The sequence below is a fragment of the Mobula birostris genome, chromosome 13 (genome assembly GCF_030028105.1).
Source record: "Mobula birostris isolate sMobBir1 chromosome 13, sMobBir1.hap1, whole genome shotgun sequence".
NCBI lineage: Eukaryota > Metazoa > Chordata > Chondrichthyes > Myliobatiformes > Myliobatidae > Mobula > Mobula birostris.
In genome coordinates, this window is record NC_092382.1 from 66,626,993 (window position 1) to 66,696,284 (window position 69,292).

At 46.4% G+C, this 69,292-nt stretch overlaps 1 protein-coding gene across 1 annotated transcript; it reads right to left on the reverse strand.

Moving 5' to 3' along the window:
* Nucleotides 1-7,630: 7,630 nt before the first annotated feature.
* LOC140207669 (uncharacterized) lies at nucleotides 7,631-49,193 on the reverse strand. Its single transcript, XM_072276230.1, has 3 exons — nucleotides 47,923-49,193; nucleotides 9,327-9,851; nucleotides 7,631-8,906 (listed from the first exon to the last, which is right to left on the reverse strand). The coding sequence occupies exons 1-3, from the start codon at nucleotides 49,191-49,193 to the stop codon at nucleotides 8,573-8,575; spliced, it is 2,130 nt and encodes a 709-aa protein (XP_072132331.1). The 3' UTR covers nucleotides 7,631-8,572.
* Between the last annotated feature and the right edge of the window lie 20,099 nt (nucleotides 49,194-69,292).

The window sequence follows — 69,292 nt, forward strand, 5'->3', positions numbered from 1 at the left end:
GGCTGAGGAGAGCCCGGAGACAAACACCCCGCTGCCCACTCCACCAACAACACGGCACAGCCGGACACATCTCACAACACCGGATCCGCTCCCGATGAAACCCGAATTTAATTTTGTTGTTCCAGATCGGACCCAACAAAAGGTGTTTTAAAATTGAAGCGCCCCCTCACGTGACGTCACACAACAGCCCCTCCCCCACGCGCCTGACGTCACCCATGGTCTCCCCGTATCTGCATCTGCTGTCACGAGCACGGTGCCTTACGTCACACACGCGCTGCTGTGCTCGAGCTTTTTCGGCTTAACGGCTGAAATCGAGCCCCGCCCCCTCCCCGAACAGTCAACAGAGGGATTGAATTGATTGCAAAGCTGCGCTATTCCCATTGGTGCGAAGCGATGTCAATCACTGGTTACACCCAATAGTGGAGGCGGACCAGCCGAGAGGGCGTTACCTCGTCTCTGCTGCAGAGCGAACTGCCCGTCAAAGCGGAACAAAATCCCAAAGTAAATGTCCGCTTTCTGATTTATTTCCATTTCCCTCCGAGGGAAGTTGGGGCGTTTGTGAAGCGTCTCCTGCGGCCGGAGTCTGATGTGTCGCTGAGAGGTAGGAGGAGACCGCTCGGCCCGTCGGTTTGATGCCGGTTCCCCGGGGAGGGAGAGGATGAAGACGGTGAGAGAGGGGGCGGACAGGATGTTTGTCCCGGTGGGGACAGGAGGGGCTCATCTGTGGAAATGTCTGAGCCCACGGTGGTGGCGATTCACCACATTGGAGGGCAAACACCGGCAGACTGTTGCCCTGCAAGCGAGGCCAGTGGTCCGGGAAAAGTGGGGATGGGAGAGGTGTTGGGGACCCGGGTCTTATTGAATGACAGGACGGTGTAGAGGGGCTGAGTGGCCTTATCCTGTTCCTGGTGTCTGTGTGTTCAAATACAAGGAATAACTAGACCCTTCCCGGGCCTGCAGGATGTCCCAGTCGGTGTTGCAGGGACCGGTGCTCGGAGCCCAGTTGTTCCCAAACTGTGTCAACAATTTGGCTGAGAGACCAAATCCAACATTTCCAAATCTGTTACTGACACAAAATGTATGTTCATAGGAACATAAAAATCTACAACACAATTCAGACCCTTTGGCCCACAAAGTTCTGCTGAACATGTCCTCACCTTCGAAATTACTAGGCTTACCTATAGCCCTTTGTTATTCTAAGCTCCATGTACCTATCTAAAAATCTCTTAAAAGACACTATCGTATCCACCTCCACCACCATTGCTGGCAGCCTATTCCACGTACTCACTACTCTCTGAGTAAAAAAATTACCCATGACATCTCCTCTGTACCTACTCCCCAGCACCTTAAACCTGTGTCCTCTTGTGGTAACCATTTCAGCCCTCGGAAAAGCCTCTGACAATCCACACGATCAATGCCTCTCATCATCTTGTACACCTCTATCAGGTCACCTCTCATCCTCCAGCTTGAACTCCATCTGTCACTTCACAGCCAAGTTTTGCATCCTATCAAAGTCCCGCTGTAACCTCTCCTCTGTCGCTCCAAGGAGAAAAGGCCGAGTTCACTCAACCTATTCTCATAGAGCATGCTCCCCAATCCAGGCAACATCCTTGTAAATCTCCTCTGCACCCTTTCTATAGTTACCACATCCTTCCTGTAGTGAGGCAACCAGAACTGAGCACAGTACTCCAAGTGGGGTCTGACCAGCGTCCTATATAGCTGCAACATTACCTCTCTGCTCCTAAACTCAATTCCATGATTGATAAAGGCCAATGCACCATATATCCTTTTGACTGGGTTTTACTAGGTTTCGGCAAACTAGCAACAGAGGAGCTGAAGGCAGTGTGGACAGGGCCAACGAACTTATCCTGTTCTTTAACAGATTTGACAATGTGGCCCCTGCCCATCCCCCACATGAGCCATCTGTTCTCGGTTCCCAACCAACACATATTCCACTCTCCCCTCCTACCCCTCCTCACAGTCCCCCACCCTGCTGTCATGACCATACCCCGCCCCCACAAAAAACCACCACAGTGGGCTTCACGACTGAACAGGTGAGAAGACAGCTGAAACGTCTCAACCCAAGCAAGGCTGCAGGACCGGATGGTGTCAGTACCAGGGTGCTCAAAGCCTGTGCCCATCAGCTATGTGGAGTACTTCGCCATGTATTCAGCCTGAGCCTGAGGCTCTGGAGGGTTCCTGTACTGTGGAAGATGTCCTGCCTCATCCCTGTGCCGAAGACGCCGCACCCCAGCGGCCTCAATGACTACAGACCGGTGGCATTGACCTCCCACATCATGAAGACCCTGGAGAGACTTGTTCTGGAGCTGCTCTGGCCTATGGTCAGGCCACACTTAAATCCCCTCCAGTTCGCCTACCAGCCCCGACTAGGAGTTGAGGATGCCATCGTCTACCTGCTGAACCGTGTCTACGCCCACCTGGACAAGCCAGCGAGCACTGTCAGGGTCATGTTTTTTTGACTTCTCCAGTGTGTTCAACACCATCCACCCTGCTCTGCTGCGGGAGAAGCTGACAGTGATGCAGGTGGATGCTTCCCTGGTATCATGGATTCTTGACTACCTAACTGGCAGACCACAGTACATGTGCTTGCAAAACTGTGTGTCCGACAGAGTGATCAGCAGCACTGGGGCTCCACAGGGGATTGTCTTGTCTCCCTTTCTCTTCACCATTTACACTTCAGACTTCAACTACTGCACAGAGTCTTGTCATCTTCAGAAGTTTTCGGATGACTCTGCCATAGTTGGATGCATCAGCAAGGGAGATGAGGCTGAGTACAGGGCTACAGTAGGAAACTTTGTCACATGGTGTGAGCAGAATTATCTGCAGCTTAATGTGAAAAAGACTAAGGAGCTGGTGGTAGACCTCAGGAGAGCTAAGGTACCGGTGACCCCTGTTTCCATCCAGGGGGTCAGTGTGGATATGGTGGAGGATTACAAATACCTGGGAATACAAATTGACAATAAACTGGACTGGTTAAAGAACACTGAGGCTGTCTACAAGAAGGGTCAGAGCCGTCTCTATTTCCTGAGGAGACTGAGGTCCTTTAACATCTGCCAGACGATGCTGAGGATGTTCTACGTATCAGTGGTGGCCAGTGCTATCATGTTTGCTGTTGTGTGCTGGGGCAGCAGGCTGAGGGTAGCAGACACCAACAGAATCAACAAACTCTTCCGTAAGGCCAGTGATATTGTGGGGATGGAACTGGACTCTCTCACGGTGGTGTCTGAAAAGAGAATGCTGTCTAAGTTGCATGCCATCTTAGTCAATGTTTCCCATCCTCTACATAATGTACTGGGTGGGCACAGGAGTACATTCAGCCAGAGACTCATTCCACCGAGATGCAGCACAGAGCGTCATAGGAAGTCATTCCTGCCTGTGGCCATCAAACTTTACAACTCCTCCCTTGGAGGGTCAGATTCCCTGAGCCAATAGGCTGGTCCTGGACTTATTTCATAATTTACCGGCATAAATTACATATTACTATTTAACTATTTATGGTTCTATTACTATTTATTATTATGGTGCAACTGTAACGATAACCAATTTCCCCCGGGATCAATAAAGTATGACTATGACTATTTTCCTTCTTAATTATTTTAGTTGGATTCTGTTGGTTTTTGAAAGCTGCCCAATGCTCTAACTTCCAGTAATTTTTGCTCTATGGCCTCTCTTTGGTTTTTATGTTGTCTTTGGTTTTTCTTATCAGCAATGGTTTTGTCACCTTACCTTTTAAAATATGACTTCCTCTTTCTGATGTACAAACCCCCTTTCCAGAAAAGTTGGGATATTTTCCAAAATGCAATAAAAACAAATATCTGTGATATGTTAATTCACGTGAACCTTTATTTAACTGACAAAAGTACAAAGAAAAGATTTTCAATAGTTTTACTGACCAACTTAATTGTATTTTGTAAACATACACAAATTTAGAATTTGATGGCTGCAACACACTCAACAAAAGTTGGGACAGAGGCATGTGTACCATTGTGTTACATCACTTTTCCTTTTAATAACACTTTTTAATTGTTTTGGAACTGAGGATAATAATTGTAGATTTGCAATTGGAAATTTTGTCCATTTTTGCTTGATATAAGACTTCAGCTGCTCAATAGTCCATGGTCTCCGTTGTCTGATTCTCCTCTTCATCATGTGCCATACATTTTCAATAGGAGATAGATCTGGACTGGCAGCAGGCCAGTCAAGCACACACACACTGTGTCTACAAAGCCATGCTGTTGTAGCCCGTGCAGAATGTGGTCTGGCATTGTCCTGCTGAAATAAGCATGGACGTCCCGGGAAGAGATGTCGCCTTGATGGCAACATATGTATCTCTAAAATCCTAATATACGCCTCAGAGTCAATGGTACCTTCACATACATGTAACTCACCCATGCCGTGGGCACTGATGCACCCCCATGCCATCACAGATGCTGGCTTTTGCACCTTTCGCTGATAACAATCTGGATGGTTGTTTTCATCTTTGGCATGGAGAACTTGACGCCCACTTTTTTCCGAAAACTAGCTGAAATGTGGACTCATCTGACCACAGCACACGGCTCCACAGTCTTTCGGTCCATCTGAGATGAGCTCAGGCCCAGAGCACTCATCGGCGTTTCTGCATAGAGTTGATGTATGGCTTCCTCCTTGCGTAATACAGTTTCAAGTTGCATTTCTGGATGCAGTGACGGACTGTGTTGAGTGACAATGGTTTTCCGAAGTACTCCCGAGCCCAGGTGGCTATAATTGGCACAGTAGCATGATGGTTTCTTAGGCAGTGCCTCCTGAGGGCTGGAAGATCACACGCATTCAACAGTGGTTTCCGACCTTGCCCTTTACGCACTGAGATGTCTCTGAATTCTCTGAATCTTTTCACAATATTATGTACTGTAGATGTTGAAAGACCTAAATTCTCTGCAATCTTGTGTTGAGAAATGTTCCTTTTGAACTGACTGACAATTCTCTCACAAATTTTGGCATAAGGGGGTGAGCCACGACCCATCCTTGCTTGCAAAGACTGAGCATTTGATGGACGCTACTTTTATACCCAGTCATGATACCTCACCTGCTACCAATTAGCCTGCTTAATGTGAAGTTTTCCAAACCAGTGTTACTTGAATATTCTGTGCACTTTTCAATCTTATTTTAACTCAGTCCCAACTTTTGTTGAGTGTGTTGCAGCCATCAAATTCTAAATTTGTGTATATTTACGAAATACAATTAAGTTGGTCAATAAAACTATTGAAAATCTTTTCCTTGTACTTTTGTCAGTTAAATAAAGGTTCACGCGAATTAACATATCACAGATTTTCGTTTTTTATTGCATTTTGGAAAATATCCCAACTTTTCTGGAAATGGGGTTTGTATATATCCTGTGCCTTCTGAATTGCTTCCAGAAATTCCAGCCATTGCTGCTCTGTTTTCATCCCTGCCCGTGTTCTAAATCAATTTTGACCAATTTTTCTCTCATGCATCTCTAATTCACTTTATTCCACATCTGACTTTAGCTTCTCCTTCTCGAAGGTCAGGGTGAATTTGATAATATTAAGATCACTTGCCCCTAAGGGTTCTTTTAACTTAAGTGACCGCATTAATTCCGCTTCATTACAACGCCCAATCCAGAATAGCTGATCCCCAAGTGGGCTCAACCACAAACTGCTCTAAAAAAGCATCTTGTAGGCATTCTAGGAATTCCTCCTCTTGAGACCAACACCATCCCAATTTTCCTAATCACCTGCATGACAATCCCCCATGATGATTGTAACATTGCCCTCTTGGCACGCATTTCCTATCTCCTATTGTAATTTGAGGCCCAAGTACTTACTACTGTTTGGAGGTCTCTATACATTTCGCATCAAGGATTTTTTTTTACATTTGCTGTTCCTTAATTCTACCCACAGATTCTACACCTTCCAACCCCATGCCACCTCTTTCTAATGATTTTATTTAATATTTTACCAACAGATCCACACAACCCCACTACTGGCTTGTTCTTACAAGAAATGTATCTGGGAAACAAGAGGACCTGCAGATACTAGAAATCCAGAGAACTGCACACAAAGTGCTGAAGGAGCTCAGCATGTCAGGCAGCATCTATGGATGGGAATCAACATTTCAGGCCAAGACCCTTCCTCGGGACTCTTGATACCCACATATCTGGAATATCAACAAGCAAAGAAAATAGAAAGTAGTGCGAAATAGGGAAAACCTTTGACAAAATTTAGTTCAAGGCTTAAAAAAACTTGCCAAACAGAGCTCAGTTGTTAACAAATACAACAAAGGCAATAAACACTTTCATCAACACCGACATTGACTTTTTTTTATATAAAAATACCTTGATCCCATTTCAATCCATTTCAAAGGTAAATAACTTTAGAAAAGACTATTTACACTCAAACCCATTTAGATTAACACTACCTTGGAAAGAACACACATGAAAAAAAAATCACACAACAGTCAGATAAAACTTGTAAGTATATATTTTCATCAAAAATGAACAGAATTCAGCACTCCAGGTGTGTCTATGCCATCGTGATAAGAAATACAGACCAGAAAACTTCAATGAGAGGACAACTCAAAGAAATGAATAATCACTATGGAAGAAAACATTAACCAGTGGAATGAGTATGACCCTCCATGGGAGACATCCCAACGATCTGAGCAGATGAGACGGTGACAAGGAAGCATCGAGCACCTGACTGAGAGTTGGATCCCTCTTCCCAGAAACAGAGGGGGTCCTTTCAGAAATACAGGACAAGGTGGTTAACAAAAGGGGAAAAAAAATCGAAAACACATGAAATACAAACAAACAAGGCAGCAAGTGCAGAAAATGCCAAGAGAAACCAGACACAATCCAACACATTCCAGGATCCTGCAGCAGTTTAATTCAATTTGATCACTTACAAAGGTACAATCAAGTGGTAAATATCATTCATCAAAATCTTGCTTTAAAATACAAACTCATGAATGCCCTCCATCACTTCATAAAGGCACCATAAATTCAAGCCTGGTCCAGTTTTAGAGTCAAAATCTTACAAATTATATGATAATCAACACATTATTTCAGACAGGACAATCCATAATAACCATTCAGATATAATATTACAGGATAAACAAGTGGGAACAACTCCCGCAATAGATAAAACCATTCCCAACACACACATGTTCCTCGACCACTGGAGCACCTCACCACAGGCATTGTTTGTGCCATCAGTCAGACAACCAAATTATTTTCTCTGTCAATCAGCTTCCAAATGTTGCTACTCTGACATTCGTTGCCACACCCCGCTGCTGATTCCCTTCTCCTCATCATACGTTCTTACCCTGACCATCGTCCAGAGCCTCAAACTCTGCCCTGTGCAGACCTGCCTCTGGTTTCTGACCCTGCTCTGTTGAACATCCAACTAATGGTTTCCTATTCTGATTTCAGTCTTTAGAGGACAGTGGTATTTTCTAACAACCCTTTAGAAGCACAGAAAATGACATGTAATGTGGAAATGAGCCCTGAATAAGGGGGTTAACTCCCAATGTCATTCTTCCTCAGCCCAGAGATTTCAGAGGCGAAGAACATCTCAGACAGAACTGCAGTCAGCTCGACTTGTTCAGTCTGCAGAAAATTCAAGGGAAACCTCTTCACCCACAGAGTGGTGACTGGAACCCATCCCACAGGGAGAGCGAGAGATGAACAACAGCAGAGGACTTAAAAGGACTGTCATGGAACAGAATCACTGGCAGGGTCCAGCCAGCCTGAGCTGACTCTCTACTGAACACTAGGTGAGTTATAAATTCACTAAGTCCCTGACACAGAGTTTAAAATAGAACTGATTTATTTGTCTCAGATGCAGTCCCATTAAAGGTGAATATGCAGCAGAAGAAACTCTTCCCATGCCCAGTGACCAGGGTGCAGAACTGGGTGTGGTGAGCAGCAGCAATAATTGCAGAGTTCAGCACCGACAGTCACTCTCGAAATTGCATTCAGCAATGGTGATGGACAAATATCCAGCATGCAGCTTATTGAAACTTTCTCCCCAGTGTGAACCCAGCAGTATGTCACAAGTGTAACACACTGTAAGGTTTCACTGCTAATGTAATGGCCTCGGTGCAGTGTTTCACTGCTGAGGTAATGGTTTCTCTGTAGCAGCAATGTTTAGGTTACGACTAGAGATAACAGGGTTTTGGAGTGCGGAGCTATCCAATGAGTGAAATGTTCTTTCTTGTGAGTCTGGAAGAGAGATTTTTGTGGTCTTTTGCCAGGGAGAGATGAAAAGATGCGAATGGAGAGAGTGGGCCCTTTTTGTTCTTCGCTAACCATATAGTCAAAGTAAGAATTATAAAGCTTAATTGTTTAATCACATATTGTGTACTGTTTGGTATTTCAGGGTACTGATGGTAACAGGGGACAGATCACGCAGCATCCTCCCAAATGAGATTTCTTAAGTTTGGCTCGGCTGGGGGGCTATCACCCCCTATATTAAGCTGCTAGCTGAAGCAAGAGTTACACAAGGTTAGATGACTGAGTGAATCCTTTCCCACATTCACAGCAGGGGAACGGCCTCTACCCAGTGTGAACTTGCTGGTGTCTCTGCAGTTGAGATGACCAAGTAAATCTCTTCCCACAGTCTGAGCAGGTGAACGGCCTCTCCCCAGTGTGAACTGACTGGTGTGCTTGTAGGTGGGATGACTGAGTGAATCCTTTCCCACACTCTGAGCAGGTGAATGGCTTCTCCCCAGTGTGAACTCGCTGATGTTCCTTCAGTTGAGATGATGAAGTGAATCCCTTCCCACATTCCATGCAGGTGAATGGCCGCTCCCCGGTGTGTACTCGCTGGTGTGCCATTAGGGTGGATGACTGAATGAATCCCTTCCCACAGTCTGAGCAGGTGAATGGCCTCTCCCCAGTCTGAACTCTCTGATGTGCCTTCAGTTTAGATGACCGAGTGAATCTCTTCCCACACACTGAGCAGGTGAATGGCCTCTCCCCTGTGTGAACTGACCGGTGTGCTTGTAGGTTGGATGACTGACTGAATCCTTTCCCACACTCTGAGCAGATGAACGGTCTCTCCCCAGTGTGAACTCGCTGATGTACCTTCAGTTGATATGATGAAGTGAATCCTTTCCCACAGTCCGAGCAGGTGAACAGCCGCTCCCCAGTGTGAACTCGCTGGTGAGATATTAGGGTGGATGACTGAGTGAATCCTTTCCCACAGTCTGAGCAAGTGAATGGCCTCTCTCCAGTGTGAACTCTCTGATGTGCCTTCAGTTGACATGACCGAGCAAATGCCTTCCCACAGACTGAGCAGGTGAATGGCCTCTCTCCAGTGTGAACTCTTTGATGTATCTTCAGTTGAGACGACCGAGTGAATCCCTTCCCACAGTCTGAGCAGGCGAACGGCCTTTGTCCACTGTGAACTGACTGGTGTATCTTCAGATTAGATGAGCAAGTGAATCCTATCCCACAGTCTGAGCAGGTGAATGGCCTCTCTCCAGTGTGAACTCTCTGATGTACCTTTAGTTTAGATAACCGAGTGAATCCTTTCCCACAGTCTGAACAGGTGAATGGTAACTCTCCGGTGTGAACTAACTGGTGTCTCAGTAGCTGAGATGACAAAGTGAATCCCTCCCCACAGTCTGAGCAGGTGAACGGCCTCTCCCCAGTGTGAACTCGTTGATGTACCTTCAGTTGGGATGAGCAAGTGAATCCCTTCCCACAGTCTGAGCAGGTGAATGGCCTCTCCCCAGTGTGAACTCGCTGATATACCTTCAGTTTAGATGAGCAAGTGAATCCTTTCCCACAGTCCGAGCAGGTGAACGGTCCCTCCCCGGTGTGAACTCGCCTGTGAGCCATTAGGTCAGATGACCGAGTGAATCGTTCCCCACAAATTCAGCAGATGACCAGCCTCTGCCCAGTGAGAACTGACAGGTGGGAAGACCGACTGAATCCCTTCTCACACACAGAAGAGGTGAATGGCCTTGCCCAGTGTGAACTTGCTGATGTACCTTCAGTTGAAATGACTGAGTGAATCCATTCCCACTGTCTGAGCAGATGAGTGGGAACTCACCCGTGTAAAATGACGAGCGTGCCAGTCGGTCAGATGAGCGAGTGAATCCCTCCCCACAGTCTGAGCAGGAAGGATGATCGAGTGAATCCCTTGCTCCACTTCTTAAACATCTGGACAGAGACAGCAAAACTGGCGTGTTGTGTTCAACGTTCCCGTAGACAAATTCCTTGTCAGTTTTAACCTGTAAATAGATTTACAAAATCCATCAATGGGTGTAGGACAACATTTCAGATGAGATCACTTCAGTTGTCAAGGTGTGATCTGGCATCACACTGTTACAGTGAAGTTCAACCCAAGTTGGAAGGAGAGATAATCTAACTGGGCACAGTGCTGGTACCTGGAATGATCATCAAGTTCTCTGATGCTCTTTCTGTCTCTCTATGAATGGGGAATTTCTGCCATCTCCAATCTGTGACCTGGCCCCACAGTTACTGAAACCCTCTCGCACAAATTCCGGCAGTGCATTCCACACTACCACCACTCTCTGTGTAAAACACCTACCCCTGACATCCCCTCGGTATCTATCTCCAAGCACCTTAAAACTATTGCCCCTCGTGTTAGCCATTTCAGCCCTGGGAATAAAACTCTGGCTATCCACATAAACAATGCCCCTCATCATCTTATACATCTGAATAAGGCTCTGAACATAAACAAGGAAATTATGCATTGCTTTGAGGATTTGTTAGAAGTATACACAATTATGAGGGTATAGATAGGGTAAATGCAAGCAGCCTTTTCCAGTGAGGTCGGTGGGATGACAACCAGAAGTTGTGGGGAAGTGGGGAAGGTGAAAATTTAACGGGAATATTTGGAAAAGCTCTTCGCTGAAATGGTCGTGAGTGTGTGGAATGAAATGCCAGCTCAAGTGGTGAATATGAGGTCAGCTTCACCATTTCAAAGAAGTTCAGATGGAGGTCTGGATGGTAGGGGTATGGGGGGCAATGGTCCCGGTGCAGGTAGCTGCATTAGACAACTTAAATGTTTTTTTGGCATTGACTAAATGAGCCAAATAGCCTGTTTCCAAACTGAACTTCTCCATGTTTCTGTGACAGAGAAGCTGGCCAAACTTGTTTGGAAGGGTAGAGGTAGGAGTGACAATGGAGCAGCAATGGCTGGAATTTCTGGGAGCAATTCGGGAGCTGAGTGATCGATACATCCAGAAGAAGCATTGGAAAGGCAGGAGGACACAACCGTGGCTGAAATGAGATGCCGAACCAACAGAAAAGCCAAAGGGATGGCAAAATATAGAGCAAAAACTATTGAGAAGCTTTTAGAAACCTACAGCAGATGACTAAAGAAAAGTCAGATGGGCTCAGGGCATGGAATTATGATATTGATTAATGAGTTTTGGTAGCACCCAACAGTCTGAGGCATTTCGAGGAACAAAATATCCCGGGCCTCAATATCTCTTGAAAACCAAAGTTCCCTGCACCAGTTACCTTTCAACTTTTATTTTGGCAGGCACATACAAACTAGACACCCTCAAACTTTCACTTCTGAAGGCCTCCCACTTACCAAGTACTCCTTTGCCAGAAAACAGCCTATCCCAAACCACACTTGTCAGATCCTTCCTGATACCATCAAGATTGACCTTTCTGCAATTTAGAACCTCAACCCATGGTCCAGACCTTTATTTTTTTATCTTTACTTTGAATTTCATGGCATTATGATCACTAACTTCTGTCACCAGCCCTGGATCATTTCCTAACAGCTCATTGCACACTTCTACATCAGGAATTCTACATACTGATTAAGGGCACATTTGACAAACTCTACCCCGTTTAGTCCTTTGACAGTATGGGAGTCCCAGTCAATATATGTAAAGTTAAAATCACTTACTGACTCAACCTTCGTTTCTTGGCATGGTCTGCGATCTCTTTACAAATTTGTTCCTCTAAATCCCTCAGACTGTTGCATGCAACCAAGTCCCAATAATGGCTACAATATCAGAATTCCCTGTCCTGTGCTCCTCTGGATTTCGTACAATGCTTCATGCATTGTGATATACACAGCTCTGCACATTCATTGCACCATGCTCGAACATTTGATTGCTCACTCTATGTGACGTCTGAACAACATCTGACTGGTGTCAAGAAAACAAACTCTCCCTGATTGTCACAAAAACAAAGGAGCTGATTGTGGACAGCAGGAGGAACGGAGACAGGCTAACCCCGATTGACATCAATGGATCTGGTGTTGAGAGGGTGAACAGCTTTAAATTCCTTGGCATAAACATCATCAAGGATCTCACATGGTCTGTGCATACTGGCTGTGTTGTGAAGAAAGCACAACAGCACCTCTTTCACCTCAGATGGATGAAGAAGTTTGTGGTGGAGCCCCAGATCCCAAGAACATTTTACAGGGACACAATTGAGAGCATCCTGACTGGCTGCATCACTGCCTGGTATGGGAACTGTACTTCCCTTATTCGCAGGAACCTGCAGAGAGTGGTGCGGACAGCCCAGCGCATCTGTAGATGTGAACATCCCAATATTCAGGACACTTACAGAGACAGGTGCGTAAAAAGGGCCCAAAGGATATTGGGGACCTGAATCACACAACCACAAACTGTTCCTGCTGCTAACATTCAGGAAAAGGTACCACAGCAAAAGGACCAACAGGCTCCAGAACATCATCTTCCACTAGGCCATCAGACTAATTAATTGATTTCTCTGTTATATTGACTGTCCTATGTACAAACTATTTATTATAAATTACACATTGCACATTGAGACAGAGACATAACATAAAGATTTCTACTCCTCATGTATATGAAGGATGTATGTAATAAAGTCAATTCAATTTAGTTCACCCTCTCCAATATCTGTTCTGTCATTCTGGCTCCCTTTCCCCCTACAACTTATGTTAACCACATCACCCCTCCCCCCACACTAGCACTAGCAAGCCTTACCACTAGGATATTAGTCCCCTCTTGTTCTGTTCCCCCAACTAACAAATCCCTTATCATCCCTTTGACTTTCCTCTGCCAGGTAATCCCCCCAACAGTTTCTAAAGTGGTCCACCTCTTGTTGTGGGGGATGACCACAAGAGTACTCTGCGATGGCTATTTAAACTCATTCCACTTCCTGATGCTCACCCAGTTTCCTGTGTCCTGCACCTTGGGTGAAAATCACCTCTCTTCATGTCATAGCTATCACCCAGCCCCCCAAACTCCCGGATGATCCAGAATTCATTCATTTCCAGCTCCAACTCCTTAGAGTGAAGGGTTACAAGCTGTAGCTGGATGCACATCTTGCAGGTGAAGGCATCAGGGACACTGGAGGTCTCCCCACTTTCCCACCAATGTCACCTGTAATTTGTAACAACCAGTGTGCACATAAATCTTGTACTGTGCATTTTTCACCCAGTGACAACATGTGCACAGTGAATTTTATACAGAGAGGTATTCATTTTAGCAGCTGGCAAATCACTGTCGATAGGAACTTTGATCTCCTCTGGGTTTGATCGAGTTCATCTGCACTCTCAGACAACCTATGCAGCAGGCCTGTAATGGGTGATGAAGGATTTTTTCACCAGAGCTTTTGCACATTGTCCATATGTGGTTTGCTTGCTAAAATACTTTTCAAGAAGTCAGATTTCCACATATCACTACACTTCTTCCCAGTTGCAAATTGTCCAGCAACTTTTGCATCACTGCAATACACACAGGTAATACCAGTTTCTGTATTGTACATACATATTTCCCCTGAACCCTCCCCCAAATGTGGTGAACTCATTGATGGTAATGCCAATGAATATAAAGGGAGGCGCAGTAGTCTGTCTCATTGGAGTCTGGCACATTTGTGATGTGAAAGCTATTTGTTGCCCAGGACAAAGGTGTTTGATATCATTATCTTCACAGAGTGAATGGGTCAAAACATGTCCTCACGGGTAGAAAGGTCCAGAACAAGAGGAGGTGAAACAAGCAACACACACAAAATGCTGGAGGAACTCAGCAGGCCAGGCAGCATCTATGGAAAAGTGTACTAATGCAGAATTCCGGCATCTTGTGTGTGTTGCTTGCATTTCCAGCATCTGCAGATTTTCTCTTGTTTGTGATTGGAGGTGGAACAAAGGTGATTTTCTCAACTGGTGATGTAAAAGATTTTGTTCCCTTTCTCCAAATTCCTAATCATTGCATTTAGACAGCTGGAGCTCAGCTCTGTCTGAGAGATCCATCGGCTCCCATTCCCTCATCAGCCGGAAGCTCCCCGGGGTCAGGGTAGGGATCGTGGGGCTGAGAGAGGGAAGAGAACAGGACTGTCCCGGGATCGCTGGTCACAGTGTCCGGATTCACAGCAATTGCCCCTCAGTCGGTAGTGAAAACGGGCGCACGGAGAAACACTCACCTGCAGCGATATCCGAAGACTTTTGTGTACTGCGCATGCGTGATATTCGGGACCATCCGCAGCCCTGACGCCTGCGCATTCGATCGGTGCTGCAGAGACGGCGAAAATTGTTACGCAGAGCTTTCTGGGTAATCACGGTGCCATTGAAAGTTTCTACAAGCACCGGTTCAAGTACATACCTCAGTGTTTTTTTGTGTAGAAAACTCAGCACCTCTTTTAACGCAGAAAGCACTCCCTTAAAACAATACACTTAATATCAGCAAACTTTCCGCGTGTTTAATGCCAAAGTAGAACGTTCTTACAAATGCAGATATAAAACACAAGAGATTCTGCTGTTGCTGGAAATGCAGACACATACACATAAAATGCTGGAGGAACTCTGCAGTTCAGGCAGCAACTAAGCAGAGGAGTACACAGCCAATGCATGCTGAAGGGGCTCGGCCTGAACGCTGCCCATTTATTCTTCTCCGCATTGACTGCCTGATCTGTTGATTTCCACCAGTATTTTGCAGAAATTAACCACATTTTTTCGATCAACCAGTTTCCAAATGTTTCTGATCTTTCATTTTAGCCGCATCCTGCTGATCTGATTCCTCTTCCTCCTCCTGCTTGTAAACTCTAGTTCCCATCTCTTCCTGGAGCCCCAAAGTCCTGACTCAGGCTGGTAACTCTTTGGTTTCTGACTCCCCTCCATCGAAGATTCATTCGTTAGTCTGCTGTCAGACTTCAGCAGTGCATTGCAACAACCCAGCTGTCTATGGCACAGTCCTTTGAAATTAGTGAAAATGACACCAAAAGTTGAAAAGAACAGGGAAGAAGGAGTTTAACCGCCTTAGTCCGGAGCCCTGAAGAACGTGAAAACCACGGTGAGCTCATCGTCTTATTCCGTCTGGAGAGAATCATGCAGGAAATTGATACAGGTGTACAAGATAAGGAGAGGTATTGGTCGTGTGGATAGCCAGAGGCTTTTCCCAGGACTGATTTTCCTCCCTGATGTGAAGTTGCTGGTGTTGCAGCAGCTGGGATGATTGAGTAAAACTCTTTGCTCACTCCGGACAGAAATGTGGCTTCTATTTATTGTGAACTCACCGGAGCATCACAAGCTGGGTTAACTGAATGAGTCTCTTCGCACACACGGAGCAGGTGAACGGCCGCTTCCCAGTGCGAAGCTGTTGGTGTATCTGCGATGGCCGACTGAATCCCTTCCAAAATGAGAGCCAGTGAATGACATCACACTGCTACCAACGTCATGGCAATGTATCCAATCAGATCACGGACATGGACACGTGATCGGGCTCTCCTTGTAGCGAGTGGGGCGCTGTCTTCTCCAGCATCTCCGCCTCCACATTCAAGGATCGGCGGCATTCAAGCGCTGGTGAACTGACAGATACAGCGGAACGAACGGGCTGTTGTGTTTGTGATTCCTATACACAAATCCTTTGACTCTTCTACACTGTTAAAAGTTTACAAAGCACGTCAGTGGGTGAAGGACAACATTTCAACTTAGAAAATTTCAGTCTCCATGGTTATTTCTGATAAAAACAATTTCACAGCTGAAAACATTTCGGAGGAACAAGAAACACACATACAAATGCTGGTTGAACGCAGCAGGACAGGCAGCATCTCTAGGAAGAGGTATAGTCTCGTTTCGGGCCGAGACCCTTCGTCAGAACTAACTGAAAGAAGAGATAGTAAGAAATTTGAAATTGGAGGGAGAGGGGGAGTTCCGAAATGACAGGAGAAGACAGGAGGGGAGGGGTGGATCAAAGAGCTGGAAAGTTGATTGGCAAAAGGGATACGAGGCTGGAGAAGGGAGAGGATCAGGGGACGGGAAGCCTGAGGAGAGAGAAGCGGGAGGGGAGCCCGGAGGGTGGAGAGCAGGCAAGGAGTTATAGTGAGAGAGACAGAGGGAGAAAAAAGAGAGAGAGAACAATGGGGGAAAATAACAAATATATTTTAAAAATAAATAAGGGATGGGGTATGAAAGGGAAGAGGAGCATGAACGTAAGTTAGAGGGGTCAATATACATGCCATAGGGTTGGAGGCTACCCAGACGGAATATAAGGTGTTGTTCCTGCAACCTGAGTATGGCTTCATACATATCAGAATGGGAATGGGACGTGGAATGAAAATGTGTGGCCACTGGAATAACAAGACCCTTCTTGGGCCTGCAGGTTGTCCCAGTCGGTGTTGTAGGGACCGGTGCTCGGAGCCCAGTTGTTCCCAAACTGTGTCAACAGTTTGGCTGAGGGACTAAATCAATATTCCTCAGTCTGCTATTGACAAAAAAAAAAAGTAGATTTATATCCTGAAAATGCCACCAGCTATATATTAGATCCCGAGAGTTTCGGGAGTTTGGAAAAAATAAATAAGGGTGTCTGTGGGTTTTTGTTTCCCGGGGTTTGTTTCCACGCCCTGATATCGATGGAGTGAAGCCGGAGTTCAGAGCCGACACAGAGGGGTCCGATACAGGTCAGACGGGGTAAGTTACAGGCGACACTCAGCTCTGGGACCATCAGCACCGGAGCATTTAGAGTAACGCTGCAGTAATTCCGGTCAGAGAGAATATTAAATAAAACCAACATGGACACTTTCTGAACCGATCCCCTGACAGAGTGTGAAGGAGCCGCGGCGAAGAGTAGTTGCGGAATTTAAAATAAGCGAGCCGAGCCGGGCCCGTGTGGGCGGAAGCCGAGGAGGAGATCGATGCCTGCGAACGGGGGAAGTAAATCCGCAACGAGCTTTGGAAATTGTCCGTGGACAAAGTCGGAGACAGCGGGGCTGAGCGGGACCGGACAGTGTGAACAGATGTGACTGGATCGCGGGAATCATTGTCGCTGAGAAAGTTGCCAAGGCTTTCTCGGCTTTGCATGTCAGTCAGAAACCTGATGGACAGAGATTTACACTGATTTTCCAAAGCGTTCCCGGCCTCCTTCCCGAATCCTGCTCTCCGTGCAGTCAGCGCCCCGGACCGGAACGTTTCTCCCGGCATCGGCACCTTTGAGGCGCCGGCGATCGCCGCCTTCCGCGTTTTAAACCTCCGGGAATCAGCTGCTCTCTATTTCCAGCATCTCCCTGCCCCGGGACCCACGGAGCGGACAGACAATAACTCACTCGCTCTCTCTGTTGCTTCCCAGTGAATTTAGTGGCGATGGTGATCCTGTCCCGGGGAAAGTGCGGCCTCTCCACCCGCACCACTCGCTACCTGGTGGCCACGGCAGCGGCGGATCGACTGACCATCGTGTTTGCGCTGATATTGTGGCGGGTCGGTTATTATTACTTCCCCGGGACTTTCCTGGACATCACCCCGTGTGCAGTGTGATCTCTGCCCTGGGAGAGGCAGCAACAGAAAGTTCTGTCTGGTTCACCGTCACTTTTACATTTGATCGGTTTGTCGCTATTTGTTGCCAGAAGTGGAAAATAAAATATTGCACCGGGAAAACTGCGCCTGTGGTTCTGACAACAACCGGCGTTCTGCTCTGTTTTAACAATGTGCCCTTCGTCTTTATATATCGTCCTGTGAAAGTGATTGACAATACACCCTGGGACTGTATTGAAATACCGGGCTGCTATACAGATCCCGGGTGGGTGGGATATGACCGGCTTTCTACCGTCCTAACGCCATTACTCCCGTTCGTGTTAATACTGTTCAACGCTCTGACAGTCAGACACATTTTAGTGACCAGTCGCGTCCGTAAGGGGCTGAGGGGTCAGAGCAAGGCGGAGAACCGCAGTGACCCGGAGATGGGGAGCAGGAGGAGGTCTGTGATCTTACTTCTCACCATCTCCGGAAGCTTCATCACCCTGTGGTCGGTGAGTGTTGCCGAATTTCTTTATTACAGCATTGCCGGACTGGATCAATATAATTACCACGATTCTGAATACATTTTTCAACACACCGGAGACAGACTGGTGATATTAAGTTGTTGCAGAAACATGTTTATTTATGGGGTAACTCAGTTCAAGTTCAGACAGCAGTTCATCAGCGCAGCGAAATATCCGCTCACGTCAATTATTCAACTAATTAACAAATAACATATCTAAGCTCTTCTCGGAGGCCGTCGCAATGTTTTCGATCTTGACTCTACAGAACCAATGATTATTGTAGAACGTGGCAGCGGGGAGAGTAAATCTGGTTTCGAGCCCGAGAAAAACACAGCCCAGGAAAACCGTACCCCGCGACTCCACTCCTACCGATTCTTCAGCTCATCCTACCATTTATTTTCAGTTTCCACCATATTCCCGCGCTCGTCACCGCCAGACCCATTTCGGTCTGAGAAAACGGAACAGGTTCTGGGGACATTCAAGACCAAATCGGCAAAGAATGCAACTCATTTGTTACCTTAGCCTTTTGCAGAAGAATGAAGAAATCACCAGGGCCTGTTATTGTGGCAAATCACCACCAGGTGGCAGTGTTGTCCATAATAGGGAGATGTTTCCAGAGATACGGAGGGGTGGAGGGAGCTGGAAGCCAACCTCGCAAGTGGCTGAAATACTAAACCTGCCCCAAACTACTCTCCTGACCGCTAGTCAGGGTCCCAAACAGTCCTTCTGTGTGAGGCAACTCTTCAGCTTCGTGCCAGACGGGGTCATCTGCTGTTTTCTGTTCTCCCCGTATGGCCTCCTCGACATTAGTGAGAGCCGCTGTAGTCTCTGCACTCTGACCCAATGAGATGTTGGAGATGCAGAGTAACATACACAAAATGTTGGAGGAACTCAGGAGGTCAGATAGCTTCTAGAGAGTGGGGTGGGGGGGAAGCATAGCAGAAATTTCTTGCTAAGACTCTTCCTCGGAAATGGAAGGGGTGGGGTATGCGGAATAAGATGTTGGGTGGAGGAGAAGGATTACAAGCAGGCAGGTGATTGGTGAAGCCAGGTAAGAGCGAAGCTGAGTGGGCGGGGAGGGGGGAGGTGAAGTGAGAAGGAGTGAGGTGGTAGGCAGAATAGGCAAAGGGCTGAAAATAAGGAATCTGAGAGGAGACGAGAGCCGACCATGGGAGAAAAGGATGGAAAAGAGGCACCAGAGCGAGCTGATCGGCAATGGGCAAGAGAGGAGGTAAGAGGGGAGACAGAACCGAGAGGGTGGGGCGTGGGTGGAAAAAATGTGGAGTAGAAGTTAAAGATATCGATGTTCATGCTGTCAGGTTGGAAGCTACACAGATGTGTTATGAGGTGCTGCTCCTCCAACCTGGGAGTGCTGTCATCGCGTCAGTCCAACAATGATCCGGCATGTTGGAATGGGAAGCGAGAGTGGACTAGCCACCGGGAAATACGTTTTATTGCGGTCGGAACGAATGTGCTTGACAAGGAGGTTTTCCAATCTACATCGGGTCTCGCTGAGGTGCAGAAGGTCGCACTGGAAGTGCCGGATACGGTAGATGAACCCGACAGACCCGCAGGTGATGTGCTGCCTGAGCTGGAAGGCTGAATGGAGCTGACGGAGGAGGTAAATAGGAACGTGTAGCACTTCTCTGGCTTTGCAAGGTTACGTTCCAGGAAATAGATCAGTGCGGGGAGACGAGTGGACAAGGAAATCCCTGTGGAAAGCCGGGAGTTGGGGTGGGGTTCAGTAAAAGATGAGCTTGATTGTTGGAGACAAGAGAAGTTGTGGAGGTGACTGGGATATGGAGTGAAGGTGAATTTTCCGGAAATGGAGCAATTAGATGTGAGATCGGCATCAATGGTGGTGGAAGGGAAACTGTATTCTTTGAAGAAGCAGGACAACTCTGACGATCTGGAAAGGAAAACCTCATCCTGGCAACAAATGTGACGGAGATGAAGGAACTGAGGAAAAGAAATAGCTTTTTTCACAGGAGGCAAGGTGGAAGGAGGGTTAGTCAAGATATCCAAGCAAATCGGTAGGTTTATAAACAAAAAGCGTGAGGGTGTTTTATGAGCCCTGCCATCCGCCACGGGCAGTGTCTTTCTCGAGTCAGCTGTCGCCTGAATGCACCAGGGTGGATGGTGGAGGGTTTTGCAGAGATGGCGAGTGCTGTGGGGGTCGGAAGGGTTTATAGAAATAGGGAGTGCTTTAGGGCTCGGAAGAGTTTTCACAGATGGCGAGGGGTGTTTGAACGTTTCTCTACCACTGAGGGAATGTACTTTACTTGTAGTTCCAACATGGCATTTTTGTCTGCAACAAAATGAAACCCATATTGTATCAGAGTGTTTTACGAATAATGTTTGTGCAACATTATGCTGAGGGAACCCGAGTACCTAACTGCAGACCCACAGTCCCTACACTGTATTATATCTGCCACTTTTATTTCTTTTCCCAAAGTGCCTGACTATACAGTTCCCTACACTGTATTCCATCTACTATGATAATCAATACATTATTTCAGATAGGACAAACCACAATAACCATTCAGATATAATATTACGGGATAAACAAGAAGGAACAACTCCCTCAATAGATAAAACCATCCCAACACATCTTGTTCCTCGACCCATGGAGCACCTCACAACAGGTACTGTTTGTGTCATCAGTCAGACAAACGAATTATTTTCTCTGTCAATCAGCTTCCAAATGTTGCTACTCTGTCATTCGTTGCCACGACCCGCTGCTGATTCCCTTCTCCTCATCATACGTTCTTACCCCAACCATCGCCCAGAGCCCCAAACTCTGCCCTGTGCAGACCCGCCTCTGGTTTCTGACCCTGCTCCATTGAAAATCCAACTGATGGTTTCCCATTCTGATTTCAGTCTTTAGAGGACAGTGGTGTTTTCTAACAACCCTTTAGAAGCAGGGAAAATGATCCATAATGTGGAAATGAGTCGTCAATAAGGAGGTTAACGACCAATGTCATTCTTCCTCAGCCCAGAGATTAAATAATATCTCAGACAGAACTGCAGTCAGCTCGACTTCTTCAGTCTGCAGAAAATTCAAGGGAAACTTCTTCACCCACAGAGTGGTGACTGTTTGGAAACCATCACCACAGGGAGAGCGAGAGGGCAACAACAAGGCAGGATTTAAACAAACTGTCGTGGAACAGAATCACTGGCAGGGTCCAGCCGGCCTGAGTTGACTCTCTACTGTACACTTGGTGTGTTATAAATTCACTAAGTACTGGAGACAGAGTTTAAAATAGAACTGATTTATTTGTCTCAGATACAGAATATTAATCTCCAGTCCCATTAAAGGTGAATGTGCAGCAGAAGAAACTCCTCCCATGCCCAGTGACCAGGGTGCAGAACTGGGTGTGGTGAGCAGCAGCAATAATTGCAGAGTTCAGCACCGACAGTCACTCTCAAAATTGCATTGAGAAACAATGATGGACAAATATCCAGCATGAAGCTTATTGAAACTTTCTCCCCAGTGTGAACCCGGTAGTGTGTCACAAGGTTAGATTACTGAGTGAATCCCTTCCCACATTCACAGCAGGTGAATGGCCTCTCCCCAGTGTGAACTCAATGATGCACGTTTGGTTGATTTGGCTGAGAGAATCTCTTCCCACAGTCTGAGCAGCTGAACAGCCTCTCCCCAGTGTGAACTCACTGGTGTGCCAGCAGATCAGATGACCGAGCAAATCACTTCCCACATTCTGAGCACATGAATTGCCTCTCCCCAGTGTGAAATCGCTGCCATGCCAGCAGATCAGATGACTGAGTGAATCCCTTCCCACAGTCTGAGCAGGTGAACGGCCTCTCTCCAGTGTGAACTCGCTGATGTACCTTCAGTTGAGATGATTTAATGAATCCCTTCCCACAGTCTGAGCAGGTGAGCCGCCTCACTCCAATGTGAACTCGCTGGGGAGCCATTAGGTCAGATGACTGAGTGAATCCTTCCCCACAAATTCAGCAGATGACCAGCCTCTGCCCAGTGTGAACTGACTGGTGTGTCCACAGGTGGGAAGCCCGACTGAATCCCTTCTCACACACAGAACAGGTGAATGGCCTTGTCCCAGTGTGAACTCGCTGATGTACTTCAGTTGAGATGACCGATTGAATCTACCCCTACTGTCTGAGCAGATGAATGGCCTCTCCCCTGTGTAAAATGACAGATTTGCCAGTCCGTCAGATGATCGAGTGAATGCCTCCCTACAGTCTGAACAGGAAGGATGATTGAGTGAATCCCGTGTTCCACTGCTTAAATATCTGGACAGGGACCAGAAAACTGACATGTTAACCATATAACAACTACAGCACGGAAACAGGCCAACTCGGTCCTTCTAGTCCGTGCTGAGCTCTTACTCTAGCCTAGTCCCACCGACCTGCATCCAACCTATAACCCTCCATTCCTTTCCTGTCCATATATCTATCCAATCTAACTTTAAACTACAACATCAAACCTGCCTCAACCACTTCTGCTGGAAGCTCGTTCCACACAGCTACCACGCTCTGAGTAAAGAAGTTCCCCCTCATGTTACCCCTAAACTTCTGCCCTTTAACTCTCAACTCATGTCCTCTTGTTTGAATCTCTCCCATTCTCAATGGAAAAAGCCTATCCACGTCAACTCTATCTACCCCCCTCATAATTTTAAACACCTCTATCAAGTCCCCCCTCAACCTTCTACACTCCAAAGAATAAAGGCCTAACTTGTTCAACCTTTCTCTGTAACTTAGGAGATGAAACCCAGGCAACATTTTAGTAAATCTCCTCTGCACTGTCTCAATTTTGTTGACATCTTTCCTATAATTTGGTGACCAGAACTGTACACAATACTCCAAATTTGGCTATACCAATGCCTTATACAATTTCAACATTACATCCCAACTCCTATACTCAATGCTCTGATTAATAAAGGCCAGCATACCAAAAGCTGTCTTCACCACCCTATCGACATGAGATTCCTTCTTCAGGGAACTATGAACCATTATTGCTAGATCCCTCTGTTCTACTGCATTCTTCAGTGCCCTACCATTTACCATGTACGTCCTATTTTGATTCGTCCTACCAAAATGTAGCACCTCACATTTTTCAGCATTAAACTCTATCTGCAATCTTTCAGCACACTCTTCTAACTAGCCTAAATCGCTCTGCAAGCTTTGAAAACCTACTTCATTATCCATGTTGTGTTCGAGATTCCCGTAGATAAATTCCTTGTCATTTTTAACCTGTGAAAACATTTACAAAATCCATCAATTAGTGTAGGACAACATTTCAGCTGATATCATTTGAGTCGTCAAGGGGTGATCTGACATCACAGTGTTACAGTGAGGTTTAACACAAATTGGAGATAGAAACCTTCTAACTGGGCACAGTACCGGTATCTGGATTGACCATGAAATTTTCTGATGCTCTTCCTGTCTCATTAGGAATGGGGCATTTCTGCCATCTCCAATCTGTGACCTGGCTCAGTTTGACTCTCTCCATTGGTATTATTCCCTGTTCCCACTGAGCTGCATGGGTTTCTGGCCCCACAGTAACTGAAACACTCTCACACAAATAGCTGACAGTGTATTTGACGCACCCACCACTCCCTGTGTTAAAAACTTACCCCTGACTTCCTCTCGATATCTATTTCCAAGCACCTTAAAACTCTGCCCCCTCGTGTTAGCCATTTCAGCCCTGGAGGAAAAAAAACCTCTGGCTATCCACACGATCAATGCCCCTCATCATCTTATACATCTAGAAAAGCCTCTAAACGTAAACAAGGAAATTATACATCGCTTTGAGGATTCGTTAGAAGTACTGTATACAAAATTATGAGGGTACGGATAGGGTAAATGCAAGCAGCTTTTTCCACTGAGGTTGAGTGGGATGACAACCAGAGGTCCTGGGTAAATGGGGAAGGTGAAAATATAACGGTAATATTTGGAAAAAGCTCTTGACTGAAATGGTCAAGAGAGTGTGGAATGAGATGTCAGCACAAGTGGTGAATATGAGCTCAGTTTCACCATTTAAGATACGTTTGGATGGGATCCTGGATGGTAGTGGTATGGAGGGAGATGGTCCTGGTGCAGGTAGTTGCATTAGACAGCTTGAATGTTTTTCGGCATTGACTAGATGGGCCAAATAGCCTGTTTCTGTACTGAACCTCTCCATGTTTCTATGACAGAGAAGCTGGCCAGACTTGTTTAGAAGGGAGAAGGTAGGAGTGACAACGGAGCAGCATTGGCTGGAGTTTCTGGGAGCAATTCGGGAGCGAAGTGATCGATACATCCCAAAGAAGTGGAAGCATTGGAAAGGCAGGAGGAGACAACCATGGCTGAAATGGGAAGCCAAAGCCAACATAAAAGTCAAAGGGAGGGCCAACAAAAGAGCAAAATATATTGGACAGGTTTTAGAAACCAACAGACGATGACTAAAAAAAAACTCAGATGATCTCAGAGCGTGGAATCATTATATTGTAGCATTAATGAGTCTTTGTCGCATCCAACAGACTGAGTCATTTAGAGGAACAAAATATCTGGAGTCTCACTATCTCTTGAAAACCAAGATACCCTGCACCAGTTACCATTCAACTTTTACTTTGGCAGGAACATACAAATTAGACACCGTCAAAATGTCACTTCTGAAGGCCTCCCACTTACATAGTACTCCTGGCAGCCTGTCCCAAACCACAAGTGTCAGATCCTTTCTGATACCATCAAATTTAACCTTTCTCCAATTTAGAATCTCAACCCATGGTCCAGACCTCTCTTTTTCCGTATTTATTTTGCATCGCATGGCATTATAGAACAGTATAGCACAGTACAGGTCCTTCGGCCCACAATGTTGTGCCGACCCTTAAACCCTGCCTCCCATATAACCCCCCCACCACCACCACCACCTTTAATTACTCCATATAACTGTCTAGTAGTCTCTTAAATTTCACTAGTGTATCTGCCTCCACCAATGAGCCAGACAGTGCATTCCATGCACCAACCACTCTCTGAGTAAAAAAACCTTCCTGTAATATCCCCCTTGAACTTCCCATGCCTTACCTTAAAGCCATGTCCTATTGTATTGAGTAGTAGTGACCTGGGGAAGAGGCGCTGGCTGTCCACTCTATCTATTCCTCTTAATATCTTGTATCCCTCTATCATGTCTCCTTTCATTCTCCTTCTCTGCAAAGAGTAAAGTCCTAGCTCCCTTAATCTCTGATCATAATGCATACTCTCTAAACTAGACAGCATCCTGGTAAATCTCCTCTGTACCCTTACCAATGCTTCCACATCCTTCCTGTAGTGAGGCGACCAGAACTGGACATAGTACTCCAAGTGTGGCTTAACCAGAGTTTTATAGAGCTGCATCATTACCTCGCGACTCTCAAACTCTATCCCTCGACTTATGAAAGCTAACACCCCATAAGCTTTCTTAACTACCCTATCTATCTGAGAGGCAACTTTCAGGGATCTGTGTAATTTCAGTCACCAGGCCTGGATCATTTCCTAGAAGTTTATTGTACACTTCTACATCAGGAATTCTATGTACTGAATAAAGGCACATTTGACAAACTCTACTCCATCTAGTCCTTTCACAGTGTGGGAGTCCCAGTCAATAAATGGAAATTTAAAATCACTTACTAAATCAACCTTTGTTTGTTGGCACGGTTCGGGATCTCTCTACAAATTTGTTACTCTAAATCCCTCAGACTGTTGGGTGCAACCAAGTCCCAATAATGGCTACAATATCATAATTCCCTGTCTGAGCTGATCTGGCTTTCCTATGATGCTTCTTGCATTGTGATATACTCAGCTTAGCACATTCATCGCACCATTCTAAGCCATTTGATTGCTGACTCTGTCTGAGGTCTGAACAGCATCTGACTGGTGTCAAGAAAACAAACTCTCCCTCATTGTCACACAAACAAAGGAGCTGATTGTGGACGACAGGAGGAATGGAGACAGGCTAACCGCTATTGACATCAATGAATCTGGGGTTGAGAGGATGAACAGATTTAAGTTCCTCGGGATTAACATCACCAAGGATCTCACATGGTCTGTGCATACCAGCTGTGTGTGAAAAGAGCACAACAGCTCCTCTTTCACCTCAGACGGCTGAAGAAGTTTGGGATGGGGTCCCAAATCCAAAGAACTTTCTAGAGGGACACAATTGAGAGCATCCTGACTGGCTGCATTACTGCCTCGTATGGGAACTGTACTTCCTATAATCGCAGGAACCTGCAGAGAGTGGTGCGGACAGCCCAGCATATCTGTAGATGTGAACTTCCCACAATTCAGGACATTTACAGAGACAGGTGTGCAAAAAGGGCCCAAAGGAAATTGGGGACCCAATTCAGCACGACCACAAACTGCTCCTGCTGCTACCAGCCAGGAAAAGGGACCACATCATAAGGACCAACAGGCTCCGGGACATCATCATCTACCAGGCCATTGGACTGATTAATTCATGCTGATAAAATTGCATTTCTGTGTTATATTGACTGTTCTATGTACAAACTATTTATAATAAATTACACATTGCACATTTAGACAGAGATGTAACGTAAAGATTTCTACTCCTCATGTATATGAAAGATGTATGTAATAAAGTCAATTCAATTCATATCACCCTCTCCACTATCTGTTCTGTCATTCTGGCTCCCATTCCCCCTACAACTTATTTTAACCACATCACCCTCTCCCCCTACACTAGCACTAGCAAACCTTACCACTAGGATATTAGTCCCCTTTTGTTCTGTCCCCCTAACTAACGAATCCCCTTTCACCCCTTTGAATTTCCTCTGCCAGGTAATCCCCCAACATTTTCTAAAGTGGTCCACCTGTTGTTGTGTGGGATAGCAACAAGAGTACTCTGCGATGAATATTTAACCTCATTCCCCTTCCTGACTCTCACCCAGTTTCCTGTGTCCTGCATCTTGGGTGTAACTCACTTCTCTTCACGTCATATCCATCACCCCCTCCATCTTCTGGATGATCTGGAATTCGTCCATTTCAAGTTCCAACTCCTTAAAGTGCAGGGTTACAAGCTGCAGCTGGATGCACATCTTGTAGGCGAGGGCATCAGGGACACTGGAGGTCTCCCCATCTTCCCACCAATGTTAGATTAGATTAGATTATGAGAACACGCAGTCCTCTTTTATTGTCATTTAGTAATGCATGCATTAAGAAATGATAAAAAGTTCCTCCAGTGTGATATCACAGAAACACAAGACAGACCAAAACTGAAAAACTGACAAAAAAACACATAATTATAACATATAGTTACAACAGTGCAAAGCAAACCGTAACTTGATAAAGAACAGACCATGGGCACGGTAAAAAAAATAAAATAAAAGTCTCAAAGTCTCTCGAAAGTCCATCATCTGACGCAGACGGTCGAAGGAAGAAAACTCTCCCTGCCATGAGCTTCCAGTGATGCAGCATCCTGGAAGCACCGACCATGGTCCGACTCTGAGTCCATCCGAAAACTTCGGGTCTCCGACCAACCCTCCGACACTGAGCACCGAGCAACATCTCTGCCGAACGCTTCGACCCCAGCCCCGGCCACCAGAAACAGGCAAAGCCGAGGATTTGGGGCCTACCCCTCCAGAGATTCTCGATCGCACAGTTGCAGCGGTAGTGAACCGGGCATTTCAGAAGTTTCTCCAGATGTTCCACTGTGCTTCTCACGTCTGTCTCCATCAAATCAGAATTGCGCGTGGCATCCTACTGACAAACACCGATATCATTCACCGGAGAGGCCGTGCGCGCTGCATCTCGCTGCCATCTTCTCCTCCCTCCCTTGAGGTTTTGTCCCCTCTTATTAGTAATATCCAGTGTACATATAAACCTTGTACTGTACATATTTTTAACCCAGTGACAAAATGCGCAGTGTATTTTATGTAGAGAGGTATTCATCTTAACAGCTAACAAATTACTGTCGATAAGAACTTTGATCTCATCTGGGTTCGATCAAGTTCATCTGCTCTCTCACACAACCTATGTAGCAGGCCTGTAACAGCGAGTGAAGGATTTTCTCAACAGAGCTTTTGCACATTGTCCATGTGGTTTGCTTGCTATATTACGCTCTAAAAAGTCAGATTTCAAAACATCACTCCACTTCTTCCCACTTGTAAATTCTCCAGCAGCTTTTGCATCACCACAATACACACAGGGAACACCAGTTTCTGTATTGAACATAAATATTTCACCTGAACCCTCCTGCGAAATTGAGAATATATTAAAAGAATCATTTTGAACATATGTAACCTGGCTAAAAGAATAATTGGGGCTGAATAGGAATTTTTGAACTGAAGTAAACTCTGTCTTCAGCCGTTAGCTAAGACAGGCTCATTACCAGTTCTCTGCAGCTTGCAGAGAGACAGACTGAGAGATGATAACATTATACATTATACTCTCATTAGCTGATAACATTATACATTGTACCCTCATTTGAGTAAAGGGAGGAGGACTCACTGATAAGAACAGGAATGAACATCTTTCTGTAATTAAATCAGGGCCGTGCAAAGGGAATGACTGATAAAATACATACATCTGTAATTAAGACCTTGATTTAGCCAACTCTCTTAACCAATTAATTAAGTTTTGCACCAGCAGACTCGGTGGGCGTAACAGTTTAAATAACATCTTTCAAAAGTCATGTATGGGGCTTACTATGTACAAATATACGGCTGTAACCTGATTAAATCAGTCCACTTGTCAGATGGTGGCAGTGCTTACGTGCCTTCCCTTTGACAACTGGGTCTCAAACTCCTGCAGGAGAATGTGCAATAAACTGTGATGACGATAAGAAGCTGGTCTCCCGAGTTTTAATCAGATTCAACTTTAACATAGAACATAGAATAGTACAGCACAGTACAGGCCCTTCAGCCCACAATGTTGACCCTCAAACCCTGCCTCCCATAAAAGCCCCCAACTTAAATTCCTCCATATACCTGTCTAGTAGTCTTTTAAACTTCACGAGTGTATCTGCCTCCACCACTGACTCAGGCAGTGCATTCCACGCACCAACCACTCTCCGAGTTAAAAACCTTCCTCTAAAATCCCCCTTGAACTTCCCACCCCTTACCTTAAAGCCATGTCCTGTTGTATTGAGCAGTGGTGCCATGAGGAAGAGGCGCTGGCTATCCACTCTATCTATTCCTCTTATTATCTTGTACACCTCTATCATGTCTCCTCTCATCCTCCTTCTCTCCAAAGAGTAAAGCCCTAGCTCCCTTAATCTCTGATCATACAGTATACTTTCTAAACCAGGCAGCATCCTGATAAATCTCCTCTGTACCCTTTCCAATGCTTGCACATCCTTCCCATAGTGAGGCGACCAGAACTGGACACAATACTCCAAGTGTGGCCTAACCAAAGTTTTATAGAACTGCATCATTACATTGCAACTCTTAAACTCTATCCCTCGACTTATGAAAGCTAACACCCCATAAGATTTCTTAACTGCCCTATCCACCTGTGAGTCAACTTTCAAGGATCTGTGGACATGTACCCCTAGATCCCTCTGCTCCTCCACACTACCAAGTATCCTGCCATTTACTTTGTACTCTGCCTTAGAGTTTGCCCATCCAAAGTGTACCACCTCACACTTCTCTCGGTTGAACTCCATCTGCCACTTCTCAGCCCACTTCTGCATCCTGTCAATGTCTCTCTGCAATCTTTGGCAATCCTCAACACTATTTATAACACCACCAACCTTTGTGTCGTCTGCAAACTTGCCAACCCACCCTTCTACCTCCACATCCAGGTCGTCAATAAAAATCACGAAAAGTAGAGGTCCCAGAACCAATCCTTGTGGGACACCACTAGTCACAATCCTCCAATCTGAATGTACTCCCTCCACCACCACCCTCTGCCTTCGGCAGGCAAGCCAATTCTGAATCCACCTGGCCAAACTTTCCTGGATCCCATGCCTTCTGACTTTCTGAATAAGCCTACCGTGTGGAACCTTGTCAAATGCCTTACTAAAATCCATATTGATCACATCCACTGCACTACCCTCATCTATATGCCTGGTCACCTCCTCAAAGAACTCTATCAGGCTTGTTAGACACGATCTGCCCTTCACAAAGCCATGCTGACTGTCCCTGATCAGACCATGATTCTCTAAATGCCTATAGATCCTATCTCTAAGAATCTTTTCCTATAGCTTTTCCACCACAGACGTAAGGCTCACTGGTCTATAATTACTCGGACTATCCCTACTACCTTTTTTGAACAAGGGGACACCATTCGCCTCCCTCCACTCCTACGGTATAATTCCCGTGGACAACGAGGACATAAAGATCCTAGCCAGAGACTCAGCAATCTCTTCCCTCGCCTCATGGAGCAGCCTGGGGAATATTCCGTCAGGCCCCGGGGACTTATCTGTCCTAATGCATTTTAACTACTTCAGCACCTCCTCTCCCTTAAAATCAACGTGCTCCAGAACATCAACCTCACTCATATTGTCCTCACCATCACCAAGTTCCCTCTCATTGGTGAATACCGAAGAGAAGTATTCATTGAGGACCTCGCTCACTTCCACAGCCTCCAGGCACATCTTCCCATCTTTATCTCCAATCGGTCCTACCTTCACTCCTGTCATCATTTTTTTCTTCACATAATTGAAGAATGCCTTGGGGTTTTCCTTTCCCCGACTCGCCAAAATTTGGGGTCACGAACCTACCTCTCCCCTCTTCTCTTCCTTTAAAGTCACCGAATGTGACCACAAAAAGGAGACCGTCTTCTGCAGAAAAGTTATCAACCCAGGCAAGGGTTGGACACTGATAACTTCCCACCGGTCACAGCTTTTCCACACTGCGAGGACCACTGATCGATTCTCCCGATCGATCGTCCAAATACCGACCCTTCTGTGGGCATAGAGAGCTTATCCAGTGGCTAAAACCGAGAGTGTGAGTGTGAGTGTGAGTGTGAGTGTGAGTGTGAGTGTGTGTGTGTGTGTGTGTGTGTGTGTGTGTGTGTGTGTGTGTGTGTGTGCCTAACAACCAGCTGACCTTGTATTTATCGCAGCAGACTGAAAACACCAGCTGTCCATCAATTAACGCCGCCCTTGGTCACCATGGCAACCCACCAGCTGTTCGTTGCGCGCTCTCTCTCTCCCCCCCCTCTCTCTCTCTCTCTCTCTCTCTCTCTCTCTCTCTCTCTCTCTCTCTCTCTCTCTCTCTCTCTCCCTCTCTCTCCCTCTCTCTCCCTCTCTCTCCCTCTCTCTCTCTCTCTCTCTCTCTCTCTCTTCCCCGTTCCCTTTCCATGGCAACCCAGAAGCTGACAGCAGTAGTCAGTGTCCTTGTGAAAGTGTCAACACGAGCTGAAAGGCAGACTCCACCCCTCCCTCTCTCTCAGCAGAAATCCAAAAGTTAGTCTCTGTTCTCTGTTGTGCCTTAAGGTGACAGTCCACAGCCAAAAGGAAACCAAAGGGTACATAACAGAAGGAACCGCGGCGGAGAGTAATTGCAGAATTTGAAATAAGCGAGCCGAGCCGGGCCCGTGTGGGCGGAAGCCGAGGAGGAGATCGATGCCTGCGAACTGGGGAAGTAAATCTGCAACGAGCTTTGGAAACTGTCCGTGGACAAAGTCGAAGACAGCGGGGCTGAGCGGCACCGGACAGTGTGAACAGATGTGACCGGATCGCGGGAATCATTGTCACTGAGAAAGTTGCCGAGGCTTTCTCGGCTTCGCATATCAGTCAGAAACCCGATGGACAGAGATTTACACTGATTTTCCAAAGCGTTCCCGGCCTCCTTCCCGAACCCTGCTCTCCGTGCAGTCAGCGCCCCGGACCGGAACGTTTCTCCCGGTATCGGCACCTTTGAGGCGCCGGCGATCCCCGCCTTCCGCGTTTTAAACCTCCGGGAATGAGCTGCTCTCCATTTCCAGCATCTCCCTGTCCCGGGACCCACGGAGCGGACAGACAGTAACTCACTCGCTCTCTCTGTTGTTTCCCAGTGAATTTAGTGGCGATGGTGATCCTGTCCCGGGGAAAGTGCGGCCTCTCCACCCGCACCACTCGCTACCTGGTGGCCACGGCAGCGGCGGATCTACTGACCATCGTGTTTGCGGTGATATTGTGGCGGGTCGGTTATTATTACTTCCCCGGGACTTTCCTGGACATCACCCCCCTGTGCAGTGTGATCTCTGCCCTGAGAGAGGCAGTCACAGACTTTTCGGTCTGGTTCACCGTCACTTTTACGTTTGATCGGTTTGTCGCCATTTGTTGCCAGAAGTGGAAAATAAAATATTGCACCGGGAAAACTGCGGCTGTGGTTCTGACAACAACCGGCGTTCTGCTCTGATTTAACAATGTGCCCTTCGTCTTTAGATATCGTCCTGTGAAAGTGGTTGACAATACACCCTGGGACTGTATTGAAATACCGGGCTACTATACGGATCCCGGGTGGGTGGGATATAACCGGCTTTCTCCCGTCCTAACGCCATTACTCCTGTTCGTGCTGATACTCCTGTTCAACGCTCTGACAGTTAGACACATTTTAGTGACTAGTCGTATCCGTAAGGGGCTGAGGGGTCAGAGCAAGGCGGAGAACCGCAGTGACCCGGAGATGGGGAGCAGGAGGAGGTCTGTGATCTTACTTCTCACCATCTCCGGAAGCTTCGTCATCCTGTGGTCGGTGAGTGTTGCCCAATTCCTTTATAACACCATGGCCGGATTGGATCAGAATAATTACAACGATTCAGAACACATTTTTCAACACACCTCTGCACAAACACTTTAATTTATGGGGTAACTCAGTCCAAGTTCAGAGAAAGATTCATCAGCGCTGTGAAATATCCGCTCACGTCAATTATTCAACTAATTAATAAACAAAATATCTCAGCTCTTCTCAGAGCGGGTTGTGGTGATTTCCATCTTAACACTGCAGAACTGTATTCAGAGAAAGTGGCAGTGGGGAGAAGGGCACCCATTACCCCTTCCTCCACTACGCCACCCCTCCTCTGCCACTTCCTCCCTCCTCTACAACTTTCCCAGTCTCCATGGCACCCTCGCTTCCATACACACCTCACCTCCGTCTCTCCTCGCTCCCCTTAAGATTTTCCCAGTCACCAGAAACTCTTCACTCTCCTACGAACACCCCCGTCACCCTAACTCCCTCCCTCCCCCACACCACTGTCAATCCACTTCACCCTCTCCCTCCCCTATATCACTCCTCGCCTCCCCAAAATCTTTACCCGTCTCAGTTATCCCCTCCCTCTCCAATAACCCTCCTTGTCTCCGTCATTCCCTCCGTCACCTCCGAACCGACCCGTCTCTATCAATCCCTCCCTGCCCTGCAACACATTTTCTCAAACATTCCATAGTCCCCATCTCCCACCACGTCTACGACACTCCTTCCTTCAATAAAACTTTCGCTGTTCTCCTCCTTACCCGTTGACACTCCCGTCTCCGTCACGCCTTCCGTTCACTTGGTTCCTCCATGTCTAAGCCACACTGTCCCTCTCCTACGTCCCTGTCATGTCTGTGGAACCTCTCCCTCCTCAACGCTACACACCATCTCGTTACGCTCTTCCTCACCGTCAACGACACCCTTCCCTCTCCTATGCCCCGCCTTGTCTCAGACACCCCTTCCCTCTCCTACGCCTGAGCATGTCACCATCACCTCCCACCACATTACGCCCTCTCAGTCCATCATACTCTGCCTCCCCTACCTTCTCCCCGTCTCCCTCACCACTTCTCTCCTCTTTGTCCCTCCCCGTCTCCGTCATACGTTCCACCCGTTTCTGTCATCTCCTCCCTCCCTTACGCTTCTCTTCCATCCTCATCCTTCACCTCTTCCATCCACTCAGCCTCTCCCAATTTCAGTCACTCTATCCCTCCACGTCTATGTCGGCCATCCACTGTACGCTCCTCTCTGTTTCGTCACACACTCATTCGCATGCACCCCTGCCCGTTACCCTCAATCACTCATTCCCCTACGACCGTCCCCTTCACCGTCACCGCCTTCCTCTCTGACACTCCTCCCATCTCCATCATCCACAACCACTCTTGCACCCCTCTCCGTCTCCGTCACTCCGTCCCTTCCCAACGGCACTGAACGTCTTCTTCAATGGCTCCCTCGCCCACTCATCTAACTGTCGCAGTCAACATCTCCCTCCACAATGCCCCCTGTCTCGTACTCTTCAAACTTCCAAACTCCTCAATACGCCTGGGTGTCAGTCACACCTCTCCCCCCCCCCCCCCCCGCCACAACCGCACTTCTCGCCGCCGTCATCGTATCCCTCCGCGATGTCATTCCAGTTTCCGGTTCCATTCACTCCCCTCCACCTTTTTGTCGTCTCTGCCGCTTCCTCTGTCTCCAAAGTCCCTCCAGGTCTTTGTCATTCTCACTCCACTGCGATCCTTCCCTCTCTCCTCTATTACTGACTCCATCTTCGTCACTTCCCTCGCTCTCTGTCTTCTTAACTGTCTCCCCACTCACGACCCTTCCCGTCAGCGTCACCCCCCCCCTTCCCACTCTCCCATAAACTCTCGGTCCCGTAAGCCCCTCAGCATCTCCGTCAACTCCTCCCTCCCCTACCCTCCTACAAGACTCTGCCAACTCCTTCCACACCAACGTATCTCATGGTCCCCTTCACCCAGTCCTTCCATTACGCTGTGGCCCATCTCTCACGACCCGTCTCCATCAACACCACCTCTCCGACTCCATTAACCTCCCCTTCTACCACGACCTCCCCGTCACCAATACATACTTCATACCCGATGCCCCACCATGTCACTGTCAAACCTTCCACACACTATGCCCTCCCCTCCCTGCGTCCATCATAGTCAGTCTCAATCATCTCAATATCTGGCACCCACTCCCTCACCCGATCCATCCAATATACCCCTCTCGGCCTCAGACACATCCTCCACCACCTCCCATCCGCTAGTATGCACGATCGTCCCCTCTCCTTACTACGACCCTCCCCATCTCCTTAACCCTCTCCCTTGCCCACGCCCCTCTGAGTCCACGTCACCCTATCTCTCATCTAGATTCCTCCGCGCCACCATCACCCACTCACTACACTACGCCCATCCGCTTCTCCCTCTTCCCCACCTCAACTATTATCCTCCCGTGTTCCATCATTTACCTCCCTCCAATGCGTCCCTCTCGCTTCCGTCACCCACTTCCTCCCACGTGCTACTACCTGTATCCATCACCCGCTCACTCACTACTCCCGTTCCAGTCTCCGTCTTCACACAACCGTGACTCCATCACACCTGCCTCCAATACGACCCCGTCCCACCGTCCCCACCACTCACTCTCTGCCTCATGCACCTCCCATGTCATTGTCCGGTCCGTGAAGTCCGCATTCCGGTTCATGGTCCGGTCCATGGACGCAGGATTCCGGGTCTTCCAGCTGTCTCTCGTTTGGTTGAGTTAATTATACGCACCTGATTCCCAGCTTTGGGCTTGGAATATAAATAGCCTTGGGGTTGAGTGTGGGCTGCTGGTTTGTCTTGTCAGATCCCCTAGAGCAACCTACTGATGGAAGGCCAGTGAAACCATTTGTGATCTCCAGGCCTGGTTGGAGGACCACTGCTTCATGGAGCCTTGTTGCCACTCATTGGAGTAGTCTTTGCGGTATGGATTCGGCTGTTTCCTGGGCCACCTGTGTGGCCGTCAGCCACTCCGAGCTAGGTAGGGATCCGGCTGTTTCCATAGCCAGCGGAGGTTGCTGGCATAACTGCTACTCGGAGCAACCCCAAAGCAGAGATGGAACTGTCTGTCGTTCTTTGGTGTTTGTCTCTTCTTGTCATCGCCTCCGTGGAGTAAGTTAGGCTGTTTGCCGTTGCCCTGCTGGGGGAGGGGGCATGTCTTGTCTTGTCTTGTCTTGCCCTCTGCTGGCTAAGTCCGGCCGTTCTGCAGTTACCCAACAGGTGAAATGTCCCATCTTGTTGTGGAGAGGTTGAATCCCGGCTTGCCTTATATAAGTCCCGGCTCTATGTCTATGTACTGTCCTGTCTCATGTTGGTGTCGTGTTTACGATGAGTCCCGGCTTTTCGAAGAACAAGTCCCAATTCTATGTTGATGTTCAGTTCCTAGTCCCGTCTCTCAGCTCGTAGGAGCCGAGCCTCGAGGATCGCGCGGCCAAGCTCGTAGGAGCCGAGCCTCGAGGATCGCGCGGCCAAGCTCGTAGGAGCCGAGCCTCGAGGATCGCGCGGCCAAGCTCGTAGGAGCCGAGCCTCGAGGATCGCGCGGCCAAGCTCGTAGGAGCCGAGCCTCGAGGATCGCGCGGCCAAGCTCGTAGGAGCCGAGCCTCGAGGATCGCGCGGCCAAGCTCGTAGGAGCCGAGCCTCGAGGATCGCGCGGCCAAGCTCGTAGGAGCCGAGCCTCGAGGATCGCGCGGCCAAGCTCGTAGGAGCCGAGCCTCGAGGATCGCGCGGCCAAGCTCGTAGGAGCCGAGCCTCGAGGATCGCGCGGCCAAGCTCGTAGGAGCCGAGCCTCGAGGATCGCGCGGCCAAGCTCGTAGGAGCCGAGCCTCGAGGATCGCGCGGCCAAGCTCGTAGGAGCCGAGCCTCGAGGATCGCGCGGCCAAGCTCGTAGGAGCCGAGCCTCGAGGATCGCGCGGCCAAGCTCGTAGGAGCCGAGCCTCGAGGATCGCGCGGCCAAGCTCGTAGGAGCCGAGCCTCGAGGATCGCGCGGCCAAGCTCGTAGGAGCCGAGCCTCGAGGATCGCGCGGCCAAGCTCGTAGGAGCCGAGCCTCGAGGATCGCGCGGCCAAGCTCGTAGGAGCCGAGCCTCGAGGATCGCGCGGCCAAGCTCGTAGGAGCCGAGCCTCGAGGATCGCGCGGCCTCCAAGCTCAAGACGCAAGACTCCATCGTGCAGCCAAGCTCAGGCCTCTAGACCCCAGCCACGTCCTGTCCTGAAGCCATGTCATGTCCTTGCCTGGTTCTGGGGTCCGAGCCCAAGGCAAGACCCTGGTTCTGGGTCCTTGTCCAGTCTTGGGCTCGGAGTCGACGCCTTGTCTCCTAGCCCATGGTTTCTAGTCCTGGCTCCACTTTCCCGAGCCCAAGTCTGCGTTCTTGTCCCTGCTCCCCGCCTGTATCCTGTCACGTTCCTACTCTAGTCAAGTCCGGTTCCTTGTACTTCAGTGTTTGTGTCCCGCATGTGGGTCCGTTCCCAGCACACCATTGTGACATTCCCTCATCCAGGATTTTCTTCGGGACCATCCAGACAGTCCTGGAGGATCGCCTGGAGGCTCCCTTTGAAGCGGTAGGGTGGGGGTGGTTACTGTGATGGTCCCTTCTGGCAATTCCCCACCTTGCTATTTACCACAGGAATAGGCCTTAATCACCTCATTTAATTTCCAATCATTCCCAGGTTCCGCTAACTACACACACCTGTTTCCGATCAGAAACTGCAGGATAAAGGCCCTGTGATCACAGCAAGGAGCTGCCAGTTCGTTGGTCGACTCGTGCATGAGTAACCTCGTTCCATGCTTCTTAGGACTGAGTTCTAAGTCTGGCATCGTTCCTGAATTCGCTACTAAAACCAGGACTCCTGTTAAAGACTCTCTTGGACACCAATTCCACGTTCGCTACGACCGTAACTCCTCCCCCCTGGGCCTCCGCGCCCGTGTTCGGCACTTGGGTTCGTTACCACCGTGGCTGTCCTTGCAACAGAGCGAACTGGCCACGATGAGCCCAGAGGACACGGATCCCGTACAACAGGCCCTGGCCAGCCAGGGCTACCTATTGGGCGCCCACGACCAACTACTTCGGGAGATCACGGAAAACCTTTGGACACTATCCACGAATGAGCAGGAGGTCAGTGAACAAGTGGACCGAGTTTCCACTTCCTTTTCTCCACCCCCACCTAGAACCCAAGATGCCCAAACCGCACCGCTCGGAATGGCCTCGCCCCGGGAATCAGCAACACCATCCCCTCGAGAGCCGTATGTACCCGAGCTTGAACCCTATGCCGGGGACCTAGGTAGCTGCCGGGCCTTCCTGTTACAATGCTCCCTAGTCTTTGAGCTGCAGATACGTACTTACACTTCCGATAAATCAAAGATTGCGACATCATGGGGCTGCTACGAGGGGGTGCCTTGGCTTGGGCAACCGCGATATGGGATAACCGGCCAGAGGTTTGTTCCTCCTACTCCTCCTTTGTGGCTGAAACTAGGAAAGTCTTCGAACAATCCATTCGCGGTAAGGACGCCGCGAAACGGTTGCTTACTCTTCGTCAAGCTTCGTGAAGTGTGGCCAGGTATTCCATTGAGTTCCGGACCTTAGCCGCAGACTCCGGGTGGAATGACGAGGCCCTACGGGGGCGGGGGGGGGGGGGTTCGACAGGGTCTCTCGGACAGGATAAACGATGAGCTGGCCGCGAGGGACGACAGATTGTCTGGACTCTCTGATCTCTTTAGCCATTCAATTAGATTATCGATTTCAGGAACGTCAGAGAGAGAACTAGTCGCCCCGCTCCTCGGGGAAGTCCACACTCCACCTTACCAGTCTCAGCCAGCCCCCTTTCCCCAGCCGCTCACAGTGTGGCTCATGCAACAAATTGACCCTTACCATACCGGGAAAGTATAAAACCTGAACAGTGTGCAAATATTGATTTGTGTTTTTACACCGATCAAAAGAAAAAGCGAAGTCACTTTGGAGTCAAAGTAAAAACAGATCGCTACAATGTGATCAAAGTCCATTACAAATGTGAAATACGAGATAACTGGTTACCTAAGTATACACTTACCCCCTTTAATATAACACACTGAGTCATCACTGGTGCAGCCAATCGGTTTCATAAGGCACATAATCAGTTAAACGGAAATCACCGTCTGCAGTCAAGGTCTTTTTTCAGTTGAATGTAGTAAAAATACAACCGGATCTGGAACGTCCAACTGCTGGTGAGTCAGTATCCTGGGGGGAAATAAAGGTACACCATGAAGACAAAAGAGCACTTCATGCAACTCCGCAAAAACTTTACTTAAAAGCAGCAGTCAGGAGATGGATTTAGGGTAATTTCCAAATCGCTGTATATCCCTTTGAGTACAGTTAAGTAAATCAGCAAGAAATGGACAGAGTATGATACAGTTGTAAATCTGGCTACAGCCGGGACTGTCCTGAATATCTGAGTGAGCGTTCAAGAAGGGAACTAGGGAGGGGGACCACCAAGAGATCTTTGACAACACTGGAGGAGTTACAAGCTCCAGTGGCTGAGATGGTAGCGACTGTGCATACAACAGCTGTTGTCCGAGTGTTTCACCAGTCGCATCAGTGGCAAAGAGAAAACCGCTTTTGAACAAAAAACTAACATGAAATCTCCGCTGGAGTGTGTCAAAAGGCCCATGGGAGACACTGATGTTAGCGGGAATAAAGTTCTATGGTCTGATAAAAATAAAAATGAGTTTTTTTTTTGCCCACAGACTAAAGGTTATATGTTGCCTGCATCGTGCCGTGGGGATGCTTCACTGCAGTCGGCGCTGGAGAGCTGGTGAATGTAGAGGGTAAAATGATTGCAGAGTAATAGAGGGAAATCTTGCAGGAAAACCTGATGACGTCTGCAAAAGAAATGCATCTTGGGAGGAGATATGTCTTCCAGCTAGACAATGACCCCAAGCATAAAGCCAAAGCTATACAGGAATGGCTTAAAATAACAGAATTAATGTCCTACAGTGGCCAAATCTCAGTCTACACCTCAGTTCAATTGAAAATTTCTGGATGGACTTGCAAAGGGATGTTCGCTCACGAGCCCCATGCAGTATGACAGAACCTCAGTGGTTCTTCAAAAGAGGAATGTGGAAAATTGCAGTGTCCATATGTGCAAAGCCATTAGAGATCTACTGTATCCACAGAGAATGGAGGCTGCAATTGCTACTAAATACGGACTTTAATGTGGTGAATACTTAAGCATTAAAAATCTATGCTTTCCTGGGCTATCTCTACTCCCTTTCTTTGAATAAGGGAACAAAATTCGCAACCCTCCATCTCGTCCGGTCCCGGTGACTTATCCAACTGGATGATTTCCAACTGTTCCAGCATATCCTCTTTCTTAATATCCTTAATATCTGTATGCTCAAGATTTTCAGTCCGCTTTAAATCATCCCCACAATCGCCTTTTCTGTAGTGAGGTGGGTTTCATCAACAGTATATTTGTTTCAAAATTCTCATGAGTAACTTTAGGTTTTCATTCAATAATTATATGATTACCTGAATTAACATTGCCCAGTTACACCAATAGAGCAATGTTCCAGGCCTTTAGACACTGGCAATATAATTTAACTCTTGAAACAATATGACTGCCAATGATTTATATAACCAAGATTCGTACCATTTCAGAATTGAATTGAATTATCCGTACTTGCTATGTAGCTCCTCGGCCAGCTCAGTAAGTTCTCCGCAATAACTATTCAGAACTCAAGCTAAACATTCGCATAGTGATGAAGAGTCTGGAACAAAAATTAGGCGCATAAACATTTGAGTCAGAATGTAATTACAGAATAAATACAGAAACCGCATATCAGTGTTTCAGAGGAGAAGATGTATTCAAGATATGTGCAACAACAGGTGTTTCCTGTGAGCTCAACAGAAAAGCACTTTTTAGACACATTGCTGCAGAATGTGACAAGACGGATTATACATACAGAGAATGAATGAATATTAGGCGCTATATTCAATTATTACTGCGTTTGCCAGCCTTGGGCCTGTACGAAGATTATTCCAGGAATGAAGGGGTTAAGATACGCGGAGCGTTTGCCAGCCTTGGGCCTGTACTCCTGCACTGAGCTATGTTTAGTAAATGCGGGTGGGGGTGGTGTTAAATCCTCAAAACGGAGGAGCAAACTTTTAGAGTAGTTAAGGAGGATTTTATTTAGTCAGAGAGCAGTGAATCTGTGGAATTCTCTGACACATACGACGATGGGGCCAAGTCTGTGGGTACATTTAAGGCAGAAGCTAATAGTTTGCTGATCAGTCAGGGCATTACAGGATATGCCGAGGAGGCAGGTGCATGGGGTTGAGTGAGAACCGGGATCAGCCGTGATAGAACGGCAGAGCAGACTTGATGGGGCTGAATGGCCTAATTCTGCTCCTATGTCTTATGGTCTTATACTGCTAGTGTCTTACACAGTGAAGATTGACGGAAAATACTTATTACATTCAGTCGCTGTTTCTTTGCTTTATTACTAACTCGCCAGCATCATCTTCCAGAGGTTCAATATCAGCTCTTGCCTCTCTTTTACTCTTTATATATCTGAAAAACTTTGGATACTTGATATTATTGGCACACATACCTTAATTTTTCATCTTGTCTCTCCTGTGTGTTTTTTTTTAAGTTGTCTCTTGTTGGGTATGTAAAACCTTCCCAATCCTCTAACTTCCCACAATTTTCTTGCTATATTATATGACCCCGCTTTTGTTTTTATCAAGGACGGGAGAAGATCCGTGGATGCTGGAAATCCAAGCAACACATATACAAAATACTGGAGGAACCAAGGAGGCCAGGCATCATATATGGGAAATAGTGAGCAGTCAATGTTTCGGCCAAGACCCTTCATCAGGACTGGGAAAAAAAAGATGAGACGTCAGAGGAAGAAGCGTGGGGGTAAGAGCGGTTGAAGAAGTGGTAGGTGATAGGTGAAACTGGGAGAGGGGGAGTAGTGAAGGAAAAAACTTCTTAGGATATAATTTCCTTAACGATTCTTGAAAAATCATTGCTAATGCCTCCACATCTCTTCAGCCACCTCTTTCAGATCTCTGGGGTGTACACCATCTGGTCCAGGTGACCTATTTACCTTCAGGCCATCTCTGTTTCCTGAGAACCTTCTCCCGAGCAAAGTAACTACACTTTCTGACCACTGGCATCTGGGACTTCCATATTCCTGCCAATGTCTTCCACAGATAAGAGTGATGTACAATACTTATTCGGTTTATCTGCCATCACCTTGCACCCCCACCCCATTACTACCTCTCCAGCATCATTTTTCAGTGGTCCGATATCCACTTCTGCCTCTCTTTTACACTGCATGTACCTGAAGGGACCAACAACTGCTTCAAAATTTATATTGGAATCAAACAGCGGTAGTGAAAATTGATGGTAATATAAGCAGTTGGACTAAAATTCAATGAGGAGTTAGACAGGGATGTGTTGCCTCAACAGAATTATTTAATACCTATAGTGAAATGATTCTCAGAGAAATAGAAGACCTAGATGGGATAAAATTGGAGGTGTTAATTAACATCAACAATATAAGATATGCAGACGATACCACCTTAATAGCAAGTGCTGCAGAAAACCTACATATCGTCCTAGACAAAGTAGTCCAAAGAAGTGCAGATTCTGGTCTAACCATCAACTGTATAAAAACAAACTGTATGGTAATATCAAAACAGCAGGATACTCCCAACTGCCAATTGTACATAGGAAACAAAGAGATTGAACAAAAGACCAGCTTTAATTACCTTGGTAGTTTTATATCACAAGATGGTAGAAGTAAAGTAGAGACAAAAAGAATTGCCATTGCCAAAACCAACTTCCAAAAAATGAAACCTATTTTTACCAACAGACACATTTCTATGACAACAAGACTTAGGCTACTAAAATGTTACATCTGGTCAATCTTGCAGTATGCTTCTGAAACATGGACATTTACACCAGAACTCCAAAGAAACTTAGAAGCAACAGAAATGTGGTTTCTTAGAAGAATGCTGAAAATATCATACAGGGTAACTAATGAGTCAGTACTCCAACGTGCCCATACAAAAAGATATTTCATGAGAACATTAAATAAGAGGAAATTTGAATTCCTGGGCCATGTCATCAGAAATAGAATGCCTCACATTACAAGTCCATGTGCCTGGGAAACACGGTAGAGGAAGGCAAAGAAGAAAATATATGGACACTGTGAAAGGACTAACAGATCTAAGTGTGCGAGATATCACTGACGCTGCGAGGGATCATTCAAGGTGGAGAGCCATGTTCGCCCATGTGTGTAACGCACAAGGCACATGAAGAAGAGAAGAAATACTTGAAGAAAAATTTGGTATCCTCTTTAATATTACTGGCTAGCTCACCTATGCAATCCATCTGCAATGTTCTGACGAGAACTATCCTTTGTTATTCAAATAACAAGCCATGGGTGACAAAGGACATTAAGGACATCCTGAACGCTAAAAAGAGGGTGTTTAGAGGTGGAAATAGGGAGGAGCTGAGGGCAATACAGAGGGACCTGAAAGCCAGGATCAGGGAGGCTAAAGACATGTACAGGAGGAAGCTTGAGTGGAAACTCCAGCAGAACAACATGAGAGAGGTCTGGAGGGGGATGAGGACCATCACTGGGTTCCGGCAAACTAACAACAGAGGAGCTGAAGGCAGTGGGGACAGGGCCAATGAACTTAACCTGTTCTTTAACATTTGACATTGTGACCCCTGCCCATCCCCCACAAGAGCCATCTGTTCTCGGCTCCCAACCAACACATATTCCACTCTCCCCTCCTACCCCTCCTCACAGTCCCCCACCCTGCTGTCATGACCATACCCCACCCCCACAAAAAACCACCACAGTGGGCTTCACGACTGAACAGGTGAGAGGACAGCTGAAACGTCTCAACCCAAGCAAGGCTGCAGGACCGGATGGTGTCAGTACCAGGGTGCTCAAAGCCTGTGCCCGTCAGCTATGTGGAATACTTTGCCATGTATTCAGCCTGAGCTTGAGGCTCTGGAGGGTTCCTGTACTGTGGAAGACGTCCTGCCTCATCCCTGTGCCGAAGACGCCGCGCCCCAGCGGCCTCAATGACTACAGACCGGTGGCATTGACCTCCCACATCATGAAGACCCTGGAGAGTCTTGTTCTGGAGCTGCTCTGGCCTATGGTCAGGCCACACTTAAATCCCCTCCAGTTCGCCTACCAGCCCCGACTAGGAGTTGAGGATGCCATCGTCTACCTGCTGAACCATGTCTACGCCCACCTGGACAAGCCAGCGAGCACTGTGAGGGTCATGTTTTTTTGACTTCTCCAATGTGTTCAACACCATCCGCCCTGCTCTGCTGGGGGAGAAGCTAACAGTGATGCAGGTGGATGCTTCCCTGGTATCATGGATTCTTGACTACCTGACTGGCAGACCACAGTATGTGTGCTTGCAACACTGTGTGTCCGACAGAGTGATCAGCAGCACTGGGGCTCCACAGGGGACTGTCTTGTCTCCCTTTCTCTTCACCATTTACACTTCAGACTTCAACTACTGCACAGAATCTTGTCATCTTCAGAAGTTTTCGGATGACTCTGCCATATTTGGATGCATCAGCAGGGGAGATGAGGCTGAGTACAGGGCTACGGTAGGAAACTTTGTCACATGGTGTGAACAGAATTATCTGCAGCTTAATGTGAAAAAGACTAAGGAGCTGGTGGTAGACCTGAGGAGAGCTAAGGTACCGGTGACCCCTGTTTCCATCCAGGGGGTCAGTGTGGATATGGTGGAGGATTACAAATACCTGGGAATATGAATTGACAATAAACTGGACTGGTTAAAGAACACTGAGGCTGTCTACAAGAAGGGTCAGAGCCGTCTCTATTTCCTGAGGAGACTGAGGTCCTTTAACATCTGCCAGACGATGCTGAGGATGTTCTACGTATCAGTGGTGGCCAGTGCTATCATGTTTGCTGTTGTGTGCTGGGGCAGCAGGCTGAGGGTAGCAGACACCAACAGAATCAACAAACTCTTCCGTAAGGCGAGTGATATTGTGGGGATGGAACTGGACTCTCTCACGGTGGTACTTTTGTCAGTTAAATAAAGGTTCATGCGAATTAACATATCACAGATTTTCGTTTTTTATTGCATTTTGGAAAATATCCCAACTTTTCTGGAAATGGAGTTTGTATATATCCTGTGCCTTCCGAATTGCTTCCAGAAATTCCAGCCATTGCTGCTTTGTTTTCATCCCTGCCCGTGTTCTTTTTAAATCAATTTTGACCAATTTTTCTCTCATGCATCTCTAATTCACTTTATTCCACATCTGACTTTAGCTTCTCCTTCTTGAAGGTCAGGGTGAATTTGATAATATTAAGATCACTTGCCCCTAAGGGTTCTTTGAACTTAAGTGACCTCATTAATACCAGTTCATTACAACAACCAATCCAGAATAGCTGAGCCCCAAGTGGGCTCAAACTCGAGCTGCTCTAAAAAAGCATCTTGTAGGCATTCCAGGAATTCCTCCTCTTGAGATCAACACCGTCCTAATTTTCCTAATCACCTGCATGACAATCCCCCATGACTATTGTAACATTGCCCTTTTGGCACACATTTTCTACCTCCCTGTGTAATCAGTGGACCGCACACTTACTACTGTTTGGAGGTCTCCATACAATTCCCATCAGGGATTTTTTTTTACATTTATTGCTCCTTAATTCTACCCACAGATTCTACACCTTCCAACCCTATGCCACCTCTTTCTAATGATTTTATTTAATATTTTACAAACAGAGCCACACACAACCCCAATACTGGCTTGTTCTTACAAGAAATGTATCTGGGAAACGAGAGGACCTGCAGATACTAGAAATCTAGAGAACTGCACACAAAGTGCTGGAGGTGCTCAGCATGTCAGGCAGCATCGAGGGATGGGAATTAACATTTCAGGCCAAGACCCTTCCTCGGGACTCTTGATACCCACGTATCTGGAATATCAACAAGCAAAGAAAATAGAAAGTAGTGCGAAATAGGGAAAAACTTTGACAAAATTTAGTTCAAGGCTTAAAAAAACTCTTGCCAAACAGAGCTCAATAGTTAACAAATACAACGAAGGCAATAAACACTTTCATCAATACCAACATTAGCTTTTTTAAAGTGAAAATATCTTTGTCCCATTTCAATCCATTTCAAAGGTAAATAACTTTAGAAAAGACTATTTACACTCAAACCCATTTAGATTAACACTACCTTGGAAAGAACACACATGAAAAAAAAATCACACAACAGTCAGATAAAACTTCTAAGTATATATTTAAATCTTGCTTTAAAATACAAACTCATGAATGCCCTCCATCACTTCATAAAGGCACCATAAATTCAAGCCTGGTCCGGTTTTAGAGTCAAAATCTTACAAATTATATGATAATCAATACATTATTTCAGACAGGACAATCCATAATAACCATTCAGATATAATATTACAGGATAAACAAGTGGGAACAACTCCCTCAATAGATAAAACCATTCCCAACACACACGTTCCTCGACCAGTGGAGCACCTCACCACAGGCATTGTTTGCGTCACTAGTCAGATAACCAAATTATTTTCTCTGTCAATCAGCTTCCAAATGTTGCTACTCTGTCATTCATTGCCACGCCCCGCTGCTGATTCCCTTCTCCTCATCATACGTTCTTACCCTGAACATCGTCCAGAGCCTCAAACTCTGCCCTGTGCAGACCTGCCGCTGGTTTCTGACCCTGCTCTGTTGAACATCCAACTAATGGTTTCCCATTCTGATTTCAGACTTTAGAGGACAGTGGTTTTTTCTAACAACCCTTTAGAAGCACAGAAAATGACATGTAATGTGGAAATGAGCCCTGAATAAGGAGGTTAACTCCCAATGTCATTCTTCCTCAGCCCAGAGATTTGAGAGGCGAAGGATATCTCAGATAGAACTGCAGTCAGCTCGACTTGTTCAGCCTGCAGAAAATTCAAGGGAAACCTCTTCACCCACAGAGTGGTGACTGTTTGGAACCCATCCCACAGGGAGAGCGAGAGATGAACAACAGCAGAGGACTTAAAAGGACTGTCATGGAACAGAATCACTGGCAGGGTCCAGCCAGCCTGAGCTGACTCTCTACTGAACACTAGGTGAGTTATAAATTCACTAAGTCCCTGACACAGAGTTTAAAATAGAACTGATTTATTTGTCTCAGATGCAGTCCCTTTAAAGGTGAATATGCAGCAGAAGAAACTCCTCCCATGCCCAGTGACCAGGGTGCAGGACTGGGTGTGGTGAGCAGCAGCAATAATTACAGAGTTCAGCACCGACAGTCAGTCTCGAAATTGCATTCAGCAATGGTGATGGACAAATATCCAGCATGCAGCTTATTGAAACTTTCTCCCCAGTGTGAACCCAGCAGTATGTCACAAGTGTAACATGCTGTAAGGTTTCACTGCTAATGTAACGGCCTCGGTGCAGTGTTTCACTGCTGAGGTAATGGTTTCTCTGTAGCAGCAATGTTTAGGTTACAACTAGAGATAACAGGGTTTTGGAGTGCGGAGCAATCCAATGAGTGAAATGTTCTTTCTTGTGAGTCTGGAAGAGAGATTTTTGTGGTCTTTTGCCAGCGAGAGATGAGAAGATGCGAATGGAGAGAGTGGGCCCTTTTTGTTCTTCGCTAACCATATAGTCAAAGTAAGAATTATAAAGCTTAATTGTTTAATCACATATTGTTGTCTGTTTGTTATTTCAGGGTACTGATAGTAACAGGGGACAGATCACGCAGCATCCTCCCAAACGAGATTTCTTAAGTTTGGCTCGGCTGGGGGGGCTATCACCCCCTATATTAAGCTGCTAGCTGAAGCGAGAGTTACACAAGGTTAGATGACTGAGTGAATCCTTTCCCACATTCACAGCAGGGGAACGGCCTCTACCCAGTGTGAACTTGCTGGTGTCTCTGCAGTTGAGATGACCAAGTAAATCTCTTCCCACAGTCTGAGCAGGTGAACGGCCTCTCCCCAGTGTGAACTGACTGGTGTGCTTGTAGGTGGGATGACTGAGTGAATCCTTTCCCACACTCTGAGCAGGTGAATGGCTTCTCTCCAGTGTGAACTCGCTGATGTTCCTTCAGTTGAGATGATGAAGTGAATCCCTTCCCACATTCCAAGCAGGTGAACGGCCGCTCCCCAGTGTGAACTCGCTGGTGCGCCATTAGGGTGGATGACTGAATGAATCCCTTCCCACAGTCTGAGCAGGTGAATGGCCTCTCCCCAGTGTGAACTCTCTGATGTGCCTTCAGTTTAGATGACCGAGTGAATCTCTTCCCACACACTAAGCAGGTGAATGGCCTCTCCCCTGTGTGAACTGACCGGTGTGCTTGTAGGTTGGATGACTGACTGAATCCTTTCCCACACTCTGAGCAGATGAACGGTCTCTCCCCAGTGTGAATTCGCTGATGCACCTTCAGTTGATATGATGAAGTGAATCCTTTCCCACAGTCCGAGCAGGTGAACAGCCGCTCCCCAGTGTGAACTCGCTGGTGAGATATTAGGGTGGATGACTGAGAGAATCCTTTCCCACAGTCTGAGCAGGTAAATGGCCTCTCTCCAGTGTGAACTCTCTGATGTGCCTTCAGTTGACATGACCGAGCAAATGCCTTCCCACAGACTGAGCATGTGAATGGTCTCTCTCCAGTGTGAACTCTTTGATGTATCTTCAGTTGAGATGACCGAGTGAATCCCTTCCCACAGTCTGAGCAGGCGAACGGCCTCTCTCCACTGTGAACTGACTGGTGTATCTTCAGATTAGATGAGCAAGTGAATCCCATCCCACAGTCTGAGCAGGTGAATGGCCTCTCTCCAGTGTGAACTCTCTGATGTACCTTTAGTTTAGATAACCGAGTGAATCCTTTCCCACAGTCTGAACAGGTGAATGGTAGCTCTCCGGTGTGAACTAACTGGTGTCTCAGTAGCTGAGATGACAAAGTGAATCCCTCCCCACAGTCTGAGCAGGTGAACGGCCTCTCCCCAGTGTGAACTCGTTGATGTACCTTCAGTTGGGATGAGCAAGTGAATCTCTTCTCACAGTCTGAGCAGGTGAACGGCCGCTCCCCAGTGTGAACTCGCTGATGTACCTTCAGTTTAGATGAGCAAGTGAATCCCTTCCCACAGTCTGAGCAGGTGAATGGCCTCTCCCCAGTGTGAACTCGCTGATGTACCTTCAGTTTAGATGAGCAAGTGAATCCCTTCCCACAGTCCGAGCAGGTGAACCGTCCCTCCCCGGTGTGAACTCGCTTGTGAGCCATTAGGTCAGATGACCGAGTGAATCCTTCCCCACAAATTCAGCAGATGACCAGCCTCTGCCCAGTGAGAACTGACTGGTGCGTCCACAGGTGGGAAGACTGACTGAATCCCTTCTCACACACAGAACAGGTGAATGGCCTTGCCCAGTGTGAACTTGCTGATGTACCTTCAGTTGAAATGACTGAGTGAATCCATTCCCACTGTCTGAGCAGATGAGTGGGAACTCACCCGTGTAAGATGACGGGCGTGCCAGTCGGTCAGATGAGCGAGTGAATCCCTCCCCACAGTCTGAGCAGGAAGGATGATGGAGTGAATCCTTTGCTCCACTTCTTAAATATCTGGACAGAGACAGCAAAACTAGCGTGTTGTGTTCAACGTTCCCGTAGACAAATTCCTTGTCAGTTTTAACCTGTAAAAAGATTTACAAAATCCATCAATGGGTGTAGGACGACATTTCAGATGACATCACTTGAGTTGTCAAGGTGTGATCTGATATCACGCTGTTACAGTGAAGTTCAACCCAAGTTGGAAGGAGAGATCATCTAACTGGGCACAGTGCTGGTATCTGTAATGACCATCAAATTCTCTGATGCTCTTCCTATCTCTGTAAGAATGGGGCATTTCTGTCATCTCCAATCTGTGACCTGGCCCCACAGTTACTGAAACCCTCTCGCACAAATTCCGGCAGTGCATTCCACACTACCACCACTCTCTGTGTAAAACACTTACCCCTGACATCCCCTCGGTATCTATCTCCAAGTACCTTAAAACTATGGCCCCTCGTGTTAGCCATTTCAGCCCTGGGAATAAAACTCTGTCTATCCACACAAACAATGCCCCTCATCATCTTATACATCTGAATAAGGCTCTGAACATAAACAAGGAAATTATGCATTGCTTTGAGGATTTGTTAGAAGTATACACAATTATGAGGGTATAGATAGGGTAAATGCAAGCAGCTTTTTCCAGTGAGGTCGGTGGGATGACAACCAGAAGTTGTGGGGAAGTGGTGAAGGTGAAAATTTAATGGGAATATTTGGAAAAGCTCTTCGCTGAAATGGTCGTGAGTGTGTGGAATGAAATGCCAGCTCAAGTGGTGAATATGAGGTCAGCTTCACCATTTCAAAGAAGTTCAGATGGGGGTCTGGATGGTAGGGGTATGGGGGGCAATGGTCCCGGTGCAGGTAGCTGCATTAGACAACTTAAATGTTTTTTTTGGCATTGACTAAATGGGCCAAATAGCCTGTCTCTGTACTGAACTTCTCCATGTTTCTATGACAGAGAAGCTGGCCAAACTTGTTTGGAAGGGTAGAGGTAGGAGTGACAATGGAGCAGCAATGGCTGGAATTTCTGGGAGCAATTCGGGAGCTGAGTGATCGATACATCCAAAAGAAGCATTGGAAAGGCAGGAGGACACAACCGTGGCTGAAATGAGATGCCGAACCAACAGAAAAGCCAAAGGGATGGCAAAATATAGAGCAAAAACTATTGGGAAGCTTTTAGAAACCTACAGCAGATGACTAAAGAAAAGTCAGATGGGCTCAGGGCATGGAATTATGATATTGATTAATGAGTTTTGGTAGCACCCAACAGTCTGAGGCATTTCGAGGAACAAAATATCCCGGGCCTCAATATCTCTTGAAAACCAAAGTTCCCTGCACCAGTTACCTTTCAACTTTTATTTTGGCAGGCACATACAAACTCTACACCCTCAAAATTTCACTTCTGAAGGCCTCCCACTTACCAAGTACTCCTTTGCCAGAAAACAGCCTGTCCCAAACCACACTTGTCAGATCCTTTCTGATACCATCAAGATTGACCTTTCTGCAATTTAGAACCTCAACCCATGGTCCAGACCTTTATTTTTTTTATCTTTACTTTGAATTTCATGGCATTATGATCACTAACTTCTGTCACCAGCCCTGGATCATTTCCTAACAGCTCATTGCACACTTCTACATCAGGAATTCTACATACTGATTAAGGGCACATTTGACAAACTCTACCCCGTTTAGTCCTTTGACAGTATGGGAGTCCCAGTCAATATATGTAAAGTTAAAATCACTTACTGACTCCACCTTCGTTTCTTGGCATGGTCTGCGATCTCTCTACAAATTTGTTCCTCTAAATCCCTCAGACTGTTGCATGCAACCAAGTCCCAATAATGGCTACAATATCAGAATTCCCTGTCCTGTGCTCCTCTGGATTTCGTACAATGCTTCATGCATTGTGATATACACAGCTCTGCACATTCATTGCACCATGCTCGAACATTTGATTGCTTACTCTATGTGACGTCTGAACAACATCTGACTGGTGTCAAGAAAACAAACTCTCCCTGATTGTCACAAAAACAAAGGAGCTGATTGTGGACAACAGGAGGAATGGAGACAGGCTAACCCCGATTGACATCAGTGGATCTGGGGTTGAGAGGGTGAACAGCTTTAAATTCCTTGGCATAAACATCATCAAGGATCTCACATGGTCTGTACATACTGGCTGTGTTGTGAAAAGAGCACAACAGCACCTCTTTCACCTCAGATGGATGAAGAAGTTTGTGGTGGAGCCCCAAATCCCAAGAACATTCTACAGGGACACAATTGAGAGCATCCTGACTGGCTGCATCACTGCCTGGTATGGGAACTGTACTTCCCTTATTCGCAGAAACCTGCAGAGAGTGGTGCGGACAGCCCAGCGCATCTGTAGATGTGAACATCCCAATATTCAGGACGTTTACAGAGACAGGTGCGTAAAAAGGGCCCAAAGGATATTGGGGACCTGAATCACACAACTACAAACTGTTCCTGCTGTTTAACATTCAGGAAAAGGTACCACAGCAAAAGGACCAACAGGCTCCAGAATATCATCTTCCACCAGGCCATCAGACTAATTAATTGATTTCTCTGTTATATTGACTGTCCTATGTACAAACTATTTATTATAAATTACACATTGCACATTGAGACAGAGACATAACATAAAGATTTCTACTCCTCATGTATATGAAGGATGTATGTAATAAATTCAATTTAATTCACCCTCTCCAATATCTGTTCTGTCATTCTGGCTCCCTTTCCCCCTACAACTTTTGTTAACCACATCACCCCTCCCCCCACACTAGCACTAGCAAGCCTTACCACTAGGATATTAGCCACTCTTGTTCTGTTTCCCTAACTAACAAATCCCCTATCACCCTTTTGACTTTCCTCTGCCAGGTAATCCCCCCAACAGTTTCTAAAGTGGTCCACCTCTTGTTGTGGGGGATGACCACAAGAGTACTCTGCGATGGCTATTAAAACTCATTCCACTTCCTGATGCTCACCCAGTTTCCTGTGTCCTGCACCTTGGGTGAAAATCACCTCTCTTCATGTCATAGCTATCGCCCAGCCCCTCAAACTCCCGGATGATCCAGAATTCATTCATTTCCAGCTCCAACTCCTTAGAGTGAAGGGTTACAAGCTGTAGCTGGATGCACATCTTGTAGGTGAAGGCATCAGGGACACTGGAGGTCTCCCCACCTTCCCACCAATGTCACCTGTAATTTGTAACAACCAGTGTGCACATAAATCTTGTACTGTGCATTTTTCACCCAGTGACAACGTGCACAGTGAATTTTATACAGAGAGGTATTCATTTTAACAGCTGGCAAATCACTGTCAATAGGAACTTTGATCTCCTCCGGGTTTGATCGAGTTCATCTGCACTCTCACACAACCTATGTAGCAGGCCTGTAATGGGTAATGAAGGATTTTCTCACCAGAGCTTTTGCACATTGTCCATATGTGCTTTGCTTGCTAAAATACGCTTCAAAAAGTCAGATTTCCACATATCACTACACTTCTTCCCAGTTGCAAATTGTCCAGCAACTTTTGCATCACCGCAATACACACAGGTAACACCAGTTTCTGTATTGTACATAAATATTTCCCCTGAACCCTCCCCCAAATGTGGTGAACTCATTGATGGTAATGCCAATGAATATAAAGGGAGGCGCAGTAGTCTGTCTCATTGGAGTCTGGCACATTTGTGATGTGAAAGCTATTTGTTGCCCAGGACAAAGGTGTTTGATATCATTATCTTCACAGAGTGAATGGGTCAAAACATGTCCTCACGGGTAGAAAGGTCCAGAACAAGATGAGGTGAAACAAGCAACACACACAAAATGCTGGAGGAACTCAGCAGGCCAGGCAGCATCTATGGAAAAGTGTACTAATGCAGAATTCCGGCAATTTATGGGTGTTGCTTGCATTTCCAGCATCTGCAGATTTTCTCTTGTTTGTGATTGGAGGTAGAACAAAGGTGATTTTCTCAACTGGTGATGTAAAAGATTTTGTTCCCTTTCTCCAAATTCCTAATCATTGCACTTAGACAGCTGGAGCTCAGCTCTGTCTGAGAGATCCATCGGCTCCCATTCCCTCATCAGCCGGAAGCTCCCTGGGGTCAGGGTAGGGATCGTGGGGCTGAGAGAGGGAAGAGAACAGGACTGTCCCAGGATTGCGGGGTCATAGTGTCCGGATTCACAGCAATTGCCCCTCAGTCGGTGGTGAAAACGGTCGCACGCAGAAACACTTACCAGCAGCGATATCCGAGGCCTTTTGTGTACTGCGCATGCGTGATATTCGGGACCATCTGCAACCCTGACGCCTGCGCATTCGATCGGTGCTTCAGCGACAGCGAAAGCTGTTACGCTGAGCTTTCAAGTTAATCACGGTGCCATTGAAAGTTTCTGCAAGCACCGGTCCAAGTACAAACCCCAGTTTTTTTTGTGTAGAAAACTCAGCACCTCTTTTAACGCAGAAAGCACTCCCTTAAAACAATACAATTAATATCAGCAAACTTTCCGCGTGTTTAATGCCAAAGTAGAACTTTCTTACAAATGCAGATATAAAACATAAGAGATTCTGCTGTTGCTGGAAATGCAGACATATACACATAAAATGCTGGAGGAACTCTGCAGTTCAGGCAGCAACTAAGCAGAGGAGTACACAGCCAATGCATGCTGAAGGGGCTCGGCCTGAACGCTGCCCATTTATTCTTCTCCGCATTGACTGCCTGATCTGTTGATTTCCACCAGTATTTTGCAGAAATTAAACACTTTTTTTCGATCAACCAGTTTCCAAATGTTTCTGATCTTTCATTTTAGCCGCATCCTGCTGATCTGATTCCTCTTCCTCCTCCTCCTTGTAAACTCTAGTTCCCATCTCTTCCTGGAGCCCCAAAGTCCTGACTCAGGCTGGTAACAGAGTTTCTGACTCTGCTCCATCGAAGATTCACTCGTTAGTCTGCTGTCAGACTTTAGCAGTGCATTGCAACAACCCAGCTGTCTGAGGCACAGTCCTTTGAAATTAGTGAAAATGACACCAAAAGTTGAAAAGAGCAGGGGAGGAGGAGTTTAACCGCCTTAGTCCGGAGCCCCGAAGAACGTGAAAACCACAGTGAGCCCATCGTCTTATTCCGTCTGGAGAAAATCATGCAGGAAATTCATGCAGGTGTATAAGATAATGAGAGGCATTGGTTGTGTGGATAGCCAGAGGCTTTTCCCAGGACTGATTTTCCTTCCTGATGTGAAGTTGCTGATGTTGCAGCAGCTGGGATGATTGAGTAAAACTCTTTGCTCACTCCGGACAGAAATGTGTCCTCTATTTATTGTGAACTCACCGGAGCAACACAAGGTGGGTTAACTGAATGAGTCTTTTCGCACACACGGAGCAGGTGAACGGCCGCTTCCCAGTGCGAAGCTGTTGGTGTATCTGCGACGGCCGACTGAATCCCTTCCAAACTGAGAGACAGTGAATGACATCACACTGCTAGCAACGTCATGGCAATGTACCCAATCAGATCACGGACATGGACACGTGATCGGGCTCTCCTTGTAGCGAGTGGGGCGCTGTCTTCTCCAGCATCTCCGCCTCCACATTCAAGGATCGGCGGCATTCAAGCGCTGGTGAACTGACAGATACAGCGGAACTTACGGGCTGTTGTGTTTGTGATTCACATACACAAATCCTTTGACTTTACTACACTGTTAAAAGTTTACAAAGCCCGTCAGTGGGTGAAGGACAACATTTCAACAGAAAATTTCAGTCTCCATGGTTATTTCTGATAAAAACAATTTCACAGCTCAAAACAATTCGGAGGAACAAGAAAGACACACAAAAAAACGCTGGTGGAACGCAGCAGGCCAGGCAGCATCTATAGGAAGAGTTACAGTCGACGTTTCGGGCCGAGACCTTCGTCAGGAGAAACTGAAGAAGAGATAGTAAGAGATTTGAAAGTAGGAGGGAGAGAGGGAAGATCCAAAATGACAGGAGAAGACAGGAGGGGAGGGGTGGATCAAAGAGCTGGAAAGTTGATTGGCAAAAGGGATACGAGGCTGGAGGAGGGAGAGGACCTTGGGAGGAGAAGCCTGGGGAGAGAGAAGGCGGGAGGGAATCCCGGAGGGTGGACAGCAGGCAAGGAGTTATAGTGAGAGGGAGAAAAACGAGAGAGAGAAAAAAAGGGGAAAATAACAAATATATTTTAAAAACATAAATAACGGATAGGGTGTGAAGGGGAAGAGGAGCATGAACGGAAGTTAGAGTGGTCAATATACATGCCATAGGGTTGGAGGCTACCCAGACGGAATATGAGGTATTGTTCCTGCAACTTGAGTGTGGCTTCATCTTGACAGTACAGGAGGCCGTGGACAGATATATCAGAATGGGAATGGGACGTGAAATTACAATGTGTGGCCACTGGAATAACACGACCCTTCTTGGGCCTGCAAGATGTCCCAGTCGGTGTTGTAGGGACCGGTGCTTGGAGCCCAGTTGTTCCCAAACTGTCAACAATTTGGCTGATGGACCAAATAAATATTCCTCAGTCTACTATTGACAAAAAAATGTATATTTATATCCTGAAAATGAAACCAACTGTATATTAGACCCGAGGGTTTCGGGAGTTTGGAAAAATTAAATAAGGGTGTCTGTGGGTTTTTGTTTCCCGGGGTTTGTTTCCACGCCCTGATATCGATGGAGTGAAGCGGGAGTTCAGAGCCGACACAGCGGGGTCCGATACAGGTCAGACGGGGTAAGTTACAGGCGACACTCCGCTTCGGGACCATCAGCACTGGAACATTTAGAGTAACGCTGCAGTAATTCGGGTCAGAGAGAATATTAAATAAAACCAACACGGGAACTTTTTGATCCGATCCCCTGACAGAGTGTGAAGGAGCCGCGGCGAAGAGTACTTGCAGAATTTAAAATAAGCGAGCCGAGCCGGGTCCGTGTGGGCGGAAGCCGAGGAGGAGATCGATGCCTGTGAACGGGGGAAGTAAATCTGCAACGAGCTTTGGAAACTGTCCATGGAAAGTCGGAGACAGCGGGGCTGAGCGGTACCGGACAGTGTGAACAGATGTGACCGGATCGCGGGAATCATTGTCGCTGAGAAAGTTGCCGAGGCTTTCCCGGCTTTGCATATCAGTCAGAAACCCGATGGACAGAGAATTACACTAATTTTCCAAAGCGTTCCCGGCCTCCTTCCCGAAACCTGCTCTCCGTGCAGCGCCCCGGACCGGAACGTTTCTCCCGGCATCGGCACCTTTGAGGCGCCGGCGATCGCCGCCTTCCGCGTTTTTAAACCTTCGGGAATGAGCTGTTCTCCATTTCCAGCATGTCCCTGCCCCGAGACCCACGGAGCGGACAGACAGCAACTCACTCGCTCTCTCTGTTGTTTCCCAGTGAATTTAGTGGCGACGGTGATCCTGTCCCGGGGAAAGTGCGGCCTCTCCACCCGCACCACTCGCTACCTGGTGGCCATGGCAGCGGCGGATTACTGACCATCGTTTTTGCGGTGATATTGTGGCGGGTCGGTTATTATTACTTCCCCGGACTTTCCTGGACATCACCCCCGTGTGCAGTGTGATCTCTGTCCTGGGAGAGGCAGTCACAGACTGTTCGGTCTGGTTTACCGTCCCTTTTACATTTGATCGGTTTGTCGCCATTTGTTGCCAGAAGTGGAAAATAAAATATTGCACCGGGAAAACTGCGGCTGTGGTTCTGACAACAACCGGCGTTCTGCTCTGTTTTAAAGATATGTCTAACTTCTTTATATATCGTCCCGCGAAAGTGATCAACTGGGACTGTATTCGAAAGCCGGGCCACGATACGGATCCCGGGGGGGGGGGGGGGGGATATCGGTGGTTTTCTACCGTCCTAACGCCATCACACCCGTTCGTGTTAATACTACTGTTCAACGCCCTGACAGTCAGACACATTTTAGTGACTAGTCGCGTCCGTAAGGGGCTGAGGGGTCAGAGCAAGGCGGAGAACCGCAGTGACCCGGAGATGGAGAGCAGGAGGAGGTCTGTGATCTTACTTCTCACCATCTCCGGAAGCTTCATCACCCTGTGGTCGGTGAGTGTTGCCGAATTTCATTACTTCACCATTGCCCGATTGGATCCAAGTAATTACAACTATTCGGAATACATATTTGAACAGTCAGGAGACATGCTGATGATATTAAGTTGCTGCACAAACACTTTTATTTTTGGGGTAACAGTCCAAGTTCAGAGAGCAGTTCATCAGCGTAACGAAATATCCGCTCAGGTCAATTATTCAACTAATTAATAAACAAAATAACTAAGCTCTTCTCGGCGGCGGTTGCAATGTTTTCGATCTTGACTCTACAGAACCAATGATCATCGGAGGAATTGGCAGCGGGGAGAGTAAATCTGGTTTCGAGCCCGAGAGAAACACAGCACAGGAACAGAGTCTCCGACACCCGCACCCCGCCACCTCCTCTCCTACCGATTATTAAACTCATCCTACCTTTTATTTTCAGTTTTCCACCATATTCCCGTTCTCGTCACCGCCAGACCCTTCTCGGTCTGAGAAAGCGAGACAGGTTCTGGGGACATTCAGGAGCAAATCGGCAAAAATGCAACTCATTAGTTACTTTCGTCTTTTGCATAAGAATGAAGTGGAAAAAAAAGTCAACAGTCTACACGAACTTACAGTAAAGCTTGCACTTATCCATCGCATTAGACAACGATGTTACGGAGGAATGTTTAACACCGCAGAACCCATGCATAATTGTGCAAATTTTCACCGAAACCTCCGATGCCTGCTCTGCTTCAAGGAAAATAATGTCATCTCACTTCCTGATTTCTAATAAAATTCCATCCGATCAGATTGCGTGTTGACTCTCCTCTGCATTCACTCCAGTGGAATCGCATGTTTATTTTTATTTTTTATCTCAGCTCAAACTGATAAAAATCGCGGTATGGACACGGACAAGCCCACTGATTTCTCAATCGCTTGGAACTCTCGGCCGATTCTGATGGTGTTGTGTATTGTGGCTGTCTGGAGATTTACATAAATATTGTCGTGCGGGTCGAATTGTTTAATGCTGTTGTGTGGTGACTTTGGAATGATGCCAGTCGTGTATATTACAAATAGGACAATGTATACCCTGCTCGTGTACCATAGCCTTTCATTTTCCTCTTTAAGGTTAGCATATTTCTGCTGTTTCTCACTATTTGATTTTCATGTGTTGTGTGTGTTCGGAATGACTATCCCTATTATCCTGTAATATTAGATCCGGACGGGCTCCAGGTGTTGCCACATCTCTAATCATGGATTGGCCGTAATAGACTCCAAAACTGGATTAGGATTGTATTTATAATAACCCATAGAATGTTTCATAATTTTATATGTTAAAGCAATATTTTGGTGAAAAATGTTTGTCACTTGATTGTACCCGTGTAAGACTGAATTAAACTGTTGCAGGATACTGTAATGTGTGGGATATTTTCTGGTTTCACATGATATATTCTACTTTTATCGTCTTGAATTTGTTAGTTTTTTACTGCCAATTTTTTGATGTCTTTGTCTTAACCACCTGGTCCTGCATTGCGACAAGGAAACATTCTGTTTCTGGGAAGACGTCTCCAACTTTGAGCCAGTCTTTGGACGCTTTCTCGTTGACACCTCGTCTGCTCAGATCGCAGGGATTTCACTATGGACGGTTATGCCTGGTCCGGTTTTAGAGTCAAAATCTTACAAATTATATGATAATCAATACATTATTTCAGACAGGACAATCCATAATAACCATTCAGATATAATATTACAGGATACACAAGCAGGAACAACTCCCTCAATAGATAAAACCATTCCCAACACACACATGTTCCTCAACTAGTGGAGCACCTCACCATAGTCATTGTTTGTGTCATCAGTCAGACAAACAAATTATTTTCCCTGTCAATCAGCTTCCAAATGTTGCTACTCTGACATACATTGCCAAGCCCCACTGCTGATTCCCTTCTCCTCATTGTACATTCTTACCCTGACCATCGTCCAGAGCCTCAAACTCTGCCCTGTGCAGACCCACCTCCGGTTTCTGACCCTGCTCCATTGAACATCCAACTGATGGTTTCCCATTCTGTTCCCATGTCTTTAGAGGACTGTGGTGTTTTCTAACAACCCTTTACAAACAGGGAAAATGACCGATAATGTGGAAATGAGTCATGATTAAGGAGGTTAACTACCAATGTCATTCTTCCTCAGCCCAGAGATACGAGGGGCAAAGAATATCTCAGACAGAACTGCAGTCAGCTTGACTTCTTCAGTCTGCAGAAAATTCAAGGGAAACCTCTTAACTCACAGAGTGGTGACTGTTTGAAACCCATCACCACAGGGAGAGCAAGAGGTGAACAACAGGGAAGGATTGAAAAGGACTGTTGTGGAACAGAATCACTGGCAGGGTCCAGCCGGCCTGAGTCAACTCTCTACTGTACACTAGGTATGTTATAAATTCATTAAGTACTAGAGACAGAGTTTAAAATGGAACTGATTTATTTGTCTCAGATCCAGAATATTAAACTCCAGTCCCATTAAAGGTGAATATGCAGCAGAAGAAACTCCTCCCATGCCCAGTGACCAGGGTGCAGAACTGGGTGTGGTGACCAGCAGCAATAATTGCAGAGTTCAGCACCGACAGTCACTCTCGAAATTGCTTTGAGAAACAATGATGGACAAATATCGAGCATGCAGCTTATTGAAACTTTCTCCCAGTGTGAACCCGGTCGTGTGTCACAAGTGTAACACGCTGTAGGTTTCACTGCTCATGTAACGGCCTTTCTCTAATGTTTCACTGCTGAGGTAATGGTTTCTCTGAAGCAGCAATGTTTAGGTTACGACTAGAGATAACAGGGTTTTGGAGTGCGGGGCTATCCAATGACAGAAATGTTCTTTCTTGTGAGTCTGGAAGAGAGATTTCATGGTCTTTTGCTGGGGAGAGATGAGAAGATGCGAATGAAGAGAGTGGGCCCATTTTCTTTATTTTTGTTTTCTTTACTAACTCTATAGTCAAAGTAAGAATTTTAAATCTCATTCATTTAATCACATATTGTGTACTGTTTATTATTTCGTGGTACTGATTTGTAACAGGGGACACATTACGCAGCATCCACCCAAATGAGATTTCTTAAGTTTTGCTGGGCTGGGGGGCTATCACCCCCTATTTTAAGCTGCCAGCTGAAGCGAGAGTTACATAAGGTTAGATAACTGAGTGAATCGCTTCCCACATTCAGAGCAGGAGAATGGCCTCTCCCCAGTGTGAACTCGCTGATGTAACTTCAGTTGAGCTGAATGAGTGAATCCCTTTCCACAGACTGAGCAGGTGAACAGTCATTTCCCTGTGTGGGCTGACTGGTGTTTCTGTAGGTGATATGATGAAGTGAATCCTTTCTCACAAACTGAGCAGGTGAATGGCCACTCTCCGGTGTGAACTGACTGATGTCTCAGTAGGTGATATGACGAAGTGAATCTCTTTCCACAGTCTGAGCAGGCGAATGGCCTCTCCCCATTGTGAACTCTTTGATGTACCTTCAGTTGGGATGACAAAATGAATCCCTTCTCACAGTCTGAGCAGGTGAACGGCCTCTCCCCAGTGTGAACTCGCTGATGTATCTTCAGTTGAGATGACGAAATGAATCCCTTCCCACAGTCTGAGCAGGTGAACTGCCACTTCCCAGTGTGAACTGACTGGTGTCTCTGTACGGAGGATGATTCAGTGAATCCCTTCCCACACTCTGAGCAGGTGAATGGCCACACCCCAGTGTGAACTGACTGGTGTCTCAGCACTTTAGACGACTGAGTGAATCCCTTCCCACAGACTGAGCAGGTGAACGGCCTCTCCCCAGTGTGAACTCGCTGATGTACCATCAGTTGAGATGACTGAGTGAATCCCTTCCCACAGACTGAGCAGGTGAACGGCCTCTCCCCAGTGTGAACTCGCTGGTGTGCTTGTAAGGTAGCTAACGTTGTGAATCTCTTCCCATAGTCTGAGCATATGAATGGCCTCTCCCCAGTGTGAACTCTGATGTACCTTCAGTTCAGGTGACTGAGTGAATCCCTTCCCACAGACTGAGCAGTAGAATGGCCACTCTCCAGTGTGAACTGACTGGTGTCTCAGTAGATGAGATGACTGAGTGAATCCCTTCCCACAGTCCGAGCAGGTGAACGGTCACTCCCCAGTGCGAACTCGCTGGTGAGCCATTAGGTCAGATGACTGAGTGAATCTTTCCCCACAAATTCAGCAGATGACCAGCCTCTGCCCAGTGTGAACTGACTGGTGTGTCCACAGTTGGGATGACCAACTGAATCCCTTCTCACCCACAGAACAGGTGAGTGGACTTGTCCCAGTGTGAACTTGCTGATGTAACTTCATGAATTGACCTTGAATCCCCACAGTCTGAAAAGGTGAACGGCCTCTCCCCTGTGTAAACTGACAGGCCTGCCAGTCAGTCAGATGATTGAGTAAATCCCTCCCCACAGTCTGAGCAGGAAGGATGATCGAGTGAATCCCTTGCTCCACTTCTTAAATATCTGGACAGAGACAGCAACACTGGTGTGTTGTGTTTGAGATTCCCGTAGATATATTCCTTGTCGTTTTTAACCTGAAAAATGATTTATAAAATCCATCAATGAGTGAAGGACAACATTTAAGACTAGATCATTGGAGTTGTCCAGTTGTGATCTGGCATCACACTGTTACAGTAAAGTTCAACACAAGTTGGAGAGAGAAATCATCTTTTAACTGGGCACAGTGCTGGTATCTGGAATGACCATCAATTTCCTGAAGCTCTTCCTGTCTCTATAAGAATCAGACATTTCTGCATCTCCAATCTGTGACTTGGCTCAGTTTAACACTCTCCATTGGTAATATTCCCTGTTCCCACTGAGCTGCATGGGTGCCTGGCCCCACCGTAACTGAAACACTCTCACACAAATAGCCTTTGTTGACCTGCAGCTGGGATTTTCTATTATCTACTGTCAATGTGAAGTGCCACAGTTATAAAGCCATGTAAACATTTCCTGCCCCGATGAATGGTTGGTCCGCACAGCTGTTAAAAGGAATTACATTGATATTAGTATTATTTCATGACCTTGTCACAGAGTCATAGAAAAGTACAACACAGAAACAGGCCCTTTGGCCCATCTAGTTTGTGTTGAACTATTTAAACTGTTTACCCCTGTACCCCGAATATCCAGGGACCTATACAAACCTCCTAAATGTTGAAATTGAGCTTGCATGCAACAGTTGGGCTGTCTACTCATTCCACATCTGGATGACCGTCTGTGTGAAGAAGTTTCCCCTCATTTTCCCCTTAATGTGTCACCTTTCACCCTTAACCCATGGCCCTGGCTGTAGTCCCAACCAATCTCAGTGGAAAAAGCCAGCTTGCATTTACCCCATCTATAACCCTCATAATTTTGGCACACCTCCATCAAATCTCCCCTCACTCTCTACATTCCAAGGAATAAAGCCCAGACCCGTTCAATCTCTCCTTATAACCCAAGACCTCTAGACCTGGCAAAACCCTTGCGAATTTCCTCTGAACTCTTTCAAACTCTTTTACATCTTTCCTGTAGGTTGGTGATGAAAACTGCACACAATACTCCATATTATGCCTCACCAATGTCTTGTACAATGTCAACATAACATCCATCTCCTCTACTTAGCACTTTCGTTTGTGAAAGCCGATGTGCCAAAATCTTTCTTTCCATCCCTATTGAACTGTGACACCATTTTCAGTGAAATATAGACCTGTATTCCCATATCCATGTCTTCTACAATACTTCTCAGTGCCCTACCAGTCACCGTGTAAGACCTACCCTGGTACGTCCTACCAAAGCACAACACCTCACACTTGTCTGCATTAAATTCCATTTTCCATTTCTCAAACCATTTTTTCCAGCAGTCCAGATCGCACTGCAAGCCATGATAGTCTTCCTCACTGTCCACTGCACCACCAGTCCTGGTGTCATCCACAAATTTGCTGATCCAGTTAACCACACTATCATCCAGGTTACTGATAGAGATGACAAACAACAACAGATCCTGCACTGTGGCACACCACTAGTCACAGGTTTTCAGTCAGAAAGGCAACTATCTGCTACAACACTCTGGTGATGAAGTTTTAAGGGTATTGGGGGATGTAAGAAATGATTCTTGGACTCTTGTAAATAATGGGTTAAAACTAAGTCCAAACTTATGTGTGCTCTGTTCTGGATAGTGTGCAAATTTCTGTTTTGTCCTTCACTGAGGAATCTGCTTGCAGCTTGTTTAGATTAACGACTCACAGATATCTCTTGGGAACGTTATGTAGAGTTGAGTTCTCATGAGACACGAATTGAACAAAGTGTCTAACGAAAGAGAATAACTAATAAGGATTGGACAGAACATTCATTTGTATTTAAAACCCTGATTTAGTGGACTCTCTTATCTAAGAAATTAAGTTTTGCTCCACAGCCTTGGTGGGATTACCAGTTGAACTAAAGTGCTCTTTGTTTCGTTAGTTCTATAACTGTAACGTTTCTGCATGTTAGACAGAGATTCATCATGAGCAGCCAGAGGGAGAGGAGTTGTGTCCCTCTGATGCTTGGCTCTGAGCTTCTCGCCGGCTGAGTTCGAACAAATAAACTGGTGAAAAGGATAAAGTAAAGAACTGTTTGTAGTGTGGTTATTGATCCGGCAAATTTAAGCTTACACCATAAAAAGTATCCCATCCGGATACTTCACACCTTTGCACAGCTATTCTCTTCTTTTGACTTCAAGAAATAGAACTGTGGACACATCATGGAAACAAGCCTCTCTCTATACTCTCTCTATACTTCCTGCAGCCTCAGTAAATCAGCCAACATAATTAAAGATTCCCAGAACTCCAGACCAGACATTATCGATTATCAACCACCCATCAGGTCGAAGATAAATGAAAACAAAAGAACAGAAAACATACCACCAGACCTAGGGACATTTTCCATTCTGCTGTTATAAGCAAACTGAATATTCCTCAGCATTATAAGATGGACTCTTCACTTCATAATGTAAGTCGACGTGACCTTGCACCATATGTCCACCTGCAGTGGATTTTCTCTGTAACCATAATGCTTTGTTACACTCTGTTAATGTTTTACTATTTTCTACTGTTGTAATTTGTTGATCTGAGAGGATGGTATGCAAGACAAGATTTTCATTAAACCTCGGTACATGACAATAATAAACGATTCCCCACTTTAATTGTGTGGAAATATTAGACAGACTGAGCTTCTCCTCTGGAACTTCTGGAGGAAGATTTCACTGAAGTGTACAAATGTTTGAGAAGCCCAGAAAAACAGAAAAGGCTTCCTTCTTGCATTAATAGGGCTATATACCTCGAAACATTGGCTGCCCTTCGGCAATTTGTAACAGTGGAATAGAGTCAATGAAAAAAATCCCCACCCACAATGAGAGAATGTGACAGATCTGGATGTGTCTCCCTTGTCTGAATGGAATAAAAAATATTAAACAGCACAAACAAGAGAAACAAACCCACAGATGTAAGGCAGTGGTCCCCAACCACTGGGACGCAGACCACTGGAGATGAGAGAGAGTGAGGATGAAGGACACAGAGAGAATGGAAATGATATGATTTGGTGATATGAGTCAGCTGCACCTTTCCTCATTCCCTGTCACACAATGTTGAACTTGAACATCCCCCCTACACCCTCCCCCGTCGGCCGATATTAAACCGGTCCACGGTGCAAAGAAGTTTGGGGAACCCTAACATAAGGAATCATACACATGACGCCAGACCCTGGTGTAGCAAACCCATGCATGACATCAGGCTTGTGGTGGGAGGAGGGAAGGAGAGGGGTAAGATTTTTTGTTCCATGGCTCTCTTCCAGTGAAGGTGGGACCTGTACAGAAAGGACCACAGCAAAAGAGAAGGTTCTCAGGAAACTGAAGATCTGAAGGCAGATAAGTCACCTGGACCTGATGGTTTATGCCCACAGTTCTGAAAGAGGTGGCCAGAGAGATCGTGGAGGCATTAGTAATGATCCTTCAAGAATCACTTGATTCAGGAATGGCTCTGGAAGAATGGAATATTGCAAATGTCACTCCTCTCTTTAAGAAGGGAGAGAGGCAGAAAACAGGAAACTATAGGCCACTCAATCTGACAGTGGTTGGGAAGATGTTGGAGTCGATTGTTAAGGATGTGAGTTCGAGGTACTTGGAGGCACAAGATAAAATAGTCCGGAGTCAGCATTGTTTCCTCAAGGGAAAATCTTGTCTGATAAATTTGTTGGAATGCTTTGAAGAAATAATACGCAGGGTAGACAAAGGAGAATTGGTTGATGTTGTGTACTTGGATTTTCAGGCCTTTGACAAGGTGCCACACGTGAGAACCCTTAACAAACTCTGAGCCTATGTTATTACAGGGAAAAGGTAGTGACTGATTGGCAGGAGGAAGCGAGTGGGAATAGAGACAGCCTTTTCTGGCTTGCTACCGGTTCCTAGTGGAGTTCCACAGGGGTCTATGTTGGGAACAATTCTTTTCATGTTATATGCCAATGATTTGGATGATGGAATTGATGGCTTTGTTGCAAAGTTTGCAGGGAATTTAAAGATAGGTGGAAGGACAGGTCATTTTGGAGAAGTAGGGAGGCTAGAGAAAGATCAGGAAAATGGGCAAGGAAATGGCAGATGGAATACTGTGTCCGGAGGTGCATGATTATACACTTTGCTAGAAGAAATGAAAGGGTTGGCTATTCTCTAAATGGAGAGAATGTACAAAAAAAATCTGAGGTGCAAATGGACTTGGGAGCCCTTGTGCAGGATTCCCTAAAGGTTAATTTGTGCATTCAGTCTTTAGTGAGGAAGGCAAGTATGATATTTGCATTCAGTTCAAGAATATAAAATATAAATACAAAACTAAATATAAAAGTGAGGATGTAATGTTGAGACTTCACAAAGCTCCTGGATTATTCTCAGCAGTTTTGGGCCCCTTATCTCAGAACGGATGTGCTAATACTGGAGAGAGTTCAAAGGAGGTTTACGAAAATGAGTACAGAATTGAATGGCCTGTCACATGAGAATATTTGATGGCTCTGGACCTGTATTCAGAGGAATAAAGGATGATTTCTTTGAATCCTATCAAATGGTGAATGGCCTTGATGGAGTGGATGTGGAGAGGATGTTTCCTGTGTTGGGAGAGTCCAGGACCAGAGGACACAACCTCAGATTAAAGGGGATAGGCGGGCATTCTTTTAGAAAGGATATGGGGGGAATTTCTTCAGCCAAAGAGTGGTGAATCTATGGAATTCTTTGTCATGAGATGCTGTGAATGCCAAGTACTTATGGATATCAAAGGCAGAGGTTCCTAGATTCTTGATTGATGATGGTTTATGGGGAGAAGGAAGGAGACTGGGAATGAGGAAAATTGGAACAGGCATGAATAAATGGCAGAACAGGAGCAATGGGCCAAATGGCCTAATTTTGCTCCTATGTTTTATGGTTTTATGTGGGGGCATCAGAATGACGTCACATATGGGTGAATGTTTGTACTGGAAAGCTGTTTAATGGAGTTTTTTAATGATTTCGGGGAGTGAGCGAAGGAAACCTAATGGGTTTCATTAATGAACCAACATTGTGTGATTTAAAGTCCCCTGCAAGATACCCTGCTCTGCCATGTTGTCCGTAGAGTGGGCAGTGTGGTGCTTGTCTCGAGTTGGGTCACAAAGCTCCAATGTTTCTGAGGAGGACTTCCCAGAGTGATCTGGTCTGGGGTGGTTCAGTCAGTGCAGTGTCTCGTTGTTTTGTATTTTCAGAAACAACAGTTTTACTGATATAAACCGGAATTGCCAGCAGGGTAAAGACAGGTTCATATCAGTTAACTGAAGACCTCTCGTCCCTGTGGTCCTTGTCTCCCGGCAATCTAAACACCCCAACAGTGTAGGTACCCGTTCATCTAAAAGTGAGTGAATCATTCTGATAGTTGATCACTGAGAGGAATTATATTTGTTGGGAACAGCTGGACGATAGGAAGCAGATGATGATGATAGGAAGCTGTTTATTGGAGTCGAGGCCCTGTGCCTCGTGGAGTTCTCCAGAGTTTGGGTAGTGAGTTTGCAGCAAGTAATTTCAAAGAATTACCTCTTTTTGCAAGATAGTAAATATAAGCACCCATCTTTCCCTCTCCACACTTAGAACCGGCCAAAAGCTACTTCAGAAGATGCAAGTTCTTCAAATGAGCAAACACTGAGAGAATGTGCATGAGTTTAAAGAGCTGGGATACTGACAGAATATTACCAGACCTGGAGTGATTGCAACTGGGTCTGACAGAGGCATAACTGATATTTCTGGGCACATTCATTCTCACCTCAACTATTCCCTACCTTACTTTGTACAGATATGTAATGTCTAAAGGACCAGTGTCTGAGTAAATGAGACTCACCAAACTTTCTCCTGGTGAATCAATGGAAACCTTGAGTCAGATGGGTTCTCTCTAGTTTGTGCTCTCAGTCCTCGGGCTGGTTCACTTGCTGCTGTTCCCTCGTCTTCAGTCATGGTTCACTTCCAGTTGTGGGTTTTTCTTCCAATAAAACTCTCACCGCAGGTCTAACTTTAACATGAAAGATAATGAAGCATGTCAACAATACAAAGGAGAACAAAATATTTCTGCTCACTGAAATCTAAACATTGAAGACAAATATAATGATCTCAGTGAACAAATCTGTAATTGTCCCTGACAAGTCACAAGACTTGATTTGGGATAGGAAGGACTCATCGTTCAGTCATGGTAAGATATGAGATGGAGGAACAGAATTAGGTGATTTGATCCATCGAGTTTGCTCCAGCACTCAACCATGGCTGAGATTTATTCCAACACCATATTCCTGCCTTCCTCCTGTAACCCTGAAGCTACTTAGCAATCATGAATATATTAATCTTTGCCCTAAATACACACAAATGACAGCCTCAACCACACTCAGTGGCAACAAATTCCACGCATCAGCCATCTTTTGGCTGAAGAAATTTTTCTCATCTCAGTTTCTTTATTCTGAGACTGTGCTGTCAAATCAGACTCTCCGTGTAATGGAAACGTCCTCTCCATGTCCATTGTATCCAGGCTTTTCAGCATTCAGTCAGTTTACTTAACCACACACCTGCTTTCACCACCCCGTTAAATGCTCCTCATTCATAAAGCTGATCATTTCTGAGATTACTCATGTGAACCTTGTGAGCAACAACTACACTGAACACATTTTCACGTATAACAGACAATCAGGAAATGTAAACCATTCCAGGGTGAACGTAATAAAAAGAAACTGGAATCACCGGAATCGCCCAACAGGAGAGAAGCTGCTGTGGGCAGAGCATCAAATTTAACAATTCAGGTTCACAATCTTCTGTCAGAATGCATTCACAATTTTCCATTTTTAGTGCAGACTGCCAGCAACGTGAGTTCCTGTTTGATTTCCACTGCCTGACAGACAGGTGACAGTGAGGAGGAATTTCCATACACAGTTTGAACACTGAACCCCCAGGTCTATTTCTACTGGTGTAAACACAGAACAGCCCATTTGATCACAGCCTCTCCTTGTGAGGGATGGAATACAAACTCATTCGCTCCTCAGATTAACAGCCATTTCTTCCAAAGGAACTCCAGATATGAACATTTGATCCCAGACCAGAAATATTCGTTCAACACCTCATAAACCTGGGTCCATTTTACTTGGATCTAAAACTGTGATATCCCAGGACCCAACCTCACAGAGCCACACAGCTGGAC

What these genes read in the sequence shown, in the direction of transcription:
- LOC140207669 (XM_072276230.1), bottom strand. Translation starts at nt 49,193, where the DNA reads ATGGCTCACAAGCGAGTTCACACCGGGGAGGGACGGTTCACCTGCTCG. An exon ending in TCCCACCTACAAGCACACCA is followed by an intron (nt 9,852 to 47,922) that starts GTCAGTTCACAC and finishes AATGGCTCACAG; the next exon opens with GCGAGTTCACACCGGGGAGG. An exon ending in AGAGTTCACACTGGAGAGAG is followed by an intron (nt 8,907 to 9,326) that starts GCCATTCACCTG and finishes GACTGGGGAGAG; the next exon opens with GCCATTCACCTGCTCAGACT.